Source organism: Rhineura floridana, chromosome 9 (genome assembly GCF_030035675.1).
Source record: "Rhineura floridana isolate rRhiFlo1 chromosome 9, rRhiFlo1.hap2, whole genome shotgun sequence".
NCBI classification, from domain to species: Eukaryota; Metazoa; Chordata; class Lepidosauria; order Squamata; family Rhineuridae; genus Rhineura; species Rhineura floridana.
Window position 1 is genome coordinate 64,204,879 of NC_084488.1, and position 72,089 is coordinate 64,276,967.

A 72,089-nucleotide genomic window follows, 5' to 3' on the forward strand; every position below is an offset into this window, starting at 1 on the left:
TGTTTCAAACTGTCAGAGGACTTCTACGCTCTGGCCCTAAGGACGTGATGGAATCTTCTAAAGCTCGATGTGATAAATTTGCGAAGCACTTCCAGAATAAAATCTCTTGCATTCGCCAGGACTTAGACTCCAAACTTATAGCAGTGAAATCAACTGAGGTCTCCGGAGCACAGTCTGATCATATTTTGTTGGATGAGTTTCAATTGGTACAGCTTGAGGATGTTGACAAGGTCCTTGGACAGGTGCGTGCAACCACTTCTGTGCTAGATCCTTGCCCCTCTTGGCTAATAAAAGCTAGCAGGGTTGGCACTGCCGGCTGGGCCAGGGAAGTGATTAATGCCTCACTAGGTGAGGGAGTGGTCCCACAATGCCTTAAGGCGGCGGTAGTGAGACCGCTTCTGAAAAAATCTTCCCTGGACCCAGATAACTTAAATAACTACAGACCGGTAGCAAATGTGCCATTCCTGGGCAAGGTTCTGGAGAGGGTGGTTGCATCCCAGCTCCAGGCTCTCTTGGATGAGACCGATTATCTGGATCCATTTCAATCGGGGTTCAGGACCGGTTTTGGTACGGAGACAGCCTTGGTCGCCCTGTATGATGACCTGTGTCGAGAGAAAGACAGAGGGAGTGTAACTCTGTTGATTCTCCTTGATCTCTCAGTGGCTTTCGATACCATCGACCATGGTATCCTTCTGGAGAGGCTGGCGGATTTGGGAGTTGGAGGCACTGTTTGGCAGTGGTTCCGCTCCTATCTGACAGATCGTCTTCAGAAAGTTGTGCTTGGGGAGCACTACTCGACACCCTGGGAGCTCCAATATGGAGTTCCACAGGGATCAGTTCTGTCCCCCATGCTCTTTAATATCTATATGAAGCCGCTGGGGACGGTCATCAGGAGCTTTGGAGTGCGTTCTCATCAGTATGCTGAAGATACACAGCTCTACTTCTCCTTTTCATCTTCTTCAGGTGAGGCTGTCAAGGTCCTAAACCGGTGCTTGGCCGCGATAATGGACTGGATGAGAGCGAACAAATTGAAGCTCAATCCAGATAAGACTGAGATGCTGTTAGTAAATGGATCCCCTGACCAGTTGGATGTTCGACCTGTTCTGGATGAGGTTACACGCCCCCTGAAGGAGCAGGTGCGTAGCTTGGGAGTCGTTTTGGACCCGTCCTTGTCACTTGAGGCGCAGGTGGCCTCGGTGGCACGGAGTGCTTTTTACCAACTTAGGCTGGTGGCCCAGCTGCGCCCATATCTGGACAGGGAACATCTTGCTTCAGTTGTCCATGCTCTGGTAACCTCAAGGTTGGACTACTGCAGTGCACTATACGTGGGGCTGCCCTTGAAGACGGTTTGGAAACTGCAGCTTGTGCAGAATGCGGCAGCCAGATTAATAACTGGGACCAAGCGGTCGCAATATGTGACACCAATCCTGGCCGGCTTGCACTGGCTGCCTATTTGTTTCCAGGCCCAATTCAAGGTGCTGGTTTTAACCTATAAAGCCTTACATGGCACGGGCCCACAATACCTGGTGGAACGTCTCTCCCGATATGAACCTACCCGGGCACTACGGTCAACATCGAAGGCCCTCCTCCGGGTGCCTACTCAAAAAGACGCCCGGAAGGTGATTACAAGAAAGAGGGCCTTCTCGGTAGCGGCCCCCGAACTATGGAACACCCTTCCTGACGAGGTACGCCTGGCGGCTACTTTATTATCTTTTCGGCGCCAGGTGAAAACCTTCCTCTTTGCCCAGGCATTTTAAAATCATTTTAAATCTTAATATTTGTATCTTGTATTTTGTATTTGTATTTGATATTATTTAAGTTGGTTGTGTTTTGTCTGCTCGTCTAATTGTGTTTTTAAGGATTGTTTTAAAACTGAAATGTAATTATATATCTTATTGTTTGTACACCGCCCAGAGAGCTTGCTACGGGCGGTATAAAAATCGAATAAAATAAATAAATAAAATAAATAAATACACTTCAGTGGGTCTATTCTGAGTAGAATGTAGTTTATCACCACTACCACTACCACACACCAAGGAGCTCAAGGTAGCATATATTGTTCTCTTCTCCCCATTTTATCCCCACAGCAGCCCTGTGAGGTAGGTTAGGCTGAGAGAAAGTGACTGGTGGAAGGTCACCAAGTGAGTTTTATGGACTAGTGGGGTTTAAACCCTGATTTCCCATGTCCTAGTAGGATACTCAGACCATATACTTTGTTTGGTTTTTCTTTTTAGCTTATTCTTAGTTATTTGTATTGTTTCTGTTGGTTTTGTAGGAATAAATAAATATTTCACAAGATTTATATACTGCTTAATATACCTCTATGCAGTTTGCATAAAACAGTATAAAATATTGTTTTAAACAACTGATAAAATCAAACATTTAAAACAAATTGACATAAAATCCATCAAAATATAAATAAAATGAGCTGTTGAAAAGAAATATACATAATAAAGTTATACCTTATCCTTGCATGTTTGGATAGGCTTGCCTATACAAAATAGTTTTTAGCAGGCACTGCAATTAATACAGTGAAGGTGTGTGCCTAATATGAATGGTAGGGAGTTTGAGAGAGTAGGTGCTGCCACACTGAAGGACAAATTCCTTGCAAGTGCAGAACAAACATTATGTGGCACTTCTTTCCCAGACTGAAGTGGTTGAGTGGGCATATATGGAGAAAGCTGATCCTTCAATTAAACTGGTCCTAAGGCTTACCCTGTATGTGCCCACTTGACCACTTTGATCTGCAGCTTTCCATCTGTGACCATGAAGGCTTTAAAAGAGACAAGTGGATAAAAAAATAAAATACAAATCTCTTAATTCTTTATATACATAAATATTGTACATTTTTAGAATCAGCCTGATTTGAGAGATAATTTTATTGTAGTTTTATTTGTTATGAAATCGTTAGCAGTGAAATGGCCACTCTACTACCATTTCCACAGGAGTGAGTCCTCTCCTCTCCCCACCCCCAGCATGGAGAAAGACTCATATAGGCTTTTTCCAGGGGGGACGGGACAGGCAAGGGAATTATGCCCCTTCTGTGGCCAATGTTGCAGGGTGGCTGCTCCCTTTATAAGGGAAGCGCCACCCTCTGTCCTACCTTCGCAGCTTTTGGCAGTGACCTGTCCACCCACCAAGTGAACAGTGCAGGATCAGCCAGACTCCTTTGAGGACTGAGTAGGGGTTTTTTTGGGGGGGGGCGAGTATCTCTGATTGGCTTTGAGATGCCCCTTTTTTGCCTATTCTACACTGTTCTGTGGATGATTTGGCTCTGATTGGCTTTACCTTACTGTCACAACTTGGCATTTACGGTTTGTTTGTTGTTATGTGCCTCCAAGGCAACTACGACTTATGGCGACCTTATGAATCAGCGACCTCCAAGAGCATCTGTCATGAACCACCCTGTTCAGATCTTGTAAGTTTAGGTCTGTGGCTTTCCTTTATGTTTGGCCTTCCTCTTTTTCCACTCCCTTCTGTTTTTCCCAGCATTATTATCTTTTCTAATGAATTATGTATGTGTCCAAAGTATGATAACCTCAGATTCATCACTTTAATTTCTAGTGATAGTTCTGGTTTAATTTGTTCTAACACCCAATTATTTGTCATTTTTGCAGTCCATGGTATGTGCAAAGCCCTCCAACACCACATTTCCAATGAGTTGATTTTTCTCTTATCCACTTTTTTCACTGTCCAACTTTCACATCCGTACCATGGTCTGAATGATCCTGACTTTAGTGTTCAGTGATACATCTTTGCATTTGAGGACATTTCTAGTTCTCTCATAGCTGCCCTCCCCAGTCCTAGCCTTCTTCAGATTTCTTGACTATTGTCTCCACTTTGGGTGGCCTGGAATTAATTTGAATATAAGGTAAGCACCCTGAAGCATCTTTGTCTGAAGGGCATCTGACAAATGGCCTTGGATTGCTCTCCAGTTTGAGGGGATACTTTGTTGGATATCCTTGGAATCTGAAGGAACCATCCTACTGAGTGCTGGACAGTGGGGGGAGGCGGAGGGACTCCCTAAGCTCATCTTCATGGTGAGTTAGCAATGAGAAGCTCATCTAAGTTTAAAACAGATGGGTTTTGAGCCAGGTGTTGTTGCCCAGTATCAGACATATTTGCATGCCCTCAATGCACACTCCAAGCCCTCAGTAATTCATTTTGCCTTACTGCACATTTAAGGCACATGACTTCTCCCAATGAATCCCGGGAGCTATAATTCCCAGCATCCTTAACAAACTACAGTTCTCATAATTCTTTGGGGTAAGTCATGGGCTTTAAATATATGGTATGTACGCAGCCTTTAAGTTGTGATCTTTACACCCAGAGCCGGCTCCAGGCATGCAGGGGCCCTTGGGCATCAGCTTGCCCTGGCCCCCTGGTGGGTGTGCGAGGGTGTGTGTATGCGCACCCCCCACGGCCCCCCTACCTGTCTAGTCTTTACCATTGTCCTTAATGAAGATGGCGGCCTCGGTTTCCCTAAGGGGAATGAAGCCTCCGCCGCCATCTTTGTTGATGGCACACGTGCGTGCTACGCGCGCACATCTCTGCCATCAACTAAGATGGCGGCAGTGGCTTCAGTACCTTAGGGAAGCTGCGGCCGCCATCTTCATTAAGGGCAATGCTAAAAAGCTGGCTGACAGGTAAGTGGGTGGCATGGGGGCGTGGATTGCAGAAGGGGAGCGGAGGGCCCTTCAGGGCCCCCTCAGGGGCTCCTGTAGCTCTGGGGCCCTCGGGCCAGTGCTCAACCTGGCCTCCCTTTAGAACCGGCCCTGTTTACACCAACTACAACACCAATATTCAGTTTGGTGGTGTAGAGGCAGTGTTAGCTGTATTATTAGATTTTTAGAAAAGGTAGGATTCTGCCAACCATAGTTCCTGCAGGATATGAAGAAGTGGTTAAGATATCATGGTTGGCCATGGCAAGGTGAGGCATGAGGTCAATGCAAGAGTTTGGCAAAGACCACAAAGAGCAAGCCTGACTTAGAAGCTCAGTTGCAGCCCCTAGTGAGTTGCAAGCGACTTGATAAGGGTGCTGGGAATCCCTGTGTGCTGGGATGGCCATCCCCTTATATTGGTGGGATGGGATGATGGTGGACGGGTACATGATGTTTTTCCTTGTCCTCATGCAAAAAGGCTGGCTTGGGCTCATAATTAATTTATGCATACTTAGATGTTTATGTTTTTCAATTATAAATCAGTGTACATTCTGACAATGCCTTTATTGCTTTCTGTGTAACCTGCCTCATAACTTTCTTGGCTGAAGTCATTTTAAAAAGTAGTTCACAATCTCAACTGAACACATCCTCAATTCAATTGAATATCCCTTGTTGATTTCATTACTTTCTCAATTTATTAAAGGGAGGACTTTATCTTAATTTCCACCCTTCTGATATATTTGTTATAGCCCATCTCCTTAATAACTTTAGCTGAACAATTCACTCTGCCTTTGGCTGCCCTTCTCTTTTTCCCTGCAGCATTAATTCACACTCAACTGCATATATATATTTTATTGCTTGCTTCTCCTCAATTTCCTTTATAGCTCAAAAAATCCTCCTCAAATCCTTGGCCTGTCCATTATTGTTACTTTATTTTTCATTGCACTATTGAAGTATGATGTTTGATACACTTCTGGAATGCCAGTCAAGAAAATTAATCTTGAATTTTTAAATATTATATTTAAAGTTATATGGGAAATATTCTCACCAATGAGGTCTTCAGCAGGTGGCTGAGAAATTACTCATGTTAGCTAATTGTGCCATCATTGGACCAGTCAAATTAAATAATGTCAAGGTAGTAAAACCAGCCAGTTGAAAATAGCTGTGTATGTAACTTTACCTACCTGTGAATTGTATTACATTATTGAGAACCAGCAGATTGGAGCCCAGCTGCCAAAGGTTCAAATGTCATGTAAGCCACAAATGCTTAAACACTTTGAGATTTTGAGATGAGCAGCTTATGACTGAAAAGGAATTTGATAAATAAACTGGATACATAAATAAATTCTCTTGCTGTTGCATGTTCCAATCTATAAAATTGGAATCAGGGTTGACACATTCCTTCCAAGGTGTTTGAAACGATTCATAAAATAAATATATGTATCTCAAACACACAAACTGCAGTGTCCAATTTACTGAAGTCAACAAAGCATTCATCAGATTTTGAATTCTAGATGCTAAGTGAATAACTATTTTTATGAAGAAATATGAAAATTTTCATATTATTTCTGAGAACTCAAAGAAGACAGGTGTCTTCAAATATAGTGCGTCATGATGAAGATTTAGGATGGCGTTCAGTGCTAGTCATATTCAGAGTAGACCCACTGAAGTTAATAGACATGACTAACTTAGGTTTATTAATTTCACACAGTCTGCTCTGAGTAGGACATAGCTGAATACAACCCACAGGCTGCATTCCTAACACTACTTAGGAGTAAGCCCCATTGAATTTAATAGGATTTACTTCTGAATCTGAATAGACATGGTTATGATTATGCTGTATCTGATGAAGTCATACTCAGAGTAGACCCACTGAAATCAATGGAGTTAAGTTAGTCATGGCTGTCAGTGCAATCCTAACCATGCCTACTCAGCAGGAAGTCCAGTTGAATTCAGTGGGGCTTACTCCCAGGTAAATGGGATTAGGATTGTAGCCTTAGCCAGATTTAGTCCTATGGGTTGTATCCAATGGTGTCCACTGTTGTCTCTGCTATAGCAGTACCTCTGCTCATGCATGGTAGGACACCTAGTTTTTGCTGATCTCCCCTCCCTCCATACACACACACTATAGCTTTTTGTACCATATCCCATTCTGTTCTGGAGGGTTCCTGAGCCCTCCGAAGCAGCTTTTCAGGGTGGGCAAGGGTCTTAAGTTGGTAGAGGATTTGTCAAAATTTGGTGCCCTGAATGATGTGAACCAAAATGCTTCCTGTTATGGCAAAGACAACCCATGGATCATAATTCAGGGGAATGTACAGTGATCTGAGAACATGCAACGAATTTGAGAATGTAGGTCAGGCTTCTGACTTTTTCCTAAAACAGCTCCTCATGATACATTAGAAACCATATTTAAGGTTCCCTTGAGTTTCTAAAGCATCTAGCCAATTGCTGTGGGGTCTAGTGTTGGCAGAAAAGAGAATTATAAATCCCCACGTACATTGCTTCACTGTGCTGTTGTTTTTTGAGCCCCAGAGAATATGCAGCAATTAGAGTTCATTTTAGTATCTGGCAGATTGTAAGAAAACATACACTAAAGCAAGGGATTGAAGAACCTATTTTCCATCTAACTTTAGTTTGTAATGCCTGAGCCAGAGGGATCCATATGAGTTCCCCAGGGCAAATTAGCAGTTCACCAGATTAAATAATTAAATTGGTAGATATCACTCTTGGAGGGACACAGACAAAGATACATACTATCTAACCAGCTACAAAGACTTAAATAGACAACAAAGGTTCTGACTTTGGATCAATTGTATAAGCTTCAAGTCTTGCAAAGTTCAAAGCCTGAGATAGAAATCTATGGATACTTAACTTGGCAAGCAAAATAAAAATAGAACTATGAGACAGACTTGGAGGAAAAAGAGACCACAGAAATGAAGAGCAGAGGCAGCACGGTGTTAATGCTTTACACTTGCTCTGCTGGTTTATTTCTATAAATCTGAGAAAGACCTCTTTGTGTGATTGTCATAACATGGACCAATTTGTTAGTATGTAGAGCCAATAGTTATTAGAACATTATAAAGCCAGAGGATCACAAGCAAGGTTAGATAAAAATAAGGTTATTTACATGGACTGTCAAAAAGGTATCCTCTTAGTGAACAGAAGATTTTGTCAATATCAAGCCAAATCCTATTTCACATATTATTTCTGAACTGAAAAACAATGATGAGAATCAGTATGAGGTTTTGCAGCAGTAGAACTCCCATCATCCCTTGCCACTAGCTGTGCTGGCTGGGGCTGATGGGAGTTCGAGTACAATAGCATCTGGGGGACCACAGGTTTCCTACCTCTGTGTTAATGGATGATAGATTAAGGCTGCAATCCTGTCCACAATTTACTTCGGAGAAATTCAGTTGAAGTTAATATGTCTTATTTACAAGCAGGCAGATTTGACAGATCAACAAGTCTAAACACACTTACTAGGGAGTAAGTTGCACCAAAACAGTTCTGAGTAAATACGCACAGGGTTGCACTGTAAGGCTGCACTCCTTGGGAGTAAAACTCCTTGAAGTCCTTGAGATTTCCTTCTCAGTAATGATACATAGGATTAGGCTGTATAAATAGTAATCTCCTTAGAGTATAAAATAATATTTTATAATCATAATCATCAGGGTCAAAACTACTGTCAAAGTACTTTGTTATGGCAGGGCTCCTGGAAGAATTTGCCAAGTGTTTATCCCATAATAAGTAAGGCTTCCTGAGATCATGTGCCTTTGGGATTGCAAGCCACACAACATTTATTCATTTATTACACAGCATTTTTAGTCCACCCATTATCTACATTGGGTACATTGTGACAGAATTTTAAGACAATATGAACACATCCACATTAAATAAATAAGAGCAGGTAAAAATACAGAGAAAAAACCACCAACATAAAACCTTGCAGCATACTAAAATCCCCTCCACCCATCCCCTTCTAATAGGCATCTTCCAGCTTATTACTGGCAGTGCTGATGAGAAGTGATATTTACAAACATGCATTGCAAAAAGCAACTCAAAAGAACAACAGACAGTATTCCAGCCAATAGTCAACTGAAAAAGAGAGCTTAATAAGATGATGTGTTTGTGAGATGAGGAGCAATGCCCAGAAAATTTGTTTCTGGTACCTTACTTGTTTGGATCCAGCATCTTAGGGAACAAACCCCAAAACAAGCAGATAAGGCTGCACTATCTAAAAATGAAGAAACAAGAGCTGCATGGCAGCAAAAGATATAATGTATTGGCTAAAGGTCTGAAGTATTTTGTTTATTAAGAATTTCACAAGATTTCATAACAGTTTACAAAAAATAAATAAAATCAACAAGATGAAAGCATTCAAATAACAGCCATATAAAATTCACACCAAGGCAGCAAAACACAAGATATAACCAAATCTTTAAACTGTATGAATCAGAAATTACTGGCTTTGAATGAACCTTTTGACCAAGGTAAGAGTGCTGACAACAGATTCCCTTGTTTAAAGGCAGATATCTCCCAGTCAGGTTTAAAGTGTGCACGGGCTTTGTTTTAAAACAGCAAAATGGATACACTGGTGAGGTTGTTGAACTGTGCTCCCAACCGGCTGCTTGTTTCCCTCCAAGTGCTTTTGCCCAGCTGGGCAGTACTTCTGGTTTCAGAATCAATGGAGAGAGGCTATAGCTCAGTGGTGAAACAACTGCTTAGCATGCAGAAGGCCCCAGATTCAATCCCTGACATATCCAGGTATGGCTGGGAGTGTCCCTTGCTTGAAACCTTGGACAGCTAATGTCAGTCAGTGTAGGTAACACTGAGCCAGATGGACCAAAGGCCCTACTCAGTATAAGGCTGCTTCTTATGTTCCTAGTTCAGCAGAAGGAAAGAAGAGCAGTGGGCAGTGGACTGCCCTCTTATTCTAAATGTTACAGCAGTTTCATGTTTAAATATAAAGATCTGCCACTATCATGACTAGTTCAGCCCGTAGTTATGAACTCACCAGGTGACCTTAGGTAAGCTACCTAAGCCTCAACACCACTATCTGCAATATGAGGACAATAATGTTGACTTGCCATTAGGGATGGGGGAGAAATTTGATTCAGTTCACATTTAAAGCTGAATCTTATCAAATCCGCACTTTCTGAAACAATATGAGAACCAAAACACAGCCATTCTTTGAAATTTGCACTGATCTGAATTTTATAATGCAGATCTCCAACCAACCAATGCTTATATATATTAGGGGAAAGTGTGCATAAAAATTAATATACAAAAATGCATTATATCAGGAGAAATAAGCTTCTCATCAGTAAGGATGAGTCAATCTCTCAACTTTGGTTTCTTTCCATTTTCCATTTTCCAATCTTAAATTCAGTTCTCCTCATTTCCATATCAGGTTGTGACTTTTAAAAAAGTCATTATGAAAATTAATCATCTTAGTGTGAATTTCTCTTAACGTATGCATGTTTTGTATATAATTTTTCTTAATAAACACATTTTTGCAATGCAATCTCCCCTTGCATAACACATTTTTACATGATATTTTTGCTAATATAGTCATTTTTGTACACATTACTTGGCTGGAAAACTGCAATGCAAAATTGAGTTCACGTATTGTATCTGAAAGTGTGAATTAGGTAGGTTTCAATGTGAACTGAATTGAATTTCTTCTTCCTCCCTACACTTCAGTCTCTTTGACTGACTTAAGATTCTGATATCTTTCAGAACAGATCATAGCTGCAATAGTAACAGGGCCGCCCTTGGATATTAAGCTGCTGTGTGCGTGTTTGCCACTTGCTGTTCTGGTGCTAGCTGGTTCTTGTGTCCAGGCACTGATCCCGTGCACATCTGCTTATCTCTAAAAGCTGCACTGAATGTTCTCAGCCCACCTAATATGAGACATTGTTCCTCTGCCTTTCCTGGCAGACCTGACATCAAACTTGTAGTTTTGCTTGTATACCAATAAATGGTGTTAAGTATATATTTGTGTATATGATTTTATATGTACTTTATTAATTGTTCTTTTTTGTTTTATATTGTATCCTGATTTTTGTAAGTTTCCTTGAGTTTTTTTAAACATAGTATAGAACATTTGGCATTAAATAAAATTAGTTACAACCTGCAAGCTTCCTCTTTCTTGCCTCCTGTCAGCTGAAGGTCACCTGGATTAAAATGGGCCAGACTGAGTGTTGTCTTACTCTGGAAAACATTGTTATTTTTAACCAGGTAATTAAATTAGCTAGTCAGCAATAAAAGACTACCTTTGTCTGTAACTGTTTCATGTTTGTTTTGTCCAGTGCTGCAATTTTACTTCAAAACAGAACTCTGCAACATCTTTAGTCTTTTTTGTTTCAAAAAGAAAATATTATGCTTGATTGCAATGCTTAGAGATACATAATCTGTATTAACAACCAATATAAAATCAATTATTTCCTTCTTGCACATGCAGCTACATGTAAGGGTACAGTGCTATGTGTACCATAAGGGATTCTCACAAGGATTCTCCTGAGCCCATCTTCCTACTGGCTCGCAGGTAGGCATGAAGCCACTTTGTTTTGGATGTACAGCAAGGACCCAAACTCTTAGCTTTCTTTCTTTTTTTTAAAGTAAGTTTCTAAGTGCTCTGGATCAAAAGATACACCAAAATGTGACACTCCCCCCCCCCCAAAAAAAACAGTGAAATGAGCTAGCTGGCTGCTCCAATCCCTTCCCTTTCAGATTTTTGGCTAATGAGTGAAGTCAGAGCTATGATCAACAAGAGCTGCCTTTTCCTGCTTTTCTCTGCATATTGGTTAATAGTGTGTATGTGTGCACATCACAGGAGTTGAGTAAGCAATAGCTTTCAGCAGCAGCACATGTGCCTGCCTGCCCTCTTTTCTCTCTCTGTGCACATTCAGCACGCGGTCCAGAACAGAAGATCAAACAAGCACACACAGTAGAGCAGGATTTTGGTAGGTATACACAGCAAACAATTTCAGTGGTGATGATGATAAATGTGTGCATGCAAGGGTTTTTAATTATTTGCATAAAATAGTATATTTTATTTATTTTATTTTATTTAGTTTAATTTATATACCGCCCTAAGCCCGAAGGCTCTCTGGGCGGTGTACAAAAAGATAAAAACAAGCACAATATATAAATACAATAAATACAATAAATAATAATAAAAAAACAAACAAACAATAACGAACCAAACAACATCCAAAATACGGAAATGCTGTTTAAAATACACTTTAAAATGCCTGGGAGTATAAAAAGGTTTTCACCTGGTGCCGAAAAGACAGTAGCGTCGGCGCCAGGCGCACCTCATCAGGGAGACTGTTCCACAGTTCGGGGGCCGCTACTGAAAAGGCCCTGGTTCTAGCCATCACCCTCCGAGCCTCTCGATGGGATGGTACTCGGAGGAGGGCCTTAGATGTTGAGCGTAGTGTACGGGTAGGTTCATATTGGGAGAGGCGTTCCACCAGGTATTGCGGTCCCATGCCGTGTAGGGCTTTATAGGTCAAAAACAGCACTTTGAATCTAGCCCAGAAACAAATAGGAAGCCAGTGCAGACGGGCCAGAACAGGTGTTATATGAGCGGACCTTCTGGTCCGCGTCAACAATCTGGCCGCTGCATTCTGGACTAGCTGTAGTTTCCGAACAGTCTTCAAGGGCAGCCCCACGTAGAGCGCGTTGCAGTAGTCCAATCTAGAAGTTACCAGAGCATGAACAACTGAAGCGAGGTCATCACTGTCCAGATAGGGACGTAGCTGGGCTACCAATCGAAGATGGTAAAAAGCATTCCGTGCCACCGAGGCCACCTGGGCCTCAAGAGACAGGGAAGGATCGAAAAGAACTCCCAAGCTACGAACCTGTTCCTTCAAGGGGAGTGTAACCCCATCAAGAACAGGATGAACATCCACCATCTGAGCAGAGAAGGCACTCACCAACAGCGTCTCAGTCTCGTCTGGATTGAGCTTCAGTCTGTTAGCTCCCATCCAGTCCATTATCGCGGTCAGGCAACGGTTTAGCACGTTAACAGCCTCACCTGAGGAGGATGAAAAGGAGAAATAGAGCTGCGTGTCATCAGCATACTGATGACAATGCAGCCCAAAACTCCTGATGACCGCACCCAGCGGCTTCATGTAGAAGTTGAAAAGCATGGGGGACAGTACCGATCCCTGCGGGACTCCACAATGGAGAGTCCAGGGTATCGAGCAATGTTCCCCAAGCACTACCTTCTGGTGGCGACCCACCAAGTAGGAGCGGAGCCACTGCCAAGCAGTACCCCCAACTCCCAACTCCGTGAGTCTTCCCAGAAGGATACCATGGTCGATGGTATCAAAAGCAGCTGAGAGATCAAGGAGAATCAACAGAGTCACACTCCCCCTGTCCCTCTCCCGACAAAGGTCATCGTACAGGGCGACCAAGGCTGTTTCGGTGCCAAATATTTTTGAACAGAAAAACGGTGTACATGCAGTTTATGATGCTATTACAATGTGTTATAGTTTTCTAAAAAGGTAAAGGTGTCCCCGCACTTATAGTGCGAGTCGTTTCCGACTCTTAGGGTGACATTTTGCGATGTTTACTAGGCAGACCGTATATATGGGGTGGGATTGCCAGTTCCGTCCCCGGTCTTTCTTTACCCCCCAGCATATGCCGGGTACTCATTTTACCGACCGCAGATGGATGGAAGGCTGACTGGACCTTGACCCCTTTTACCGGAGATTCGACTCCTTTCCAACATGAGACTTTAATCCTATGCTCATTTTTCTGAGAGTAAACTGCAGTGCTAATCCCACATATCTGAGAGTAAACCCTACAGAATTCAACAGGACTTACGTTTGAATAGACGTGGTTAAAACTGTGTTATAAGTCAATGGAACTTTTCAGTAGATGTTGTATAGGATTGTATTGTTAATGTCTCTCCAATCCTATTTTTAAGCAATTAGGCAGGGCTTACTTATGAGTCATTGCTGTTTTTTGGCAGAAGAGTAATACTTTTTTTTAAAAAATGTTCTACAATGACCATCTGATTTTGGCAATAAACTATTATATGGGGATGTGTGTATTTTTACATCTCCAGTGTGTGTATATAGAGTATTTCTAACAACCCTGTGAGGTAGGTTAGGCTGAGAGTTGGTTCAGTCAAGCTGCCCATGCTTAGGAATTTGTGCGTGTGTGTGTTGGTAAGGTTATTGTTTTGTTTTGTTTTGGTAATCTGCTGTAAAATATCAGCACCGTAGAATGTTGAAGCAATTGAGGGATCTGCCGTTGTGCATGTTTTCCCCACTCACTGCAAGGTTTGCAAAAATGACATATTTGCACCTCACTTTTCTTCCTGGGTCCTCTTTTCCCCTTTTATCTTTGCTACAAACCTGTGAGGTAGGTTAGGCTAAGAGTTGGTTCAGTCATCAATGTTGTGAAGCTACACATACTTTTGAGTATTTTTGATCTGTTATTATTGTTATCAGGGATTCAAAATAACTGTTCATATTGGTAAAATATATACCTAAACAGCAATTCTTGCCAATAGCTTGTCAGGAGATGGGGTGGGTGGAAGTGTAGGAAGTCCAATCAACTTACAGGGTATTGGGCCCAGGAAGTCCTGTTGGCACCCTTGCAAGCCATAGGAACATAGGAAGTTGCCTTATACCAAGTGAGACCATTGGTCTATCTGGCTCAGTATTACCCACACTAGGGGTGGGGAGCTTCCAACCCACAGGGCAAACTAGGTCCACCAGAGTGGCCAGTCAGGCCCGTGTGGCTGTTTCCCTACCCACTTGTCATTCATCTGATGTCAGTGATGTCAGGTACGGGACTGATAAGCCCTGTCCAGGATAGCCATAGCTGCCAAAGAACAAACGGGAGTGCACAAGTGCAATCTTGATTGTGCTTTGGCAGTTAGGGTTGTATTTGGTATAGGGGTGTAGTTATCCAGGGTCTCAGGGGGTCTTAGACCACTTACTTTTTGGGGAGCAGGGTCCTTGCAGGGTCCCTATGTCTCCATCATCCTATGAGCCAATCAGCATGAAAGGGGAGTGTGTTAGCCACTCAGAAGAGTGTTTTAACATGCTTCCTTGTTCTTTCCTGCTGACTGGAGCCAATCAGTGAAAGGAGATGAATTAGCCACTGAGAAGACTCTTTTTCAGTAGCTAATCCTCTTCCTTTTCATGCTTATTGGCTCCTAGGGTTTTCTGTTGTTGTGGGAGAAGGCATTAACTAGGATCTCATTCTCAATCCAGCAGCACAAAAGTGGGGAAGGGGTGTGGCTATGGCTATATTGAAGGAACCCTGCACTTCTGATTTGGTGCTATTTAAATTCAGAGCTACATAGAAGTCCTGATGCAGTTGGCCCCAATGGAGCCAAACCCTGCTGAATGAAGTCCTGCCGTTAGCAGGAATCTTTTCAGTCCTAGTCCTGGTTTGATTTCAAGCCAGAGTTGCAAAGGAAGAATCTTTGCAGCCATGGCTTCTTTTGCAGTCATAGCTTAAATTAGAGCCAGGGCTTCAAAAGAGGAAAAGAAGAAGGTATTTTCTTTGAAGCTGAATCATGTCATATGTCATCAGGCAGCTGAGAGGTGGGCAGCTCTGCCTATCTGTGAAAAGTGATGCATGGAGGGTGGGCTAGTTCTGGTCCACTGACTAGTTCTAGTTCCCCATCCCTAGTCTACATTGACTGGCATCAGCTCACTATGGTTTTGGGCAGGGGACATTCCCAGCCCTCCCTGGTGATGCTCTGGGACCTTCTGTATGCAAACTAGATGCTCTACCACTGAGCTACGGCCTTCATGGGTAGGTGAGGAAGGATTGATGGGTAGTCAGTCTTCTCTGCTGATTTAAGCCAAAATGGGATACAATGCAGAAATCTGTGTAGATGCGGGGAGGGGGGTGTCAGCAAAAACGTGTTCTAACTGTGTGAGCTGAAGCATTTTCTGCTACATCAGACCCATCCCTGTATACATCTTAATGAAATCTTTCCAAGGCTGTGGCATACAGATTCCTTCCACAAACAGCACAAGTAGCCTACAGAGTTGCAATATGGATAGAAGCAGTGTCTTAATTTCTTAGGATATGGCTGAGCCATTTCTATAAAAATTGAGTTGCAGATGTTGGTAGAAATAGATTAAAAATTTCCTCTGTCTATGGTAAATCTTATTTTAGGATTCTGTTGTCAGAAATAAATAATTACATATGGGAGAAAGACCTGGGTAATGTGATTCCTGAAAACAGGACTGAAAATATCATTTTGAATTATACTGCTAGAAAACCATTTTAAAATTATCATACAATGGTATATTTGACATGGACTTTTAAAACCAATATATCATTGCATATGTTGGATGTGCGGTGATCAAAGAAGGTGCTATTAAGATATCCCTAGCCATAGACCCGAGTATTGTCCTCTTAGGAGATTTAAAACAATATGATAGAAACTGCATCTGGAGTTAATCTCAATTCTCCTGGGTTGGACAAAGATGCTGTTTCATGATAGAAGGAAGAATCAGTCTAAATAAATAAAACAAAAAAAATCAATATTAGTTCACTGTTACATGTCGTGTTATGCTATATTTCATATATAATAGCTGCTAAAGATGATTCATTATGTCTTGAAATCTCCGCTTCTTTCTTAATTTGTATATTTGTCCATATTAGATGTTTAGCATTGATGTCTGAAAATAATAAAGGTATAGCAAACAATGTATGGCCTTATTCTAAGAAGATTTACTTAATCTAAGATGATTTGCTGGAAGACACACAAGGACGTAGGAATTTACATTCTGACCTGTTCAGCCTTTCCCAACCAGTGTGCCTCCAGATGTTGTTGGACCACAACTCCCATCTTCCTGACCATTGGCAATGCTGGCTGAGGCTGATGGGAGTTGTGGTCCAACAACATCTGGAGGTACACTGGTTGGGAAAGGCTGTGTTAGATCCTTTTTACTTCATTCTGATATTAATGTGATCTACCTACTCATGTGCTTCCCTTCCCAGCATCCAGTGTGGTGTGAAGCTGAAACCCGTTCAACTGCAAGTCATGGAAAGAGAAAGAGGGGGAAAGGTCAACTGCATTAACAGTAATGTAGAGGAAAGGGCAAAGTAGTGTGATGTACTCTGTGAGTGTTACCAGACAGTGTTACTCTGTGAGTGTTACCAAAACAGATTAAAGGATCCCAGCTAAGTGGTAGAGTATCTGCTTTTCACACAGAAGGTCTCAGGTTCAATCCCTGATGGGCATGGAAGGATCTGTCATTTTCAATTCTCTGCTTCTTTTTCCAATCTTAAATTTAGTTTTCTGGGTTGCTGCAACAATTTGCATTTTAAAAATAAATCCTAATGAAAATTCTCCAGCATTTTAGGACAAATTTCTCCTAATAAACACATTTTTGTCTGCGGTTATGACTAATGTATACATTTTTCCAAGCAATTTCTCGTAATATACTGCATTTTTCTATGTTAGTTTCACTAATATAGTCATTTTTATACAAATTTCTCTGAATAGATGTATTTTTGTAAATATTGGTTGGTTGGAGAACTGCATCCCAACTTTTGGATAAGCATGTATTTTCAAGAATGGCTGTGTTTGGTTCTCACATTATTTTGGAAAGTGTGAATTTGATACGAAATTAAAATGAAATGGACTGCCTTCCAGTCGATTCCGACTTATGGCGACCCCATGAATAGGGTTTTCATCGTAATCAGTATTCAGAGGAGGTCTACGATTGCCTTCCTCTGAGGCTGAGAGGCAGTGACTGGCCCAAGGTCACCCAGTGAGCTTCATGGCTGTGTGGGGATTTGAACCCTGGTCTCCCAGGTCATAGTGCAACACCTTAACCACTACATTTGGATTTAAATGTGAACTGAATCAAATTTCTCCCCCATCCCCAATCCCTGGCATCTTTAGATAGGGATGGGATAAATTCCTGCCTGAAATCCTGGAGAAACCAAGACACCAATGCTAACAAGCACACAACTGAAGAATTACATTATACACAAATATGTAGTTTATGAAATATGGGGAACATAGAACAAATGCTGAATTAGTACATTATATAGAAAAAGCTTATGGAATACACACATGTACAAAAATTAAAACATTATGTATACAATTGTGCTGAACACCACATTATTGGTAAACATGCTGTATACAGAGATGTAAATGTGGATCTAGATGTGAATGTGGGTCTTTACAGAATCCTGGCATAATCCTGTTTCACAACACACACTTCTTCAGAAATGGAACATCTTTATAATGCAATTTCAATAACTCTAAGGAGATAATATATGCCCCATATGAGGGTACACATTTCCAATACAAACATGTTTTATAACATTAATGTAAATTATAGGAATAACTATTTATTTATTTATTTATTTATGAGATTTGTTAGACGCCCATCTGGCAGAGGTTAATCTGCCACTCTGGGCGACTTACAACCAAACACAAGTAGACATATAGACATAATCAAAATCCTAAAAATTTGAGATTAAAAATTAAAAGCTTAAACATTTAAACCCCCCAAGTTTAAAAATTTTGTAAATATTTGTAAACTCACTGCTTCAGAGCGACACATGCCATGGGAACAAAGATAAGAACTGAAAGCGTTCTTCAATTATACTTTGATGTCCCTCATGACCAAAACATGTTTATCATTTCAAGGACATAGCTGCAAAACAAATGAAAAACTTTCAATAATACAGTTACAATACTACACCAGGCAAATTTGGAAAGTAAATCCAAACCTCAAATCACTGGCAACAGTTCAAGTCACTCTAATGGTGGTGAGTTGTTCAGGCAGGTGTATTAACTTCATTCATAAGAGTTATTTATCTCTCTATCTATCTTAAAAATACCAGTAAAATCAAATATTAAAAATAAATTGACATAAAATTTATCAATATATATATAATGTGTAAGGTGTATATTAAAATTACATATTGAGGTAGAGTTGCCTAAATGAAAAAGATTTTGAAAATGGAAATGGACTGCCTTCAAGTCGATCCCGACTTATGGCGACCCTATGAATAGGGTTTTCATGGTAAGCGGTATTCAGAGGGGGTTTACCATTGTCTCCCTCTGAGGCTAGCCCTCCCCAGCTGGCTAGGGCCTGCTCAGCTTGCCATAGCTGCACAAGCCAGCCCTTCCTTGTCCACAACTGCCAGCTGGGGGTCAACTGGGCTCCTTGGGACTGTGCAGCTTGCCCACGGCTGCACAGGTGGCAGGGCACATAACCCCTGAGCCACTCACTGTGGGGTGATCTTTAGCTGGCCCTTGACACCCAGGAGACATGAGCAGGGATTTGAACCCACAGACTCTGGACTCCCAGCCAGGCTCTTCTCCCCACTGTGCTATAGATTTTAGCAGGCACTAAAAACAGTACAGTGAAGATGTATGCCTAATATTAATGGGCAGGGAATTCCAGAGAGTAGATGATGTCACACTGAAGGGTCGATTATGTGGCACTTGTAAAAGTGCCAGTTCCACAGATCAAAACGGTTGAGTGAGCATATATGGGGTAAGGTAAAGCAGTCCCAAACTGTTGAAAACTTTATATACTAATATTATATACTAATATTTATCTCACACTTTAATGGTAATTCTAATGCTTCCCTATTGTTTCTACAGAAGCCTGGGATTTTGCATCTGTCTGCCATTGCCTGTAGCAACAATGGAGCTCCTTCCTTGGAAGAAGTCAACTGTATGAAATGTGAATGAAACATTAATTATTTAGAAAAATATCTTCCAAGATAGGTACAGATGTTACTCAGCCTCTATTCTTCAGCTATGTCCTTGGGCTGCATGTTCTGTTGTCAAATATGCATTCAGTAAATATATCCATTTATTGGACAATTGTGTATCTCTGGAGTTTCACATACATCAACTTGAAACACATACATTTTAAAAAGGAGATAAGCTTACAGCCGAGGGTTGAAATAATACATGGATACGGCAAGCTGGGTTGAACAAAGGGCTACTTTATTAAACTTCAAACAGACCTAAACTAAACCTGCAGTGGGGAAACCTAGGTTGGGAGCTGTCTATAAGCAAGCAGCTGAAATACACCTATAGGGCGACCAGCCCCTACAGGGGCATGGGCAAGCCATTCTGCTTACCCCTTACCCCTGCCACACTCTGTAGGCAAGCAGGGGGGCCTTCCCACATCACCCCACAGGGCTTTACAACTCTGGGTGGATGAGATAAGTTGGCCACCAAAATAGCCCATATCCTGCCCCTGGACCCTACAGCCCTGGCTTGCAGGCCTCCACAGCAACCAATCACTTCCAAAGATGCCTAAGGAGGCTGTGATGTTCCTGTATTAATGTAAATATGGTAAGTGCTGTTTGTATAGAAGATATATGGTAAGTGGAGTGAAAAAGGAGGGGGGAGTAGATGAGCAGTAGAATGCTGGATGTTTGGCTGAGCATTTGAATGACTGGGAGTATAAATGGAAGAATGACAGTTGAATCTGGGTGGATGTTAGTAGGTGGGTGTTAGTTGGTGGATGTGAGAGGAAGAAGGTGTTTGGTGGTGGATGTTAGGAGAGTGTGGAGAAAGAGGGAATTGGAGTTCTAGTTAATAATAAGACAAGTATCACAGGAATAGATGAAACCATATGCTTATGTACCATTATAAAAGTAATCTTGTTATTTCTGATATTTAATAAATACTATTTTGGTTTACCGAAGGCCTGATCCTTGGCTGGGGTTTTCACAGACCAGAAGGGAGGGCAAGGTAATTACCATGGCTGAAGGGAAACAGTAACGAATGGTGGCAGCGGTGAAGAGGAGAATAATAACATTACAAGTATCCAGCGCAACCCAGAGTTATATGAGTTATCTATATAGATACAAAGGGGTTGGGAACAGCATAAGCACAGAGTCACAAAAGTAACCAGATAGAGAGAGGCTCAGGCAAAGTCTCTGGGAACATTGGTTACAGGACGTGACTGGTGGTGCTGCCTAGCAGAGGGATCTAGTGAGAGCTGTGCTAGAGCGGAGAGAGAAACCATAAAAAAGGACAGTCCGGACTGGTGGAGTCCCTGGTGGTGCCTAGTGAAAGGTAGTAGCCACAAGCAGGTAGGAACCTGACAGGGAGAGCCAGGGAAGGGCGTCACAGAAGCCACCTAGCTGTCCTTACCTACTTCCCTTCCCATACCTTGCCACCACCAAAGGGAGACAAATCTCTAATTAGTCCCCCTTTACCCCACTGCTGAGAACTACGTCTTGCAGACACCTCTGCAGGTCAGATAGAAAAATGCTGTTCCCAGCATCAGTCAGGTGAACTCCATGTGCCCTATAAAGTTCAACTCTGGAGTGCCATATATTGGGGTTATGTAAAACCAATCTCCCATGTGCTAGAAGAGCCAACTGAAGCTGCCGATTGACCTTGCTGGCCCTATCGATACCCCTTGGGTCACCCAAACCACACCAACCAATGGAGAATTTTTATATATCCACGCATATAAAACATAGATATTAAGAAGGTATATGTTATAGAATCACAAGGAACTAAGCAATAGGCCACAGGCCTTTTTGAGACCACAAAATCCAGTCTCATAGAGAGGCAAGTGAAGTTCAGCCTGAACCTCTTAACCCTGGTTCCCTGACTTCATTTTACTTACGTATATACAAGTCCTATAGGTTATATAGGTTAAGAAATATATTTGGGAAACCCTAAAAATCTTAGCATTAAATTCAGGCCTGTGAGCAAAACTTGGATAACAGGCAATTCACCTTACTGTGAACCCCTGCATTTGCCAGAAACAGGCCAGTGTGTGATTAACAATTATTAATGAGTGTATAGTTAAAGTGTTAAAGATAATTATTGAGTGTATTGTTAATAATCTGTGATTGATATATTATAAGACTAGTTGGCAATTATATTCTTTGTTTTAGTATTCTATAGAGCCAGAGCTCTGACTACTGGAGAAAGTTTATAACGTTGGCAAAGCAGGAATGAGATAAACTTTAAGCTTTAATATTGATTTCTACAATAACCCAGTGAGTTAAATTGTAATTTTAATAAGTAAAATATAACTTTGTAAATGGGTATTAATGGTAAGAAGGGTATTGTGGAGTGGTTTGCCTTAGGTTTGCCTTTTCCATTCCTCTGAGGCTGAGAGACAGTGGCTGGTACATATTTACCCAGTGCCTTGTTTGAAATGTATGGTCTCCAGGCACAGTACAGCACCTTAATCATAACCCTTCCTCTATAGTTAAGTATTTTTACAGTTAGGAATAGGATTTCTAAGAAAATATAAGAACCCTTATTAAAACTGTGGTGTTCATGAAATTTCAGCCACCCTAAGTTGAGGCAAACCCAAGCAGGTGTACCTGGGTCAGCCTGGCCGATCAGAAACAATGGAACAATGGATGTACTGGGTTTGCTTGAAGGCACATTCACAATAGTAACTGGTTTCAACTGGCCCCAAAAAGCATCAATAAGGTTAGACAGCAGAACAATTGTGATATTAATAAGATGGACAGAATATTGGGATAAGAAGTAGAATAACCTAATGCTTTCTGATTGGTTTGGAAGGATTGCCAGGGGAGGAGGAACTGTGATGTCATGTGGGCAGGAACTTGTGGGATTGGTGAACTAATGTCACATGCTGTAACTGTACTGTATAACAGAGCTTGCACACAATGCCTCAGTGCAGTCTCTCCTGGATGTCTCAGCTGGACTGACCCTGCATGCGCTTGTAAAGAATAAAGGCCTACCTTTTTGCTTCAAGCCTGTGTCTTCAAATTTCTTCAAGGACCCCCAGTAAAAGATCCCATAGAAGAAAATTCTCCGTCACAACTCTGCGAGGCAGTATGTCTGACCATATCAAACAATCCTGAGGGCAACTCTGTCTCATAACCTGCAGATCCTGTCATGCCTGCAAACCGAGGCCCTTGCCCCCAAGTAGCCCAAGGTCATTCCTCCCCAGGTGAATGACCACAACTTGTGGAACTGTCCGCACCAAACCTTGCTGGAATAACATGGGTAGGAGCCCATCCAGCACATACTCCGACAACCCAGCCACAGAACCATGGCCCAATGCCTGAGGCCCAGCTGCAAACCAATGTGACTTTGCAGCCCTCCAGCCCACCCAGAATATCATGCCATGGCTGCAGAGTAGGATGCACATCCGCTCCGTCACCATCCAGCAACCTGTCAAAAACAACTGGGAACAGTTAGGCTCCTGGACCTCCAAGCTCGCCCAAAGGGTGAATGTAACTCCTGTATGCCCCACAATTCCACCTTCTGATGGCCTGTACCCACATTTGCAGAAAACCAAGATACACTGCCGTGTAGGCAGCTCCATGCCCCAAATCTCATGGGGTCTACTCCCAGGGTAAGTGGGTGTTCTCTAGCTCACCCGGCCAGCACATGATGGACCCTAAAGTCCTCCGAATGGTCTGGAAAGGCCCCTGCCTTGGCCTTAAAGGAAAGCCCCACCAGCTTACCTCATAGTGTCCTGACAGATAGGCTCTTCCTCCTACCTTCTCCGAGGAATTCCAGCACGTGATTAACCGGAATAGGCCATATCTGTGCATAGCTCCTGCTGGCCTGAAACTCCTGGAGCCCCCTACCTGCTTCCTGATAGCTGGTGAGCATGCTGGGGGCAATGGATAGGCTTATGGCCCTCTCCAACTTTGCTCCCGCTCCCCAATCTCCCAACATGTGGGTGGCCGAGCACTGTCAAAACCTCTCCATCTGATTCCATGACAGCTCATCAGCAACACTACTGTCAATACCCTATACGTGCCGTGTTCAAAGAGAACATTAAAACGTAGGTACTGGAGAACAAGGAATGGACAAGGTCCATAACCATAGTGTTCCTAGATGTAAGGGAGGTGATAACCTGGCCCGTGGCCTCGCTAACACACCAAAAATGGGCAGTAGAATTCCGTGGCCTCTCTGACCATAGGTAGACTGCCATCATGCTGGGAAAGAATTAATGAAAGGTTAAATCCCTAGTTCACCCTTTAACTCATCTACAGGACTTACAAACTAAGGTCCTACCTGTCATGTTGTTGTTATTATGTGCCTTCAAGTCGATTACAACTTATGGTGACCCTATGAATCAATGCCCTCCAATAGCATCTCTCATGAACCACCCTGTTCAAATCTTGTAAGTTCAGGTCTGTGGCTTTATGGAATCAATCCATCTCTGGTTTGGCCTTCCTCTTTTTATACTCCCTGTCGCAACACAGTTCTTGGCTAAAATAAGTATACAAATACTTTTAGAAATGTTTATTATGAGAGAAAATACATTTAGATGTGAATTTTTGGGTGGATCTAAATCATACCTGTGCAGTATAATGTGGATATGAGATTGAACGTATTTATGGATGAACATACACATAATTTATTTATTTTATTAGTTAGACTTCTATACCACCTGTCCAGCTGGGCTCTCTAGGTGGTTCTCAGCATGTTAAAAACAAAAATAATAATAATCAAAACTCCATCAATACAAAACATTTATTACAGTAGTAGCAAAACATAGCTGCAGAAAATAACTACGTAATAATCCGATCTGCAATGATGGAGAATAAGTGAATTAATGGACTATTTGGCACGAAATCCGAATCGGGCAGAATTTTTCTTGTTGTTGTTATGTGCCTTCAAATCGATTACAATTTATGGCAACTCTATGAATCAGTGACCTCCAATAGCATCTGTCATGAACCACCCTGTTCAAATCTTGTAAGTTCAGGTCTGTGGCTTTATGGAATCAATCCATCTCTTGTTTGGCCTTCCTCTTTTTCTACTTCCTTCTTTTTTCCTCAGCATTATTGTCTTTTCTAGGGCATCATGTCTTCTCATGCTGTATTCAAAGTACGATAACCTCAGTTTCATCATTTTAGCTTCTAGTGATAGTTTTGGTTTAATTTGTTCTTACACTCAATTATTTGTCTTTTGGTATGTGCAAAGCTCTCCTCTAACACCACATTTCAAATGAGTTGATTTTTCTCTTATCCACTTTTTTCACTGTCCAACTTTCATATCCATACGTAGAGATTGGGAATACCATGCTCTGAATGATCCTGACTTTAGTGTTCAGTGATACATCTTTGCATTTGAGGACCTTTTCTAGTTCTCTCACAACTGCCCTCCTCAGTCCTAGCCTTCTTCTGATTTCTTGAGTATTGTCTCCATTTTGGTTAATAACTGTGCCAAGGTATTGATAATTCTTGACAAGGTCAGTGTCCTCGTTGTCAACTTTGAAGTTACATAAATCTTCTGTTGTCATTACTTTAGTCTTCTTGATGTTCAGCTGTAGTCCTGCTTTTGTGCTTTCCTCTTTAACTTTCATCACTATTCGTTTCAAATCATGACTGGTTTCTGCTAGTAGTATGGTATCGTCTGCATATCTTAAATTATTGATATTTCTTCCTCCAGTTTTCACACCTCCTTCATCTTGGTAATTCTGCTTTCCGTATGATATGTTCTGTGTATAGATGAAACAAGTAGGGTGATAAAATACACCCCTTTCTCACACCCTTTCCGATGGGGAACCAATTGGTTTCTCCATATTCTGTCCTTACAGTAGCCTCTTGTGCAGAGTATAGATTGTGCATCAGGACAATCAGATGCTGTGGCACCCCCATTTCTTTTAAAGTATTCCATAGTTTTTCATGATCCACACAATAAAAGGCTTTGCTGTAATCTATCAAGCACAAAGTGAGTTCCTTCTGAAATTCCTTGGTCCATTCCATTATCCAACATATGTTTGCAATATGATCTCTGATGCCTCTTCCCTTTCTACATCCAGCTTGGACATCTGGCATTTCTCGCTCCATATATGGTAAGAGTCTTTATTGTGGAATCTTGAGCATTACTTTACTTGCACGGGATATTAAGGCAATAGTTTGATAATTACTGTATTTCCTGGGATCTCCTTTTTTTGGAATTGGGATTTATTTATTTATTTATTTTGTAACCCTCCCTTCCTCCCAGCAGGAGCCCAGGGTGGCCTAGGGGGATGTATATTGAACACTTCCCGTCTGTGGGCCATTTTTTAGTTTTCCATATTTCTTGACAAATTTTTGTCAACATTTGGACAGATTCAGTCTCAGTAGTTTGTAGCAACTCTATTGGTATGCCATCTGTTCCTGGTGATTTGTTTCTTCCAAGTCTCTTAAGAGCAGCTTTCACCTCACATTCTAAACTTTCTGGTTCTTCATCATACAGTTCCTTTGTGAATGAATCTGTCATCCTTGCATCTTTATAGAGTTCTTCAGTGTATTGCTTCCATCTTCCTTTTATTTCATCTCAGTCAGTCATTTTGTTCTCTTGTTGATTATTCAACCTCCCTACTCTTGGTTTAAATTTCCCTTTCATTTCTCTAATCTTTTCGAATAGGGCTCTTGTTCTACCCTTTTTGCTATCCTCTTCTATTTCTTTACAGTAACTATTATAATAGTTCTCTTTGTCCCTACATACTAGTCGCTGTATTGTTGCATTTAGGATTCGAACCGTGTTTCCATCTCCTCTTGCTTTTGCTTTCCTTCTCTCCTCAACCATTTTAAGAGTTTCTTCAGTTATCCATTGAAGTCTTTCTCTCTTTTTAACAAGAGGTATTGTCTTTTTGCATTCTTCCCTGATAATGTATCTGACTTCAATCTGGTTCTATGCCAACTAAGTTTAAAGCCTCACTTCCAGGATAAAATCTTTAGCATCCGCCAGGACTTAGACTCCAGTGTTATAGCAGGTGAATCAAGCGAGGTATCCAGAGCACAGCCTTGTCCCGATTTCTTGGATGAGTTTCAGTTGGTGCAGCTTGAGGATGTTGACAAGGTGCTTGGACAGGGTTGTGCAACCACTTCTGTGCTGGATCCTTGCCCTTCTTGGCTAATAAAAGCTAGCAGGGATAGAACAGCTGGCTGGGCCAGGGAAGTGATTAATGTCTCTCTGCGAGAGGGGGTGGTCCCTGGCTGCCTGAAAGAAGCAGTAGTGAGACCACTCCTGAAGAGGCCCTCCCTGGACCCAGAAAATCTTAATAACTATAGGCTGGTAGCAAATGTTCCATTCCTGGGCAAGGTCCTTGAACGAGTGGTTGCAGGCCAGCTCCACACACTCTTGGATGAAACCGATTATCTGGATCCATTTCAGTCAGGTTTCAGGCCTGGTTTTGGCACCGAAACAGCCTTGGTTGCCCTGTATGATGACCTTTGTTGGGAGAGAGACAGGGGGAGTGTGACTCTGTTGATTCTCCTTGATCTCTCAGTGGCTTTTGATACCATCGACCATGGTATCCTTCTGGGGAGAGTGGCTAAGTTGGGAGTGGGAGGTACTGCATTGCGGTGGTTCCACTCCTACTTGGCAGGTCGCCTCCAGAAGGTGGTGCTTGGGGAACATTACTTGGCACCCTGGACTCTCCAGTATGGGGTTCCACAGGGGTCAGTTCTGTCCCCCATTGCTGTTCAACATCTACATGAAACTGTTGGGTGCGGCTGTGACGATCCCACCAGCTGGGTCTACCTGTGATACTCCCACCAGGGCCACCAACTGTCAGGATCTCGGTTTTTATTTGTTCTCTCACACGCTCTAGCACAGATCTCACAAGTTCCCACTGCTAGGCAGCACCACCAGTCACTCCCTGTAAACAATACTGCTAGAGACTTCACCTTAGTCTCCCTATGGCTTGTTACTTTGTGTCTGGGTGCCCTTGCTGTCCACAACCCCCTTGTATCTTTGTCTATAAAGCATACAATCCTGGGTTGCTCTGGATACTTGACGATGTTACAATATCTCCTTTCACCACTGCCACCATTTATTTGATACTGTTTCCCTCCAGCCTTGGTAATTACCCTGCCCTCCCTTCTGGTCTGTGTATCCCCAGCCAAGGATCAGGCTTTTGGTAAACCAATAAAAGTATTTATTTGAAAACACCAGGAAATAAAAAGATTACTTTAGGAATGTTCAACAAGCATATGGTTTCATTTAGTGTCACTCTTTATGTTTCCAGTCTTATATATTCTGCCTAAATACCAGCCAAATATAATCCAACCCTCCCTCAGAACCCTGCCAACCAACTCATCCAAATAACTCTCCAACAACTCTTACAACTCCCCCCTGACTCAACTGTTATCCTCTCATTTATACCTTTAGCCATTTAAACACTCAGCCAATAATTATCCAACATTCTCCAGCATTCTAGCCCATGTACTTCCCCCTCTCACTCAGTCACTTACCATATATCGCTTAATAAACCAGCACTTACCATATTTACAGTTATCAAACTATAGGGACATCACAGCGGTCATCCGGAGCTTTGGAGTGCGTTGCCATCAGTATGCTGATGACACGCAGCTCTATTTCTCCTTTTCATCTTCTTCAGGTGAGGCTGTCAATGTGCTGAACTGGTGCCTGGCTGCGACAATGGACTGGATGAGGGCTAATAAACTGAGGCTCAATCCAGACAAGACTGAGATGCTGCTAGTGGGTGGTTCTTCTGACCAGATGGTGGATGTCCAACCTGTCCTGGATGTGGTTGTACTCCCCCTGAAGGAGCAGGTTCATAGCTTGGGGGTTCTCCTAGAACCATCTCTGTCACTTGAGGCTCAGGTAGCCTCGATGGCACGGAGTGCCTTCTACCAACTTCGGTTGGTGGCCCAACTATGTCCCTATCTGGACAGGGATAACCTGGCTTCAGTTGTCCATGGGCTGGTAACCTCCAAATTAGATTATTGCAATGCACTCTATGTGGGGCTGCCTTTGAAGACGGTTCGGAAACTGCAGCTTGTGCAAAATGCAGCGGCCAGATTGGTAACAGAGACCAGACAGTCCGAACGTATAAAACCGATTGTGGCCCGCTTGCATTGGCTGCGTGAATGTTTTCGAGCTCAATTCAAGGTGCTGGTTTTGACCTATAAAGCCTTACACGTCTTGGGACCACAATACCTGATGGAACACCTCTCCTGATAGAAACCCACCTGTACACTACGTTCAAGATCAAAGGCCCTCCTCCAGGTGCCTACTCCAAGGGAAGCTTGGAGTCTGGCAACAAGGGAGAGGGCCTTCTCAGTGGTGGCCCCCAAATTATGGAATGATCTGTGTGATGAGGTGCGCCTGGCACCAACACTGTTATCTTTTCGGCGCCAGGTCAAGACTTTCCTCTTCTCCCAGGCATTTTAGCATGTGTTTTAAATTGTTTTTATATTGTTTTAAATTTTAAAATTGTGTTCTAAATTGTTTTTAAAATATGTGTTTTAAATTTTAAAATTGTGTTCTAAATTGTTTTTAAAATATGTGTTTTAAATTGTATATTTGTTTTAATGTTTTTGATTGTTGTAAACTGCCCAGAGAGCTTCGGCTATGGGGCGGTATACAAGTGCAATAAATAAATAAATTAATCTGTTCCTTATTTGATCTTTATATTCTTCTGGGATGTTATTTAAATTGTATTTTGGCATTATGATTGCTTTGTTGTTCTTCTTTAGCTTTACTCTGTTTTTTGATATTGCCAGTTCATGATCTGTACCTCAGTCTGCTCCTGGTCTTGTTTTTATTTATTTATTATTTGATTTATATCCCACCCTTCCTCCCAGCAGGAGCCGAGGACGGCAAAGAAAAATGCTAAAAACACGTCAAAATATCATAAAAACAGACCTTAAAATACACCAAAACAAAACAACTTAAAAACATGTTTTAAAAAGGGTTAAAATACATATTGTTTTTAAAACAATTAAAAAGCAATTCCAGCATAGATGCAGACTGGGATAGGTCTCAACTTAAAAGGCTAGTTGAAAGTCGAAAGTCTTCAAAAGGTGCCGAAAAGATAATAGAGACGGTGCCTGCCTAATATTTAAGGGTTCTGTTTTTGCAGAAGATATGGCACTTCTCCGTCTTCTGTTGCCTATTATATAATCAATTTGATTCCTATATTGACCATTTGGTGATGGTCACGTGTACAGTCATCTTTTTGGTGTCTCAAAAATGTGTTTGCAAGAAACAAATTATGGGCTTTCCAGAATTCAGTAAGTCTTTCTCCTGCTTTGTTTCTGTCTCCTAAGCCCCATTTCCCCACAATTCTTAGTTCTTCTCTGTTCCCTACTTTTGCATCCCAGTCCCCCATGATTATCAGCACATCTTGTTTTGGTGTATGATCAATTTCTTCCTGAACTTTTGCGTAAAATCTCTCCAATTCCTTTTCTCCTGCATTTGCCATTGGAGCATAGACTTGGATAATGGTTATGTTAATAGGTTTCCCATTTAATGTCATTGATATCACTCGCTCAGACCTTGCATTATAGCTCCTAATTACTTTTGCTACATCACTTCTCACTATTAAAGCAGCCCTGTTTCTTCTTAATTTCTCATTTCCTGCATAAAATATTTTGTAGTTGCTTGATTGAAAATGTTCCATTCCCATCCATTTTAATTCACTCACGTCAAGTATTGTAATGTTGATACGTTCCATTTCTTGCTTGACAATTTCTAACTTTCCCTGGTTCATGCTTCTCACATTCCATGTTCCTATTCTGTGTGTCATACAACTGCAGACTCTCCTTTTGCATCTGTGTGCATCAGCCTCTGGGCTTCCTTTCGCCTTTAACCCAGCTGCATCATTAGTCACAGTGCTACTTGTACTTGTACTTTGTTCTTCCCCAGTAGCTCAGTTAGTGCCTTCTGACCTGGGGGTCTCATTTTCCAGCACTATCTCATGTTGCATTTTGGATACTCTGTTCATAGGGTTTTTGTGGTAAGAGGTATTCAGAGGTGGTTTACCATTGTCTTTGTCTGAGTTTGGATGCATCTTGGTCTGATGTTTCAGCTTTGACCATTCCACCTTGGGTGCTCCTGCTAGGAGTCTAGCCTCTTCATCTAGACTCATGATGGCATTGCTCTCAGCTTCTTTGACACTCTCAAACCCCCTCACCACATTAAGGTGTGCATCCTAGAGGGATTCAGTTCATCCCAAGACTCAATCCCCACCCAGGGAAATTGATCCTGGCAATGCACAAACCAGCACTTCCCTTACAAGGGCTGACTAAACCAACAAAAACCCTGCAAGGTAGGTAGACTCCTACCACCCCTTAAACTGGTCCACCACGCTGAGTCAAGGGGAAACCCAGAACACGAGAAATAAGCTTGCCAAGGATTCCAAAAGTCAAGAGCCAAAAGAGCACTCCTTATTCTGGAGCCTTAGGCAAATATCTCAATACACGGTAGTCTGTGGATAAGTAGCCAAGGTACCAGATTCAGTGCAAAACTCCTCCTGCAATGAACACACACCGGTAAATAAGAAGTAGCTTTATTATATATAAGTGCACAATTAATAGCAGCAAAATGGTTCCTTAAAACCCACACCCAAAGGGCAAGGTAAAATACAGAGAGTTCAATCACAAAACAAAATAAGAAAACTAGCCCATTCTATACTTACAGAAGAGGTATTGGTTGTATAGTCCCATATTTCCTAAGAGATTCATGGTTTGGATAGCAGATGGAAACGGAACCCACCCAGGTAACCACCTATAGGCAAGATGGAACCCAGGGGAATAAAGATTAAAGTTCCCAATTCTATTCTTATGTAAAAACCCTTAGTAACAGTCCAGAATTAATTAGCTAATCAAGAGGCTTTCTCATGATGCAATGCTCTTCAAATTTTCATACCCAACTGTCACGTACTCCCCAAACCTTCCCAGGCCGATTGGCCTTGAGTACCAGGCTCTTAGCTGATAAGCAGGGGTTCTTGCTCAGCCCTCACTAATTAGCTTCAGCCATGAAACAAAACTGCAAAGTCATTGCCCATCACACAGAGGCCCCACTTTAGACAAGATGAAATCCCACAGTTCTTTGCCACAGAGCCATGTTAAATTCAAGCTTTCTTGACATTACCCACCTAGGCAGCTGGGGCAATATCCTTATCTGCCTTTCACAACTACCATTTCTCTCATCTCTGAGGCATCTATTCATCTCATGCTCCTTCTTTGTTCCCTTTTGACAGGATTCTCACAGCCCCTTTCATATATTCTCCTAAAAACAACTGGCTAGAACAGCCTTCACCAGCCTGGTGCCATCATCTGTTTTGGACTACAATTTCCTCAGTCCCAACCAGCATGGCTGATGGGAAGTTGGAAGGCAAATGCTGGGCTAGAGCAACTTTTGTGTCTAGGCCTTAGGTAGCACTGAATTACTGCAAACATGAACCTAGATTCCCTGGGGGGAAAGTGGTTTTGTGGAATGGTGGATTTCAAGCAGGAAAATAGGAGGTGGGGAAAGGGTGAATTGCCCCTCCTGTGGTGCTTTCTCCTTTCAAGACATAGCCTTCTAAGGTTTATTTTAATTTTTAAAAAGTTGAGTTATGTATGTAACCTGTAGTTTGTCTCTTGAACCAGATGAACAGTATACAGCCCTCCAGTGTTTCATACTTAGTACCAAGCTTCTTTAGGCTAATTTTCTTAATAAAAGGTAAAGGTGAAGGTGTCCCTTCTGACTCTTAGGGTGACGTCTTGCGACGTTTACTAGGCAGACCGTATATATGGGGTGGGATTGCCAGTTCCTTCCCTGGCCTTTCTTTACCCCCCAGCATATGCCGGGTACTCATTTTACTGACCACGGATGGATGGAAGGCTGAGTGGACCTCAACCCCTTTTACTGGAGATTTGACTTCCTCCTTCCGTTGGAATCGAACTCTGGCCGTGAGCAGAGCTTTGGCTGCGTTATTGCCGCTTACCACTCTGCGCCACTTAATAGGACCTTGGTATTTCTGCAGCCAGGTATTTGCCACAATGTTGCATTAAAGGCATACATGGCTTAAATATATTATAAATGTATATCTGATGACAAAAATTATATGTAAGGGAACTGGTGGGTGGAGCAGCTGGTATGAGAAGTGAGCATACAAACAAAAACCCTTCGAGTAGGTTGCAATACAAGAATTTTCCTAGGAAATTGCAAATTTCACAATCTGTTAATAAGAGCTAATGGTATAAGAAAGTGTGCCAGGCAACAAGTATAAGAGACACTAGACTTTGCTGGAAATGCTCAATTTGAGACCTTCAAAGATCTTGTTAGTTTTGGCTCCAGCCTATTGGCATCTTGAATGCAATCCCACTCATTCAGGAAGGTGATTCATGGTTGAAGTGCATGATGAGATCTGAAATGTCACTGCAACTTTCACTGTTAACTGATTTGCTGAAGTGTGTTAACCTGGCTTGGTATGCTCTGTGGCACAGATGGCCCTTTAGAAAGTTTTGAAGGTGTTCAAGCCACTTTGTTAATAGTTTAGCACAGTGTTTAGTTTAGTGTTTGGCCTTGTTCCATAGACAGCTTGGGCTGGTTTTATGTCAGAAATACATCTTAGGTTTTATTTATTTATTTATTTATTAAATTTCTATACCGCCCCATAGCCGAAGCTATAATTTTGTTATACAGTCATATATAAAATACGTACTGGATATCCATTTCTCCTTCTTGGAGAGCTGGTGAAACTGAGCTATAGTCTAATGTGTTCAAAGATCACTGGAGCATCTTAGGGTCAAAGTGCACATCACGATGGAGATGTGTGAATGCATTTCCTGATGTTTTTTCTTTTTCTAAAAGCAAACATGAACCCCTTCTCCTACTTTGGATGGGGCTATGGTGCTAGAGGTGGAAATGCTAACTCTTTCACCTGTGCCATGGCCCTGATACATATCTATCTTCCTGAAGCTGCTGCTATTTTCATGATGTTTCCTCTGCATGGCTAATAACTTTAGGGGGAGACATTTTGGATTGGAAATGTAGTGCAGGAAGAAACACAGCCTAAGCCAAATTGCCCCTTGCCCCTTCCTGTTGTTGCTTTTAGGAAAGGAAAAAGACATGCTTCTCCTGCATCACATTTAGTTTGGCCCTGATCTCTCAAACATTGCCTTCCATCTGCGATGTGTGCTAAGCAGCTTTCCTTAAAGGATTAATGGCTTAGTGTATGCAAAGACTCAAAAAGTGCTATATAAATCCACAATCATCATCACTTGGGTAGATTAGAAGACAAGGCAGAGATCAATGTTGCCTGGGATCCTTTGGGAGGAATGGCAGGATAAAAATTAATCTTCTGCGCAAAAGGATGACCTGGCTTTTAGTATGGTAATTCTTACCCTATTTTTCTCCATCCACAAAGATATGTTCAAAGCAGCTTACAGACATAAATTAGCAATAAAGCTAATCCAGCCTTTGCCAACGTGGCACCTGCCAGATGTTTTGGCTGTTGCAAGAATGGTTTAACCATCAACCCCTCTTCACAGGGAACTCGCAATTGTAGCTTTGTGAGAACAGGGTGTCTTACCAGCTCTCAGCACTTTTAACAAACAACAGTTTCCAGGATTCTTTGGAGGGAGCCATAACTGTTTAAAGATTCTGGCCCACTTGCATTGGCTGCCTGTATGTTTCCGAGCTCGATTCAAGGTGCTGGTTTTGACCTATAAAGCCTTACACGTCTTGGGACCACAATACCTGATGGAACACCTCTCCTGATAGAAACCCACCTGTACACTACATTCAAGATCAAAGGACCTCCTCCGGGTGCCTACTCCAAGGGAAGCTTGGAGGATGGCAACAAGGGAGAGGGCCTTCTCAGTGGTGGCCCCCAAATTATGGAATGATCTGTGTGACGAGGTGCGCCTGGCGCCAACACTGTTATCTTTTCGGCGTCAGGTCAAGACTTTCCTCTTCTCCCAGGCATTTTAGCATGTGTTTTAAATTGTTTTTATATTGTTTTAAATTTTAAAATTGTGTTTTAAATTGTTTTTAAAATATGTGTTTTAAATTGTATATTTGTTTTAATGTTTTTGATTGCTGTAAACTGCCCAGAGAGCTTCGGCTATGGAGCAGTATACAAGTGCAATAAATAAATAAATAAATAATAAAGTGGTATAATACTGCTTTTAATGTATAGAGCAGATGGGGCCATAATGAATACCTTAAACAGCAATGAAGTCAAAATAGAGATGAAGAATAACGTCATGTTTTGGGGAAGGGAGCTCCACATATGCCTGGAGGGAGAATATAGAGAGGTATGTGAGTGTATGTAGAAACTAGCATACTGTACAAATGTAAAATGTACATTAGTTGCTCTGCCCACTTTTGCCTCTGGCTCCGCCCACCACTGCCATGTGGTCTTGAGAAGGTTGCCTAGAAGGGAATGTAGCCCTTGGGTGGAAAATGATCTCCACCTCTGGTCTAGATAGGGATGTGCTTAAATTGTACAAAATTAGAATTTAACACCAGATTACCTATATATTCCCACTTTTTTGTCCTCGCTGATCTGTTTTTTTCTAGCAATTTTCCATGGCTGAAGCGGATCTTTTTTTTAAAAAAAAAATGCCTAAAAATATCAATATTGTTACTGATATTTTCCTCAAAATATTGATATTAATATTGATATTTTCCTCAAATATCAATGTTTTTATATTTTGTAAAATGTTATTAATATCAATATTTTTGCAGAAAAAATAAATAAGAATTTATAGCAAATAGCAAACTGATCCCTGATGGAGCGAAAATGGAATTGGCACCAAAATGCGGATCCCATCCCTAGTTCTAGAGGATGATTTTTTTATTTTTTTTGCCCAGAAGGAAGCTTCAAAATGTTCAGAACTGCAGAAATGATGCTTCATTCTGGAACTGAAAAATTGTTCAGCACTATATTTAATAGTAGCTTTGTGAATCTCTGTAAATTCTCCCATCCCCCTTCAAAACTATTGGAGCTGGCAAACTCTCAAAAGTTTAATAGGACATTGATTAGCTGTATCCCTTTTCCGTTAGTCCCTGAAGAGCTTCCTCAGGTTCCATTTCTGTTGACTAATTTGGCCTTTCAATTATGTATTAACCATTTGGGCTTTTTATTAATATACTAATACAAAGTTGCATCTCCTTGTGAAAGGAGAAATAAAATAATATATCAAAAATTAAAATAGAGAACATTCTTTGCAGAAGTAAGGGCAGTTACAATATCTGGTGTAATAAGAGACACTGCAGTCCATTGGACTTTGGTCTGGAAAATATGGGTTCAGGTCCCACATGTATCTCGGACTATCTCATTTGTAAATTCTAACCTTTTCTTTCAATGTCTGTGATCCTGGGAAGTCTCAGAACTTCTGCTGTGGATACCACCTTCAGAACCATGGAAAAAATACCTGAGCAGCTGTTCCATACCTGACACGTGGACCCTATAGTCCATTTTCTATCCTCTACAATCATCATAGCTAGACCAGTTATCAAGCTCCTGAATTATATTTTGTTTGTGCAGATGAGTGCACAATTACCATTGCTGTTAGTGCAAATCATATGTATTGAATTGTGATATTTTGATAGATAAGAGGATATGGTTCGTAAGACATGAGGAACATCCTTTTTTTCCTTTATGAGAGCACTTATTAAAATGATCCACAATAGATACATTCACCTAGAACTTGCTGCTTGTTGAATATACTATTCTCCCCTTTCTCACACTTTGAGTAGCAAGTGGGAAGCTCAACCCGGCTATCTCTTTGATGATCACTCATTTCATCATTCCCCTTAAGAATTCCGAAACACTTCTTCCTTCAGAGCTTATCAAACATCTCTCCCTTTAGACCTCCTCAAATACCTGTACCTCATCTTTTCAAGTTACTCAAGTGCTTCCTATTTTCCCTTGCTATAACAGCAGAAGCTATTAAGAGCTTCCCTGTCAATCACCCAGAAAACTTCCCAGAAGATCGGATTAATATTTGAAGTCCACGCTGAGAACCAGATTGAGCGTGGTTCTAGCAACACACACAAGGAAGGAGAGGGGGAGGGAATGTGTTCGAGAGAAATTCTTATTTCATGATAAGTGAAATGGAAGTTTTAGGAGGAAGTGAAAAAAAATCCTGTATAAGTTTTAAGATTTTTTATATGATTTTAAAGATATTTCCCAAATAATATTTTATCCAACATATTACAAAAGCTCTTCTCAGTGGCTGAATATTTAACTTTTGTGATTTGAAGAATACGCAAAGATATTTATATTGGCATTTGAAGTGTTCAGGTGTAGGGTCTCTGAAGTGCTGGTGGGTGGGTGGATTTTTTTAAAAAAAAATTCTCCCAGAGATATTAGACTGGGATGGGTAATGTATGTGTGAGTGCGGGAAGGGAAGTCATTCCATATAATTATGAATATATATTCAAAAATATGTCATTTTGAAAATGTTAGCATCTTGATGTAAGACAAAGGCTATGAAATAGCAGCTGTATTGAAATTAAAGTAAATGTAAAATAAAGAAGTGGGGATGGAATGATCTGTCAGTTTTGGTTCTCTCTATCATTTTTCTAATCTTAAATTCAATTCTCCACATTTCTGCAGCAATTTGATTTTAAAAAAAACTCCCCATGAAAGTTCTTCAACATTTAGTGTGAATTTCTCCTAATAATACATTTTATATGCAGTTTTGACTAATGTACGCATTTTTGCAAGCAATGTCTCATCATGCATTTTTGTAAGTTATTTTTCACTAAGATATTCATTTCTATGTACACTTTATCCTAATATATGAACTTGTGTTCATTGGAGAACTGCATAGCAAAATTTGGATCAGTGCAAATTTCAAAGGATGGGTGTGTTTCAGTTCTCGTATTGTTTTGGAAAGAGTGAATCTGATAGATTTGGCTTTAAATGAGAACTGAATCTAATTTCTCCCCACCCCTAAAAAGTAGTCACCATTAGGAATTATTGAATAAATGCTGGTGAGGCCAATTAGTGATGGGTGGAGCCTGAAGGATTAGTAGGGGTTCAAAATAGAAGCATTGCCACCACTTTTTGCAGAGTCCCTGCTAGCTGCAACACTAACGCTGCCTTGACTTCAAGATATTTTTTGCAACAGTCTCTTTCTTTAGTATGACCCTCTTAAGCTACATGCACATCCTTGGAAAGTATATTTGTTCTAACTTAGTATGCAACTTTTCAGCTGCTTTGGTTTTTAATTTCTATTTTTGAAATAAAATGTTCACTTGGGAAGTGGATGCCCTTTAACCAATAACTGGGATAAAAAAACTGCTATAACTTGTCAAGATTTGCAGTATTTCTGTAGAAATGCCACCGTGTGCATGTATATCCTCTCATTTCTCCCTTTTTAAAAGTTCTTCCACTATTGCTCAGTGCTTGCTGGAGCTGATTATGGTCATTGTAGTCCAAAACATTTGGAGGGCACCAGGTTTGGGAAGGCTGCCCTAATTGCATTTTGCAAGTGTGGGGGTTTAAAGAGCCATTTTAGGTTTCTGTGTGGAAATTTCTGAGAGAGATAATTAAAGAAAAATGCAGGTGTCACTGTAACACTGTGGACTATAGTCAACATCTTTTTGAACGTGCTGCAGCTGAATTTACTCCCACAATAAGGAATACTCTGGATTTAGAATGAAATGCAAACATCTCCAGTTTTGTTGTCCTTAGTAAAGCCCTTTCACACAGATGGCACACAATAGGCTCACCCACATATTTCCACTGCCATAGAGAAAACTGAGCATCACTTTGACAACTTAGGAAGAGAGGGAGTATTTCCCATAGAATCATATGTTTTGTTGTTATTTCTCAATTATTTAACTGTATACCCTGGTTTTGGTGGCTAACAATATAATATATAAAGACAACATAAAAGCAAATACAAAACAGCAAATGACAGCAAAGACAGATAAAGACACCAGAGCAAAATATTCAGTTCAATTTCAATTTAGTTGGTGCACAGATCATCAACAATAGCAGAGAAAAAAGATTGCACACACACACACACATTGTGCTTTTTAAAATGAGAGTATAACATAATTCATCAATAATTAAAAATAGTAAAAAAAAAAACCTGAAAATCTTTTCTTTAATAACTGTGGCCTAGTTTTGATGGCTACAGCAAGGAACTTGGCTATATTCTCTGTGATCTTAGGGTTGGAGCCTGCCATTTAACAAAATAAACAAATAAAAGCAGTGAAGAAAAAAAATACCTAGCAGAAAAACAATCCCCCAGCAGTCTGTCTAAACAAGGATGTCTTCACTGGCTGAGAGCAAATTATTTATTGCAGTTATTATACAGTCCTTATGCCGAGGCACCCAAGGTGGTTTACAGTTTTAAAATGGCAAAACAAATAAATTGTATAATATGCCTTGTGGGGGTGTGGGGTGTGGAGCAACAGCAATTGATGGGGCATTCACCTGACCTCCTGTTGCCCACGTCACTGCTTACTGGGAGGGAGAGGGAGAGGGGTGAGGTTGGTATGATGCAAACTCAATAGCGGAGCCTATCTGATGCTCCCACCAGTGCATTTGCCCTGTCTTGACCTAGCTGCTGCCTTGCAGTTCCCTAGCTACTTTTCAGTAAGTAGTAGCAACACAGGCAATAGGAGGTCAAGGTGAGTGCCATCGCCCTGCTGACTGCTGCTGGTATGGAGAGGACAACCAAACTGGAGCAGATCTTGATGTTGTCTTTGCCTCCTTTGCTCTCCTTCCTTCTCACAGGGCAGAATAGAGAGATAAACAGAGAGGAGCTAAAATGGTCCTCCCTAGGAAGAGAATTTCAAGGCCTAGGTGCAATCATCTTCCTTGTGTCTCCACCAAATGTGCCTCACATCAGATGTTGATGGGACATAGAGAAGGGCCTCTCTTGAAGATCTCAGTACTAAGACAGGTTCATCCAGCACAAGGCAGTCCTTCAAGTAACTTGATCCCAAGCTGTTTAGTGTTTTAAAGGTCATAACCAGTGCTTTGAATTGTGTCTGGAACTGCACCACCAGCTAGTGAAACAGCTGTAATAGGGGAGTTTCATGCTACCAATAATTGGCTGCAGTCACCAATTTGGCTACAGCATTCTGGAAAGATAGCCAGATTTGACAGTGTCACTGCCATGATAAAACATGGATTAATCAATGTCTTTAACAGCATTTCCATTTAACATGAACATTTAATATATGTATATATTTTACATTGGTGAATTTCTGCTCTTCAAGCCTCTCATCAAATGAAATTGAATTTGTGTGAAAATCATAGAAATGGATGGCGATGAATATGTACAGGCTGCATTTCTAGAATGGTAAATTTTATTTTTATTATTATTATTATTATTATTATTATTATTATTATTATTATTATTATTATTATTATTATTATATGCATAAGGATATGGCCCTATAGGCCCCTTCCAACTCTACTGTTCTATGATTCTACAGACAGACTGATGTAATTGTATTTTTATTACTGAGAAAGATAAACTTTGTATCTTCCAGGAGGTGGCAGCATTGCTAAAGAAAACAAGCACAATATTATAGCTATAGTTAAAAGCAGCAAGTTTATCCAGATGCTGTAAACTGGTGAAGAAGCCTTGCAAAAGTTATATTCTGCCTTTTCTTTTTGATGACTGAATGATTATTTATTTGTCATTGGTCAACATAAATGTCTCATATGTGGTCAAAATCTATTGACTTGGGCTTGAGGAATTTGACCTTTGCAGATTCCTGATATGAATTAACTTCATCTGTGCCTCCCAAACTAATGTATGGATTGGAACTTAGCTTTCACACTTCCCAAATGTCGCAACACAGTTCTTGGCTAAAATAAGTATACAAATACTTTTAGAAATGTTTATTATGAGAGAAAATACATTTAGGTGTGAATTTTTGGGTGGATCTAAATCATACCTGTGCAGAATAATGTGGATATGAGATTGAACGTATTTATGGATGAACATACACATAATTTATTTATTTTATTAGTTAGACTTCTATACCACCTGTCCAGCTGGGCTCTCTAGGTGGTTCTCAGCATGTTAAAAACAAAAATAATAATAATCAAAACTCCATCAATACAAAACATTTATTACAGTAGTAGCAAAACATAGCTGCAGAAAATAACTACGTAATAATCCGATCTGCAATGATGGAGAATAAGTGAATTAATGGACTATTTGGCACGAAATCCGAATTGGGCAGAATTCTTCTTCTTGTTGTTGTTATGTGCCTTCAAATCGATTACAACTTATGGCGACTCTATGAATCAGTGACCTCCAAGAGCATCTGTCATGAAACACCTTGTTCGGATCTTGTAAGTTCAGGTCTGTGACTTCCTTTATGAAATCAATTCATCTCTTGTTTGGCCTTCCTCTTTTTCTACTTCCTTCTGTTTTTCTCAGCATTATTGTCTTTTCTAGTGAATCATATCTTCTCATGATGTGTCCAAAGTAGGATAACCTCAGTTTCATCATTTTAGCTTCTAGTGACAATTCTGATTTAATTTGTTCTAACACCCAATTATTTGTCTTTTTCATAGTCCATAGTATGCACAAAGCTCTCCTCCAACATCACCTTTCAAATAAGTTGATTTTTCTCTTATCTGCTTTTTTCGCTGTCCAACTTTTATATCCATACATAGAGATCAGGAATACCATGGTCTGAATGATCCTGACTTTAGTGTTCAGTGATACATCTTTGCATTTGAGGACCTTTCCTAGTTCTCTCACAGCTGCCCTCCCCAGTCCTAGCCTTCTTCTGATTTCTTGACTATTGTCTCCATTTTGGTTAATGAGTGTGCCGAGGTATTGATAATCCTTGACAAGTTCAATGTCCTCATCGTCAACTTTAAAGTTACAGAAATCTATTGTTGTCATTACTTTAGTCTTTTTCTACTGGCTTCTGCTAGTAGTATGGTATCGTCTGCATATCTTAAATTACTAATATTTCTCCTTCCAGTTTTCACATCTCCTTCATCTTGGTCCAATCCTACTTTATGTATAATATGTTCTTCTTATAGATTAATCAAATAGGGTGATAAAATACATCCCTGTCTCACACCCTTTCCGATTGGGAACCAATTGGTTTCTCTATATTGTCCTTACAGTAGCCTCTTGTCCAGAGTATAGGTTGCGCATCAGGACAATCAGATGCTGTGGAACCCCCATTTCTTTTAAAGCATTCCATGATTCCATTCTTTTAAAGCTTTTCATGATCCACACAATCATTTTAATCTATAAAGCACAGAATGATTTTCTTCTGAAATTCCTTGGTCTGGTCCATTATCCAATGTATGTTTGCGATATGATCTCTGGTGCCTCTTCCCTTTCTACATCCAGCTTGAATGTCTGGAATTTCTCGTTCCATATATGGTAAGAGTCTTTGTTGTACAATCTTGAGCATTACTTTACTTGCATGGGATATTAAGGCAATAGTTTGATAATTACTGCATTTCCTGGGATCCCCTTTCTTTGGAATTGGGATATATATATATTGAACGCTTCTAGTCTGTGGGCCATTGTTTAGTTTTCCATATTTCTTGACAAATTTTTGTCAAAATTTTGACAGATTCACTCAGTAGCTTGTAGAAGCTCTATTGGTATGCCATCTGTTCCTGGTGATGGGCAGAATTCTAGCTCATCCCCAATTGGTATAGAATGAATATGAATTTAATTTGCATCTGAACTGTGATATCTGTATGATATTTAGCAAAGAAGTGGTGGAACAGAATTGAAGTTCATATCAAAATAAAATGTGGAGTATATGAATTTTAAAATTAACCCCCGAATTCAACCTAATATATTTGCATGTGGGCAGAGAACATACTCTCCCATTCCTTATTTGTAGCCTTAACTCATTCAGTTATCATGTGGTTGTGTTTTCCACCATTTCATGGTTGTGTAGTCTTTCAATTCTTAAGTTATAAGAACCAAGTTAAAACAATTCTTAAGTTATAAGTTTAAACTTTTGGATTTCTTTTATCTAGGAGCATGTCACACAAGCAATACATATTCCTCAAAACAGGATACATAATCCTCAAAACGGTCCACTTTACCTGGTATTTGCATACACACACACACACACACACACACACACACACAGGGAATGCATGCAACAACACACAACAGCTGGAAAGAGGGCACACACAATTCTCTCCATGGATTAAAAGAACATGCAGGGAGGGCACAGTGCCCCTCCAACTGCCACCACCACACCCCCTGATGAACATCCATTTGACGTTAGCTGGAAATAGAGGAATATGTGGAGACCTCCTATATGTGATGAAAGACCCTGAATGGCCAGCATCCCCCCTTGTGTATTGGAGTTCCTCACATCACAAGACACACAAGGTGTGTAGAGTATGCAGGAGCTCTCCATGACAAACTGACATAAAACATTTTCATCAGGGAAGTATGGCAGCGGTGTCCAGAGACAGAGGTGTGATCCCATGCAGTCCTGCAATTCTCTCTGTGCATTCATTCAATGTTGGAAGGAACAAATGTAGTATGATCAATACAAAACAAAATAGCTGCCTCACCAACCTGTTAGAGTTTTTTGAGTGTGTCAACAAGCATATAGATCAGTGTTTCTCAACCGGTGTGCCTCCAGATGTTGTTGGACCACAATTCCCATCTTTCCTGACCATTGGCAATGCTGGCTGAGGCTGATGGGAGTTGTGGTCCAACAACATCTGGAGGCACACCGGTTGAGAAACACTGATTTAGTTAGTGTGTTCAGGTTGGGACTCAAGAATCAAATCACTTGGTGAAAGCAAATCAGTTTTTATTAAAGTAATTTCCAGACATAGACTCCTTAGTCGCATGAACAACTTCTGCAAACAAGAACCTGCAACATGGAAGAAAGGTGACAGAACAGGGGCGCTCTGCTCTCCCCACTCTTTATAAAGGGGTTTTTCTGGCGCGAATTCTCTCACTTCGTCTCAAAGCGCCCTGTTCTAAACCCCTCCTTTCTCTTTCCCTTGTTACTTTGAGACGCCTCCTGGAACGAGGCGAGGGTGGGGGCATGGCCTTCTCTTCTTCTAAAGTATCTGCTTCTAGGATGGGGGGAAGAGGGAGGGGAAGGTTTAAACTGTCAGGCAGCTTTTTCTCCGCTTGAGGGGGAATTGGAACCCCTCCTTTTTCCGTCTCTAACTGCTCTGGTCTGGAGAGAGGGGAGGGTGTGAGAAACTTCTGGGAGCCGTCTGTTTCCCTGGTTACCAGGCTCTCAAGGTCTCTGTCGGCAGATATCTCTATCTCTGTCCTCTCTCTCTCCTGCAACTCTGGGAAACTAACATCTCCCCCCTCCTCCTCATCCTCTGAACTCCCAGGGTCCCAATCCTGCATCCAGACAGATAGTGGTGTGTACTTAGATGTTCAAAAAGCTTTCAGCAAGGTATCTCGCCAAAGACTCCTGAGTAAACTTAGCAGGCATGGAATAAAATGAGAGGTCCTCTTGTGGATCATCAACTGGTTAAAAAAACAGGAACCAGAGAGCAGTAATAAATGGACAGTTTTCCAATAGAGGGATGTAGAAAGTGGAATCCCTCAAGGATTAATATTGGGTCCTGTGCAGTTATCTAGAGTTAGCAGCAGAGCTTTGAAAAGTTACTTTTTTAAACTACAACTCCCATCAGCCCTAGCCAGCATGGCCACTGGATTGGGCTGATGGGAGTTGTAGTTCAAAAAAGTAACTTTTCAAAGCTCTGGTTAGGGGTGAGCAGTTAGTTGGCATATTGTTCAGGGTGGTTAAAACAAAAAGCAGTTGTGAAGAGCTCCAAAAGGATCCCTACAAACTGGGTGAAAGGGCAGTAAAATGGCAAATACAATTCAATGTAAACAAGTGTAAAGTGATGCATATTGAGGCAAAGAATCTAAATGTCAATATATGCTCATGAGGTCTGAACTGGTGGTGACTGACCAGGAATGAGACCTTGGGGTTGTAGAAGATAGCTTGATGAAAAAATTGATCCAGTGTGCGGCAGCTATGAAAAATTCCATGGTAGGGATCATTAGGAAAAGAACTGAAAATAAAACTGCCAATATCATAATGCCATTATATAATTCTATGGTGCAATTGCACTTGGAATACTGTGTACAGTTCTGGTTGCCTCATGTCCAAAACGTTATTGCAAAGCTGAAAGAAATGATCAAGGGGATGGAACAACTCCCCTATGAGGAAATATTACAACATTTGAGGTTTTCCATTTAGAGAAAAAGTGACTAAGAAGAGACACGAAAGAGGTGTATAAAATTATGTATGATGTGGAGAAAATGGTTAGGGAAAGGTTTTTCTCCTCTCTCATATCACTAGAATTCATTGAAGATGAATGTGGGAAGATTCAGGACAAACAAAAGAAAGTACTTCTTCATGCAGTACACAACCAGACTAACTTATCAAGATGTTTTCCATGGTATATAAAAAATGATTCTATGTAACTTGAAAACTGACATGCTGTTTAATCAAAGAAGGGCAATACAGGACCTGTATATTCTTGTTAAACATTTAAAACTAATGTTTGCAATTAAATCCTAATGTTCATAGACTTCATATGAGATGAAAATCTTAACGTGAGATTAGTTTGAAAATGTAGTGGGAACAACATTCCCACCTTTGGTGGGGGCGGATTTGCTTCCACCTCCCCCCTTGGGTTTGGAAGACCAGAGGTGGTTTGGTCAGGGGGAAGGGAGCGTGGCATGTAGCCATTGTTGGCCAATCAGGGTTGGGCATGAGCCGAGCTTAAAAATGTAAATGTAAAATGTAAATGTAAATTTAATTTTTAGGTCGCCTATCTGGCCGAAGCCACTCTAGGCGACGTACATATTAAATTCCAATAAAATACAATAGATACAGTAAATACAATAAAATATGATATACTCAGCAATAACAAAATAACAACATATGCAGTAGATAACAGCAGGCATTCAGTATGTAAATTAGCCCACCCCGGCGGTCCCAAAGGCCTGTCCAAACAGCCAAGTTTTTAAGGCTCGGCGGAAAGTATCCAGGGAAGGGGCATGCCGAAGATCGAACGGGAGGGAATTCCAGAGAGTGGGGGCCGCCACTGAAAAAGCCCTCTCTCTAGTCCCCACCAACCTAGCTACTGTTGTTGGTGGGATTGAGAGAAGGCCCTGTGTGGCTGATCTTGTCGGGTGGCATAATTGGTAGTGCTGGAGGTGCTCCTTCAGATAAACTGGGCCGAAACCATATAGGGATTTAAAGGTTAACACCAACACCTTGAATTGGGCCCGGAAAACTTCGCGCCCAAATCCTCCTTGTTTTGCGCATTGTGGCTGACGAGAAAAGGGGTTTTGGCTGCGTGATCCTGCTGCTGGGCCCATGTGGCAGCATTCGCATCATAGAGTGGGAGAGCGAATGGGTCCAGAGCCCGAGCTGAGCCGGCAGCATTCTCCTGCGACCGCTACAGCGGCTTGCAAGAAAGGAGCATTTTTTGCTCCTGCGCCTTGTGCACTTGGTGTCAGCCATGCAGCAGCACCTTTTTGGCCTAATAGGCCAGCGGTTGGGCCTGGGTGGCGGCAGGGCATTTGTTGGAAGGGATTCTCCCCCTCCCCCATGCACAAGAACGTGGCTGTTTAAATTGCTGGGTTGAGCAGGGTGCTCTACCCTGGCATAGTGGCTGCTTTTGGGGGGGTGGCCTGGCTCCCTCGTGTGCAGGCCTTGCTGTTGCCCCTCCCCCCTACTTTCTGGTATTGCAGGGGGAGTCCAGTGGTAGCTACGTGGTAGAGCTGCTGCTATACACATACACACATATAAACACACACACATATATAAATATATATATATTATCTAGGCTCGCTTAACAAGGAAGGGGGGTAATTCCTCTTCATCCTTGGTTCGGGAGCCACAGCCTATGGCTGTTAACATGCCCAGGGATGGAGGGGGGGTGTTTCCCCAGAGTTTGAGTTAGGTTCACCTACCCGGACATTTGGATTTGGGCATGATTTGGTTATTTTGGTGGAATTGGAATGCAGGTTCTCCAAAAACATGCTATATTTTAATAAAATGTGACATCAACCTATTTCTGTGTCTCAAGTATTCCTTGGGTGTGGGAGTAAAGCACTAAGTGCTCTAAATAGAATGAGTAAATAGTCATGGGTTTTTTTTTCAGTTTTGTTGAAAGCTTCCCCACACCCCCACGCAAGGACTGAATCTTTCACATTTGTTAGTAACAATTTTGACGCAAGACTATTGTAAAGCAAGTGTAACGTTCTTGCCAAGTTTTGTTTAGTTCCCATCATTATGTTCATTAAAATTGTATGGAAAATAACTGCATAACACAAAGATACAAATTAATTGCACCCTCCAGTTTAAAAAATATTTTCAATTTGACCCTTAAGGAAGCATGTTGGTGCAATACAGTTTTCCAGCACTGAAACAGCACTAGTGTGTTGCTTTGAAAATGCTGTTCTTCTTCCAACTAAACGTATCCGTTACCACTGTGAATCCAGTGTGATTGTGTTGGTATTAGGAGCATCCACTGGATAGTGCCTTTGACATTACTAATGAAGAGTGATACAGCATACTCTCCCCTGATTTTGTGACCAAAAGTCTTCACATGTTGTGAGCATGTGTGCTACTGTTGTTGGACTGTGGCTAGCAAGTATAGCACTCCAGATATTTCGTTTAAACTCATTTTGAAAAGTTATTTTGGAAACAGAGGCTTAATTCTGCTTGTAAATGCTTTCCCAGTGGTTCTCCCTAATTGATCATATGGTAATGAACTTCCCTGATTTGCTCCTCACCATCTCTGATTCCGACAGTTTCTTCCTTGCCATATGCCATTTCCTCTGCCCTTATCAATACACAGAAATACACCAGTTGCACTTCTAAACTCTGGCTTGTTACAGTCTTGCTTCTGCCTGGCTATTTTCCCTCCTATTCTGCTTATTCTTCCCTTCAGCCTCTTTGAATTTTGATCTTGGCTTTCATACTAGAGCGCAAGTGTGGATTTGAATTCTAGATTAAGAAGATTGCTCTCTCTCTCTCTCTCTCTCTCTCTCTCTCTCTCTCTCTCTCTCTCTCTCTCTCTGTGTGTGTGTGTATGTGTATGTGTATGTGTATATGTATATTTTCTTTGGGACCAGCTGGACTAAAATAGTCTGTGCCAGAGAAAGTATTAGCTCAACTGTGGTGTGGTGGGTGCGTTTTGGTTGCAATCCTTGAAACATGTAGACTGTTTAAATCCCACTGATGTAAATGAGATTTAAGCAGCCTTGCTACATGGGATTGTTGTATAGGATTCCAGCCTCTTTTCAAAGATGGTCCACAAAATACACTTGATCACCACTTTTTTTTACCTAGCCCTCTTCTCTCAACTCTGCCTGCTGTCCTCTGTGGAATAGTGAGAGAATGTTCTTGATGCTGTTGGACTATTTGATGCCAAAAGATTGTCTTTGTGCCTCAACAAATCATTTTCCTCCTTATATTTTTTTCCTGTAATCTCCTCTCTTAATTTTAGACTGGTATCAAATTGCTTCTTTAATCAGTCTGATTGGTTTCGTTTCTGTTGCTAAATCCAATTCTCTCTTGCTCACCTGGTTATCAAAATTCTTCATGGAGTTGCTCCACCTTTTCTCCTTTTTATATCCAAATGATTGGTTCCTTTTCTTGTTCATTCACTGCTCACATCTCAGTCATCTCTGGGGACTGCCCTGCTGTACTTTACTTTCTTATCTCTTGCAGAAATATACTTCCAGTACATTTTTGTGCCTAGTATTCAAAATGATGAAGGAACTGAACTCCAAACTTTTTTTTTTCACGTTTAAATAGAAGTTTAGGCTGTGATCTTGTCATCAGTTTTATTGCAGTCTTCAAAAGGATCAGAGCTGATTTTTTTTAGTGTTTTATAATTAACAGAGCAGTTATTCCCAACATCTCCAGAGCAGATGGTATGTTTTCTCTTCATTATTTATTTAGAAAATTTATAATCCACTTTCCAATCAAGAGATTCTTAAAGCAGAGAACAGTAAAAGAGAGCAATAAAATAAAAAATAAAACAACATAATCAGAAAGAAAAATGGGGTGGGGCAGGAATTTAGCAGGATAAATTAAAATGACACTAAAAACTATTCTGGGCACCTCCAACAGCACCTGAGAACATCTGTATCAGCTATACAGGAGACTGTTAGCTAGTGGGGTAGGAAGTACCCTAAATCTCTATCTGGGCGTTCAGTTTCACACAACTGACATAATTTGATCCAAGTCAGTGGGGCTGTGCTTGTTCACACTGCACCCACAGTCAGGTACCTTGCTAGCCTTCCCCAATGCTATTGTGCATTTGGGAGGATGTCTGCAATGGGACAACTTAGGTTATCCTCATAACTGGAACCTTGAGCACTTTTGGTTCCAGCTCATGGTGACAGCCTACAAGCGTGCAGGTTGCCTTGCTACACAAACAGTCTTAGGGAAGAGCCAGTACAAGATATAATGTGGAGCAGAGGCAAATGTGCAGCCTGACTTTACTGGCTGGCACAATGTTAATCATATATAAGTGAATGTCTGAACAGGGCCTAAAATTATATATATCCCCCAATCAGTCCCTAGAGCTCAGCACCTGGTACAGAAACTTACATTTGGCTCTCAGTTTGATGAGTCTCCTGGTGAGGAAGATTGAATCCTTATAGACTGTAGTAACTTCCACTCCCCAGACCTCAAGCCTATGTTGGTGCTGCTCTGAGAACATAGGTGAGAGGGACCAACTTTCTCCAGATCATCCACCCATGTCTCAGCAGTGCATGCCAACATGGCTCTCTTGTTCAGAATTAATTTATAGATCACTGATGTTTTAATTGTGGACCGACCTGGCATTTAGCAACAGCACCCATGGGTTCACAACAACTTGGTAGCATTGCCTAGGTCATTAAGGCTGAAGAAAAGACCAGAAGACAGATCTTGCTTTGTTTTAAGCCCTGTTGCCCTTACCTGGCTTGCCTAGTTCTGAATGCCACACTGCTGCCTGCCCATTACTACTGGAATAAAGATGTCCCACCTTTCATTGTGAGGAATTGTGAGGAACAGGAATTTGTAAGGCAGGTACAGGACACATCTTTCTACCAGCAATGGGAATAAAACAGCCAACAATGGTTTTGGGGTGAAAACAGACCACAACTTTATTGATTATAGCAAGTAAGTGGGGTTGGCATGGCAGTAAGGCAAGGGGATCTTCTTTCATTCCAACACCCATTGCTGGGGGAATGTTGTGCCAGCCAACTAACAGTTGGGAATCACCCTTGGGAGTTGGCAAGCATTAGATCCCAAGTGATGCACAAGCCAATCCATTTGTGTTCCTGCTGGCCAACAAGTGGGGGTAGTTGTGAGCTGGATGAGGCCCAGCCCCCCCCAAGGTAGGGGTGTGGCCTGCAAGTATCCCATTAAACCCCTTATAGGGGTCCCCCTTATGTCTGATCCTTTCCAATGCCATTTATGATGATGATGATGTTTTATTTCTAGGCTGCCTTTTGGCCAAAAAGGCCCCCAAGGCGTCTTACACACAAACAAAAACACACAAATACAAAATACAAATAAAAACAATACAATTTACAAAAAATCAAACTAACAAAATTATAGCATTTCTAAAAAGCATCAACAGCTATCCAAAAGCATTCATCTTCCTGGTAAAGGACAGTCCCCAGAAAAATGTCATTGAGAGCAGGGGTGAGAGAGCAAAGCAGGTGGAAAAGTGTGCCCCTTGATGGTGCCAGGACAGTCTCACCCCAGCAGCAGTACCTCTCAGTCTGTAGCTCCTCCTGATATGGTCCAGGCAGAGAGGTCGGGCAAGGCAGGTGGAAAAGCTTGTCCCTTGATGGTTCCAGCAGTCTCATTCCTGCAGCAGTACCGCTCAGTCTGCAGCTCCTCCTGATATGGTCCACCATATCCACTGCTAAATAGCCACACAATCACAATAAATTAATAATGGTGGTGATGATGATGATAGTAGCGCCTCTTCCAAATTAAGAGCTGGTGCATAGCAATAATAATGGCAATAATAGAGGTAGCTGCCCAGGGAGACTTTTCCCCTGTGCTGGGCACACAAAGGAAGGGCCAGCAAAGAGAAAGAAGCCTTCCCATCAGGCCACTGACCCACTAGACAGAGTCAAGCCAGCATGTGAAAATGGCCCCTGTTAGCAGCAGGGCTGAGGTCTTTAAAGGCCTAGGCCTGCCCCACCCCTTTTCATGAGCTCTCGTGGGATCTCCTAGGATTCCAGGTGCTGGTCCTGCGAGAGCTGGAGTGCAGGCAGGAGGATGAATCCCTCCTGCCCATTGCTGTCTGGGGTTGTGTGCCACCCCACAAAAGTGCCCTGCACTCAGGGTGTAAGGCAGTGATTTAGAATGCATTAGATGAGTGCCTTCTTGCACTCCTTGCTATGCATTTGTACCGTTAGGATGATGTAGAACCCCAGATCAATCCTAGGTAAAATTCCATTTTGTTCCCCTCTCCTTTTCTCTCCTCCGTTCTTCCAGTCGTGACACTAAACCGGTCCTTCATTACCGGCCTAGTAGAGAGCAGCGATGGTGGCCCATAACTCAGTTTGGTCCATAACCGTCAAGTTGTAGCATTTCATATTGAAGGTTTCTCAGTATTGTATTCTCCTAAGGCATATGGTGTGTGTGTGTATGTGTGTGTGTGTGTGTGTGGAATAAATGTCCCATATATCCAGAGCCGTCTAAACCTCAATTTTAGTAGTTTAGAAGAGAAAACGTATATTTTTGTTTCTCCATGTAAAATGAGCACCAGTGTATAATTATGCCCATCATGCTAGATATTTGTGGCATCTTGGATTTTATGATGGCAGGAGTGACAAATCAACTCTCTTACTGTATCTTCTTTGGCAAATTATTCCATTTTGATGGAATCTTATAAGGCTTTCTGTATATCCAGCTTTGTGCAGAAGTTCATTATGGACAGCTTTCAACCAATAAGCTCTTAAACATCCTATTTCCACTAACTTGAGCTTAGCTTGTGCTGCTACATCATTTTCTGTACTGAATCCAAGAGAGAGCTGAAATGCTTTTAATTGCACAGCATTGTTGCATTAAGAATCAGTAACAGAATTTCAAAATAAAATTTCTATAGGAAATTGGGTTCACTGGTAACATTAGGAGTATGGAAGAGTAAGTTATTTTCCAACAATTTTAAATACTTGGCTTTTCATTTTGAATCCCTGTTGTGTCTGCCTGATTCAATTTCTATAGATTTCCTTCTGATATTGAGTTTATAATCACATCAAAGTATTACATTGTATCATTCAAATTGTTATTGCAGACTCTGCATTATGAAAAAGGGTTTCTTGTAAAGGTTTGCTTATCTAGAGAGAATACATCTCTCTAGATACACTCTGTAAATAGTTATATTTTATATCACTAAATTAGTATTTTAAAATGCCAGTTACAGAGTAGTCATTTTTGAAGGATTGTTGGGGAGACCTATGGATTGAAAAACTACTTTTGGAGGACTAAATTAACTTTTTTTACAATTTCATTTGTTTTGTGAAGTTACTGTATTGACAGTGCAATGCTATAACATGTTTACTTAGAAGTAAACCTTATTGAGCTCAGTGGAATTTTCTCTCAGATAAGTGTTTCTAGGATTGCAGACCATCATTGTTGAGACTTGTAATTTTGGTTTTTTTTATGTAACATTAGCAGTCTCGGCAGTGACAGGGACATGTGTTTCCCTTTTCCAGACAGTTACAGACACACTTGGAGGAAACGGATTATTTAGATTCATTCCAATCGGGTTTCAGGACTGGACATGGAACTGAAACAGCCTTGGTCGCTCTGGTGGATGATATGAGGAGGGCGTTGGATAGGGGAGAATATACCTTCCTCGTCCTCCTAGATCTCTCAGCGGCTTTCGATACCGTTGACCACGGTATCCTGTTGAATCGCCTAGAGGGATTAGGAATAGGGGGCACTGTTTTACAGTGGTTCCATTCCTATCTCTCAGATAGGCACCAACGGGTAGCTTTGGGAGATGAGGTATCAGACCCTTGGCCTCTTAATTGTGGGGTGCCACAGGGCTCTATCCTCTCTCCCATGCTGTTTAACATCTATGTGAAACCGCTGGGGGCCATCATCAGGAGTTTGGGGCTGAAGTGTCACCAATATGCGGATGACACTCAGCTCTATCTCTCATTTAAGTCCTCACCAGAGTTGGCTGTGGATACCATGTCCAAGTGCCTGGAATCCGTAAGTGGATGGATGGGAGAGAACAGGCTGAAGCTGAATCCCGACAAGACCGAGGTGTTGCTTGTGGGAGACAGAGGAAGGCTGGGTATTACGGACCTGATGCTTAATGGGGTGAGATTACCCCTGAAGGACCAGGTCCGCAGCCTCGGGGTCATTCTTGACTCTAGGCTGTCCATGGAGGCTCAGGTCTCGGCGGTGAGTCGGGCAGCTTGGTATCAGTTACATCTGATACGGAGGCTGCGACCCTACCTTCCTGTTCATCTGCTCCCACGGGTGATACATGCCCTGGTCTCCTCTTGCTTAGACTACTGTAATGCGCTCTACGTGGGGTTACCCTTGAACACGGTCCGGAAGTTACAGCTGGTACAGAATGCGGCGGCACGCTTGATTAAGCACAGCCGTCGCCGTGACCATATCACGCCAGTGTTAATAGATCTTCACTGGTTACCAGTTGTTTACTGGGCCCAATTCAAGGTGTTGGTGCTGACCTTTAAAACCCTATACGGTTTCGGCCCAGTCTATCTGAAGGAGCACCTACAGAATCACCAATTATGCCGCCTGACAAGATCAGCCTCACAAGACCTTCTCTCGGTCCCACCGGTTAAAACAGCTAGGCTGGTGTGGACCAGAGAGAGGGCATTTTCGATTGTGGCCCCCGCCCTCTGGAATTCCCTTCCTTTTGATCTCCGACATGCTCCCTCCCTGATGGGTTTTTGCCAAGCCTTAAAAACCTGGCTATTCAGGCGGGCCTATGGGATTGGGGAGGATTAATTTTATAAGGTTTTAAATAGAAATTGGTTTTAAATTGATTATGATTGTGTTTGCTTGTGTTTTATTTTGTATTATGTACTGCTCTCTATTATTGTAAGTCACCAAGAGTGTCCACTAACCTGGACAGATAGGCGACCAACAAATAAAATTTATTATTATTATTATTATTATTTTTCAACCTAAGTGTTGATTCCCTAGTGGTGAGTAGGAGTGACAGAGATATTAGAGAAAAATCGATTAATTTTCGACCCCTTGTTTAAGTATTCATATTGTGGTATCTTGTGCTTTCCCGATAATACTCCTGCTGTAAACATCCGGTTTATTAATCTATTTTATTGTTGTTTCCTATCGCTTGTAAATAACATATATTAAAGGAGGCGTCCAAATATGACATAGATTTGATCTCATCTGAAGCTTGATTTGGTCTCACTTTGTTTTTTTGCTAAGAGTTTCAGAATCTTAAAACGAGGTTACAGCTTTTGTCTACATATTCCTATGGCACATTACTAAACTTAGGAAAATAACATATGGTACAGAGATAAGGACTTCAGATGAAAACTAACTGATTAACTTGTAAAGTATTGTTGGTGTTTACTGCTTAAGTGAATGAAGATGTAAGATTCTAGCAGATGGCTTTATTAGCAGATGTTTCTTTATTTGACATGCTGTGACCTTTTATTGGGTAGTATTCAGAGAACACCCATTTAAGTTAATAGACATGACTAACAGGTTTATTCATTTGAGTGGATCTACTCTGAGTAGGACTTAGCTGAATACAACCTAGTGTATTTGCCTTTGGCCTGTACGCTCGTATCGTTAACCTAAGGCAGGGTCCAGGATGAGGAGCCTCTTTCAGCCTGAAGGTCAGATTTATGTGGCCAACCTTCAGAGGGCCACATTCAAAGAGTGGGTGGAGCCAAAGGCAGACATGGGCAGAACAAAAGCAGATGGGACCAAAGAAAAACATAAACAAACAAATAAACATACAGTAAGACACATAAAGAGAGGCAGACAGAGATCCCTTTGTCTGATTTTTAAGTTTTAAAAAAAGCTTTTCTATCCACCCCATCACTAGGGTGGGCATGGATGGAAATGCTGACTTTTACTATTAAAGATCAGACAGCATTTCTCTTATCTCCAATCTTGGCACTGTGGAACTGATTGCTTTTCTGTAGCAGCAAAGTGACAGTGGCATTCCTAGAGTGTTGGATAGTGATTACTGCTGCCAGCCACTCCACAGTAGATGCCATGGTGTATGGTTATGATCCTAATCAGAGCTTGGAAAAGTTACTTTTTTGAACTACAGCTCCCATCAGCCCCAGCCAGCATGGCCACTGGATTGGGCTGATGGGAGTTGTAGTTCAAAAAAAGTAACTTTTCCAAGCTCTGAACCTAATGGCAGCTGATAGCAGCATAAAATGGGAGTGGGTGGCCCTAATAGCAGCAGTTGGCCTGGCAGGCAGGCAAAGCAGCAGGGCAGGGATACATATCTGCCATGCCATGCCTCCCAATTCATTGTCTGAGACAAAGGCTCACTTTGGATCATGGGAGGGCCAGCTCTAAAAATGATGTTGCATCAGTATATACTAATGCAGATTATAATAATTCACTAATAGGCAAAAAACCTTGCAGTTTAAGAACATACCTATAGCCAACAGATATTTCCATCAAAGTTTAAAAAGCAGGGAAATTGGGCAGCTATAGTGAATGCACCAGGGGAGAAGGAAACCTGACCTCTCTGAGATATTGTACTGCTCTACAAATTTGTCAAAATGCAAACACAATTTGGGTTGGTCTTTCACAGTCCAATCCACTTCCTGTGCAGCTTGGAAGAATTTGGTAACATGTGCCTCTGATTTACACTTTGAACTCTTTATTCTCTCTGACTGTTTTGTGTATTGCCATGAAAATTGAGAGGGTTTTTAAGCAAGCATTTCTGAGATCAGGAGTATAAGTGTTTTTTTTTTTGTAATAATTTTTATTATTCAAATCTTTATAAAACAGACACAACAAAATCAAACAACAAAAACAATACAGCAAAAATAAAAAGAAAAAACTTGACTTCCGATTTGTTACAGATCAGCTATAGGTACATAATATATATCAAACTTGACCCCTAAAACATACAAAGTTCACTTTTTTCCATAGTCTATCTTGATTAATCATCAAATCCCATTATCATCATTTCATTTTTTTCTTTCAACAAAAAGTCCAAAAGAGGCTTCCATTCCTTAAGAAATGTATCTGTCGTTTTTTCTCTGAGAAGGCATGTCAATTTGTCCATCTCGACTAAGTCCATTAGTTTCAATAGCCATTCTTCCATTGTTGGTATTGATTCCATTTTCCACTTTTGTGCATATAATAATCTTGCTGCCGTGATCATATATAATATTATTCTTCCATATTTCTTTTCTTTTTGTTTACCCATAAAGCCCAATAGAAAAAATTCTGGCTTTGACTGAATATTTATCTTCAAGATTTTTTGCATCATCCTACCTATCTGTGCCCAGAATGATTTTGTCTGTTTACACGACCACCACATATGGTAGAAAGATCCTTCTTGTTGTTTACATTTCCAACATACATTAGAAACATTACTATACATTTTTGACAACTTTTCTGGAGTCATATACCAACGATACATCATTTTATAAAAATTTTCTTTAAGATTATAACATAATGTAAATTTCAAACCTTTTTTCCACATATTTTCCCATTGATCCATTTGTATATTATAGCCAAAATTTTTTGCCCACTTGACCATACACTCTTTTACTTGTTCTTCTTCCATATCCATTTTCAATAAAAATTTATACATTCTTGCAATTATACATTCATCATTTGTACACAAATCTACTTCAAAATCAGATTTATTTATTTCAAACCCATACCTTTTTTTATCCATTTTGTATCTTTCTAACAATTGTAAGTAGGCAAACCATTGAGAACTATATCCTTCCTTTATTAGTTGTTCTCTCTCTTTCATTATATATTCTCCATGCACATTTTCTAATAATTCTTGGTAAGTTAACCATTTCTCTTTTCCAGCCATTTCTCTTCTATAAAATGCTTCTTGACTTGAAACGCATAGTGGTATTTTCGAAAAGAACCTTGTTTTGTATTTATTCCATATTTTCAACAAAGGACGTCTTATAAAATGATTGTTAAAATCCACATTAACTTTTACTTTATCATTCCATAGATATCCATGCCATCCCCACTTCAGGTTATGACCCTCCAAATCTAATAATCTTTTGTTCCTCAATACAATCCATTCTTTTATCCAGACTAAGCAACAAGCAGCAAAGTAGAGTCTCAAATTTGGTAAACCCAATCCTCCTCTTTCTTTGGCGTCTTGTAGTAATTTAAATTTAATTCTTGGTTTTTTCCCCTGCCAAACAAATTTAGAAATATCTTTTTGCCATTGTTTAAAAGGTAAATCAGATGATATGACAGGTATTGTTTGAAATAGAAACATCATTCTCGGCAATACATTCATTTTTATTACAGATATTCTGCCCATTAATGACAACTGTAATTTATCCCATCTTAACAAATCTTTCTTAATCTCTGACCATAATTTTTCATAATTGTTATGAAACAACTTTGAATTTTTATTTGTCATAATGATACCTAAATATTTCACCGTTTCTTCTATTTTAAAATCTATCTTCTCCATTAACTCTTTTTGATCTCTTAAAGATAATTTTTTCACCAGCATCTTCGTTTTTTGATTATTGATCTTAAATTCTGCTAATGGTCCAAATTCTTCTAATTTGTCCATCAATATTTTGATTCCTTCCAAGGGATTTTCTAATACAATTATCAAGTCGTCAGCAAATGCTCTCAATTTATATTCCTCTTTTTTTTATCTTTATTCCTGAAATCCTTTTGTCTTGCCTTATGTCTCTAAGCAGCACTTCTAGAACCAAAATAAATAAGAGAGGGGACAGTGGACATCCCTGTCTTGTGCCCTTTTGTATTTCACATGAGTCCGTTAAATCCCCATTGACAATTATCTGTGCCTTCTGTGATGTATAAATCGATGTGATCCATTTTATAAAATTATCTCCAAAGTCCATTTGCTCTAGAACCTTAAACATAAATTTCCAATTCAAATTATCGAATGCTTTCTCAGCGTCCAGAAAAATCAAGGCTGCTTGTATGTCATTTCGTTGTTCAAGATATTCCAACACATTCAAAACATTCCTGACGTTATCACGTAATTGTCTTTTAGGTAAAAACCCCACTTGATCTTCCTGAATAAATTGTTGCAATATTATTTTCATTCTTTCGGCCAAAATCGTTGTAAAAATTTTATAATCATTATTCAATAAAGATATTGGTCGATATTTTTTTGTTTTAGTTAGATCCTGCTCTTCTTTAGGTATTAATGTTATATTGGCATTTTTCCAACTATCCGGTATCTTCCCTTCTTGCAAAATAGAATTCATTGTGTACTGTAGAGGTAATAGAAGTTCCTGATCAGGAGTATAAGTTTTGTAAGGTTTTGTTTTGAAATGAGCTTATGGGAAGCATCAGAATGGCATGGGGATATTTTCAATTTAACATTGCGGAATGTGAAAAATCCATGCTGACTACAGTATACAGCCACTCTGTGGCTGTATAATAAGACATCTAACTACTGGTACATTCAGTTGTTCATAGATGATCTACTGGGAACACTAGTAAAATATCAGTGAAAAATATGTGCTGGTCTGGGGTCCAGTACTGTAAAGAAAGGGATGAGACAGGCAAAGCATTAAAGGCTTTCATGTGAGTCAGTTTTTAAGGGGTGCTGACTCTTATTAACATCCCATCTGCTCATAGCAGGTGCAGATAGGATGCAAAAACAAAAACATTATCTAATTTTTGTGATTTTTCCCCTTTGCTAGGAATTTGGCAGATCACATAATCTATCTGTGTGCCTCAGTGCCAATCTGTAAAATGGAGAAAATGTTTTCTTCCTTGCTTGACAAACATATTAGTAGGTTATATCCATTATGATTATCGTGAAAGAGCACAGAACATGTTTTAATACTGCAGTCCTAAGAACAATTGTTTTGATTCAAAATCCCATAGAGCACAGATGTGGATATGGAGTTTTTATGCAAACCTGGCCCATTCATTTCAGTGCCAGAAAGAGTGCTGGAATTTGGGTCTCTGTTTCATCCCGCTTCAATAAGAGAGAGGGTTTACTGGTATGATGCAGGGCATCTAATCCAGTGTTTATACCACATCTATAGTAATCAGAATACACTTGAGCCCCAATCCTGCTAGGGAGAAGTACACTTCTATGACCATATCCCTCACTGGACAAAAAGTAATGTGAAGAAATGGATCCTGACTATGGGGTTCTCTTCCCTAATCCAACAGATGGAACTGTGCAAGCAGAGCCCTTAAAAAAAAGAAAGAAAGAAAGAAGCTATAATTTTGGTGAATGTTGAGTAGGGGCTGGATCATACTCCTCTCCTCACCCTTCCTTTCCGAACAGCTGACTGGTTCAATTTTAGCTTTTGAAAAAGGGTAAAGTGTGACTAAATCTAGGTGTGCCATGTTTCTGTTTTGTATTGGAGCCCTAGGAAGTGTAGTTATAGCAACAAACCTATCAAGTTCCTGTTTGGATTCTCTGGCTTGGAATAACAGCATAGTATAGCTTTCATAGACTGATTGTGTCCTGGCCTGAAGCCTATGATGAAGTTCCTTTGGGTTTTTATTTATATGTTGCATTTATATTTATTATACCACTCTGAAATCTTAGGATAAAAAAATAGCAACCTTTAAAAAAAAATAATCAACAGCAAAACAATTACAAATGACAACGCAGCAAAACCAAGAAAAGCAGTGTTAAAAATCAATGGTTCTCATAAGTCTGGGAATTTTTTTTAAAAAACTTCATTTGGTTCAAAAAGGTAACAGATTCAATGCCAAGAAAACCTCATTGGGAACAGAATATTCATACACATACATAGCATCTTCCAAAATCTCTTATGTAATCACGTCAGCATCCTCCAGCCTGGTGCTGTCAGACTTTTGGATTACAACTTCCATCATGTCTGGGCATTGGCCATGCTGGCAGAGGCTGATGGGAGTTGTAGTCCAAAAATCCAAAGGGCATCAGGTTGGAGAAAGCTGTAATAAGAAATAATACACAATTAACTCAAAGCTAAATTGCTCTTTCTTTCACCTTCAAGGAACTTGAAGAGCCCAGTTTGCTCTTGAACCACTTTTTTTTGTTTACATTTCTAGCAAATAAAACTTTTTTTTCCAGCTTGAAATGTTTGTAGACTTACTAAGGTAGCAACACTTCTGGAAATGCATTCCAACCTGCGGCTATTTTAAGGCACATGAAGTAATCTTACTGGATCAATCCTCAAATGTTTCTCTGTAGAAATCAACTACTCTAGTGCATACAGTTGTGTGATTGTGGTAAAAAGGGATTAGTTTGCATACTTTCTAAAATTCCTCATGGAATAGCACAGTGATGACATAAATATATTTTTTTAAAATCTACAAGTATATAAACCTTTTTTTTCAGATAACACCTGATGATGTGCTCAGAGCAAAATTGTACAGCAAGCTGTTACTGAATTATAGTCAAGGTCAGGGAAAGCACATTTATTTTTCTTGTAGCTGTATCATTATCAGTGGCCTCTGATGATAGATCCACTTGAAGTAAAAACACAGCTTACCTTGGTGAATTTGATTTATTAACATTGTGACTGACAAGGTTGCCCGTTTGTTAGTGCTTATTTTATATTTGAATAGCTTTCCACACATAAATTTGAGATATTGCTGCAAGTTACTTAGCACATTTCATATATCATATGGAAAGGCAGATCTATACAATAATTCTCTTGATGTTTCTATTTAGGATACTGTCCTCTTAAAAAAAAACTAAATTACCACAATTCTGGGAGGACATCTAAACTCATAATTCAGGGTGACTCTTGGCAAGAATTTATTCCATTTAGACTACACTGTGAAAATAGGGCTTTACCTATTGGTCTCTCTTTTTGAGTTTGGGGTTGAAAGTACCATGGGGAACATTATGTTCAAAACTTTTATTGTGAAAACAGTCAGTTTTTTTATTCCTGTTTGCTGCCATTTTTTTGTTTCCCTTATCTTCTGCTGATTTGGTTCCATTTTTTTTCCTGGTTAGGACTTACTTTGCTTTCTTCAATCTAAGTCAATCAGGAATCACGTAATGAACTACAGATGTCCTAATGCTACAGAGGCAATCAGAATAGGCTATGTGTTGACCTCACTGAGAACAAAGACCGTTTAGAGGGAGGGCACTGCTTCTTGAATAGGCAAACATTTTGCCACCTCTTCCTCATTTTAAAATTTCTAAAAATCATAAAAAGAGGGAACCCTTTTTGATGCAGATAATTAGTGAATACTGCCCCACTTTTCGGGGGGGGGCTTGGCTGTATGTGAAACCTATAATGTGTACAGTAAAAATGAGATCTCCTGCAGTACAACAGAAAGCTGCATTCTTGTTTTTAGTTCTGTAGAAAATTTGCTCATGGAACTCTTGTTCCTCCTAGCAATGAAAAAGCTAGCTAATAGGATCACAGCTTCTTGTTCCATTCAAATTGTCTTTCGAATAATAATAACAATCAGCAAATATTCTTTTTGAACACAAAGCGTCAAGTTAATTTGCTTATTATGGACTTTAACTAGGAGCTAGATCCAAAGGTTGCATGCGTAGAAGGCTCTTCACACAACCTCTCTTCCTTCCTTCCTCCCCCTCGCTCTGCTTGCACAAATTTCCTCTGTCTCCCTACAGTCCCTCCACAACACAGCACACATTGTTCAAAAGGGTTCCCAACCCACTAGAAAGTCTTTTGGGGAGCACAAGGGGCTTCACTGGGGAACAGGGGAAGGAAAAGACCAGCTTTCCATTCATTCAATCCATAGATCTTATAGACTGACTGGTCATATCTGGGATGATATTTATTGTATTTATTTTCTTAAATTTATATCTCACCTTTCTTACATCATGGAACCCAAAGTGGTGTACATGTGGTTCCCAGGAGTCCTCCCACCCCAGAGAATAAAACATGATTAAATGTCAACAGTGATTGGAAGATGCCACTAATATATTTTGTACCTAAGTCAAACCATACCTGCTGTATACTTTTTCATGTTAAATTCTCCATTTATAGACCTTCATATTAGCTTTATTGTTTGATGACAAGACAGTCACTGTATCTTAATACAGAAGATGCCCAGTGTACTTTATATTTAATTCAAATTCTGTAGAATTACAGTGCATTATAAATAGTTTTTCAATATCATAAGTAGGTTAAGATATACAACAAAGTTGTTTTAAACATTACCATTATTCTCTGGTGAAATTAAAATTATCTCAAGTAAGTTTAATGTTGTATTTTAGTCTGTGTTAATTTTATTGAAGAATAAATATGGGTTTTCTCTTATGTAATTAGTGGGACCAAACTACTCTGAAGAACATCAACATCTTGAATCATACATAGAAATTAGCTAGGGGTATTTCATTACTAAACTAATTCAGTTTTTTCTATAGACTTATGGAAAATGATATTCAACTCTTGGGGATAACTTTTGGCAGGAGAAGACAGTTTTTCTTGGCATCTACTGTATATCACTCCAGCCTTTGGTTAGTCAGTCCTTTCCTTCTTGATAGATGTTGTGCACGCACATGTTAAAAAAAATATTCAGCAGTTTATATTGTTAGAGCTTCACTTATCAGACATTTCAAAGGGTGTCCAAAACATTAGTGTAATGAATGTATTTAGATGAAAAGGATAGCTGTGGGTTGAAAGAAGCTGAGTAGGACACCGTTAATATCAATAGCCAATGGTTCAGATAATTATAGTTCTCTGATATTTCCAGAGCTGGGCAGAATATATGCCAAAAACCTATATCCTTCATCAAATAAACTAAAGCCCAATGTTAAGAACAAATTATGCAAAACCCAGTTGTTTGAGCATGCTGGGGAAAGCATGCATGTCTAAAGGCTGAGCTAATTGTCTGTATGATTTCATTCTGTGGAGGGATGAAATGTGTATTGGGGCACATGTGAGTTGGGTGGGTGAGACTAGAGCCCTATTCGCCCGTGTGTGGGACATGCATGTGCAGAGTCACGCCTGATATTTTCCCCCAACAACTGTGTGTTGCCTGCAGTTGTGTGAAAAGAAAGCCCAAGGCACAAGCCCCTGCTCATGAATTGAGATTGTACATGATTGGGAGACCTACACAGCCAGGTGTCCTGATTCTACACAGCCCCTATTAAAAAAGAGGAGCTCATACTTTGGGCTTTCTGTTCATGCAAGCACACACAACATGTGGTTGTTGAAACAAAAATATATGATGTTGAGGGTGGGCCTAAAAGCGCAACTGTGCTCCTTTCACTGCACACTTATGCACTATGTGAAAGTAACATACAAGTAGGGCTTAGGTTGCACTGATGAGACTAGATTGGCAGCAGAAACAAAAACGACCCCAGGGGAAATTAAAGTGTGAGAGACTAAAAGTTTAAAGGACGAGGGGAGCAGAACCCCGTGCTTGTTTTGCTTGCCAACCCCCACCCCCAAACACACACACACACTAGGCAACCCCAAGTACACACAGACACATGCACAGAGACATACAGGGACTTTCTCTCTCTCACACACAACACACATACACAAGTGCACACAGGGAGACACACAGCCCAGGCACCCCCAAACACACACACACAGGGACTCTCTCTCTCTCACACACACACACACAAACACACAGAGGCACTCACAAACTGTTATGCTTCCTTGGCCACTCACAAACCTTACCGGCCTCCTACTGCTGATACCCATGTAGGCCACTTATTGGCCTCATGCTGAGGCTGCTGTTGCCACCACATAGGCTGCTGCCACTGCTCATTCACCACCCCTCCCCTCCCCCCAGGCACCAACACTCCCCATCCTAACTCACTTGCCTTGCCTGGGCTGCAGCTGTCGCTGCATAGCCTGCCTGCTCAGCCATCTTTGCAGCTGCCACCTACCACTGACATCTGTGATGGTGTAACACCTTACCTTTTATCATATAGTAAGATATACATTTTGCTGTGTAATCGTTCTACACGCTTTCCTTTTTTGATTCTGTCACCATCATCATGATCATTTATTTGTATGCTGACTTTCTGTAGTAAACCATGCTCAAGATGGCTCACAATATCAAAAGTTTTATGTAATTCACTAACAGTTACAAGATAGAATGGAATTTAAATAGTCATAAAGAATATGTTAATAAAATCTCTCTCTCTCTCTCTCTCTCTCTCTCTCTCTCTCTCTCTCTCTCACACACACACACACACACACACACACACACACATTAAACAATTCACTGATAATTCATAGTAAGTTTTAACAATAAAAATAGCATAATTCAGATAACAGCAAAAAAAAAACATCTCCAAAACTAAATCTTGACCCCAGAAACAACCCCTAAATCATACCCCACTGTGGTGCTGTCTAGACATCTTGAGCAGCAGAAATAGCCTTTGTGTCTGGTGTCAGTCAGGGCTCTCCCTCCCAGGCCAGGTGGACATAGGTCAGACAAAACAGGGAGCAGGTCTTACAGGACTTACAGCAAGATGATCCTGTCATCTCCTATGCTTGATTAAAATTGTTATTAACGCTGGGCATGACGTTGCATAGTATTGAGGTGGGGATAGGGGATCTAGCCATGTTTGGGGCATTCTCAGTCTATGAAGCTTATCTTTTTACATCATTCTTCAGATGTCCCTTTGAAGGTCTCTAGGCTCGGGTTAGGTACACAGAGTTTGCCCATGGAACAAGAGCCATGCTGGATCTGAGGATCTGCACCTTGGAGTATTAGCCCCAGCAATTCTGGTACCCAAGGAAAGCCAAGTGGAAGATAGCTTATGTGTGGAGTGTGGAGAATGGAACAGATTTGATTTGATTTGATCGGTCAAGACTGGGGTAGAGGAGGAAAGGGTTAAACCTCTTTCCCTATGTGCTATGGTCCTTGGGATGTTCCTATATTAATGTATATATGGTAAGTGTTGGTTGTTTAGAAGATACATGGTATGTGGTGTGAAAGAGGAGGGGGAGTGAATGGGCAGTAGAATGCTAGATGAATGGCTGAGTGTTTAAAATGGCTGAACGTATAAAAGGAAGAGTGAGAGTGGAATCAGGGGGGGAGAAGAGAACTGAGTGGGTTGCTTGGTGGGGTTTAGAGAGTTGTTTGCCAGGAGAGAGTGGAGAAGGAGGGGGGTGGAGTTCGGATTAGTATTGAGTAAAACCATATGCTTATGTGCCTTAAGAAGAAATCTTCTTAATCTTGTTAGCTTTGTTATCTTTAATAAATACTTAATTTGGTTTACCAAAGGCCTGATCCTTGGCTGGGGTTTCACAGACCAGAAGGGAGGGTAAGGTAATGACCAAGGCTGAAGGGGAACTGTAACAAATGGTGGCAGCGGTGAAGAGAATAACAATACCAGTATTCAGAGTCTCTGGGAATACTAGTATTGGGATGTTACTGGTGGTTGCCTAGCAGGGGGATCTGTTGAGATCTGTGCTAGAGCGGGGAGAGAAACCATAAGAGAGAGCGGTCCGGACTGGTGGAGTCCCTGGTGGTGCCTAGTGTCAGGCAGTAACCACGTGCAGGTAGGAACCTGACAGGGAGAGCCAGGGAAGGACGCCTCACAGTCCTCATGAAAATAACTGTCTGTATCTGCTATTTTTATTATTTAAGCTGACAAAATTAGAAGCCATGTTTAGTATCGCATGTAGTTTAGCCCTCAGTTGGTAAGAACTCTGTGTTATGTGATGGCAAAGGCACATCAAGCTGAGAGTGCTCCTTAGAATGTGCCAGTACTCTCCCATAGCTGTGCATTGGTAATTCCACTTTGAGTATTTTTTCCTGCAATTATCTATGTCCTTGTGGAAATGGCACATCCACGGCATTAAATACTCATATTTATTCTTAGTTGTATTTTTATTGCTTCTGTTATTTCTTATACAGTAGGGCTCCACTTTACAGCGATTCGCTAATACAGCGGTCTCAATTAGATGTAAGCCCCACTCATACGGTGCTTGTTCCGCTTTTACGGCGGTTTTCAGGCATTGCTCGCCATTCTATTCAATGAGTTCTGCTTTACAGCGGTTTTTGCTTTACAGCAGGGGTCCGGAACGTAACCTGCCGTATGAGTGGGGCCCTACTGTATTGTATTTTATTGTATTACAATCTGAATTCTATGGTATTCTATTTATAAAACAATAAAACACACTATATAAGAAATAAAAGAAGCAATCAAACTACAATTAAAAATCATACAGCACCTAGGACAGCACATTACAATTGCTATAACAGGCAGAGAAAATCATTAAGTGGTCCACCAAGACCCTCAGCAATTTCTAAATGGTCTGTGGGCAAAAACATTTGGGAACCACTGCTGCAGCCAATTTCAACTACAAGGGGTGGGGGGAAACCCCTAATAGACCTGTTTTCAAACTGAACAATAATTTTGAAATCTTATCTACATGCTATGTACTTCATCACTGACATCTTATCAACAATGGAAGTAGTTTTTTCAAGTGGCAATTGCGTTGCTCCAGTGTCAGATGTATTGTTTTAAGTCCTAATTTTTGAAATAATTCTTTGTTGTTAGGTGATTGTAATTTATTATGCCTGTAGCAACCTGAGGACACTCTGGAAATTGAGATGATTCATTTTAAGTGTTTTATCCTAGTGAGCAAAATTTTAATCAGTTGGTTTTCTAATTCCAGCTCTGTTACTGGCACAGTCTGTAAACTTGGCAAGGTCACTTCATCTGTTCCGATTGCAGCTATTCCAGCTACAAAATCATTAAGAAGGACTCTGTGGAAGATGTGTTTGCTTATGTGCTTTGTGGATATTATAAAGAAGTAAGAGACAGCTATAAATTGTTGAAACCAATTTTCTTTTTAGGATTCTGCATGAGTAACAAAATGAATTATTTACAAAGCTCTTGGCCACCTTTCTTGGGGTCATTTGAAACATCTGTATCATACTGTTTAGCTTTCCCTTGAAAATTCAAATTCCAGTGAGAAGCAATTGTATCTCTACATATGCTATGTACATGTTATATGGGATTGGTCCACTGACCTCTTACAACATTGCCTGTCCCACTGGTACCAGTTATTGTGATTATCAAACTGAATTTATCAGTTTAGCATGTCTAAGTGAATCTCCATCAAAAATGCATCAGATCCTGATGTAGTTCAATAAGCAGTGTGCACAGATATCTTCTGTTAAACAGACGACTGGTTCTGATACAACAGTTGTTGCTTGATTACTTGTTGCAATATTCTGCCTCTTCAGGTGACCAGTATCATTACAACTGACAGTGCTGGCCATCTTTTCAGTAGAGTGTATTTGCTGTAGGAACTCTATGTGTACACCTCTATATTTCCATGGTGCCATATCAAGGAGTACAATCCATGTTCAGTAGGGTAACAGACATAGCTCAGTAGTAGATCACCTATGCTGCAAGCAAATGATCTTAGGTTTAATCCCTAGTAGCTATGATCAAATAAATATCAGTGTTTCAGGTTAGGAAAGACCTCTCTGCTTGATATGTTGGAGAACTGCTGTTGGTCAAAGTGAACTGGGTTAGACTTGGTGGAAATGCAAATTCATAAGTATATAAGCATTCTGTTTCCTTATGTAGATCATCCTTTTAGAATTGCTGCCCTGGGCTCCTGCTGGGAGGAAGGGCGGGATATAAATCAAATAATAAATAAATAAATAAGCATTCTTTATATAAACATTTACATAATAAACATAATTAACATAACAGTACACAAACATTTCCTTATGTAAATCATCCTTTTAGAATTATTTGATGTGCTTGGCAAATAACACACTGAAAGGTTTCTACTTACTGATACTCTTTTTGAATACATTCTATATACCTTAAAATATATATTTTTTATTTAAATGGGATTAAATATGAAGATATACTTATAGTAGTAGAAGACACTGTTTTCTAGTAATTGTAATCTTGTTACAATCCCACCACACATATATATGACTTACATTGGGTATAAAACAATACTGATTTTGGTGTGTCTACCCAGAGTAAGATACCACTTGTATAAATTGTAGTGAGTGTTTTTTTTTGCTAGATTAGTTAAGATGCAGGAATGCAATTAATTCAAGAAGGTGAATGAATTTCACTTATCTTCTGATATCTCCTCATTGAAATTCAGTCATTGGAATGAACTAGTTCAGTAGAATGAAGTCCATTGAACTAGTTCAAAAATCCCTGAATTATACCTGAAAGTAATTCCCATAATTGCTAGGTGAACTGCAGGTGAAGTTTGTTTTGGGGTATAACTCTGAAGAATTTCTAGTTGTTTATTTCCTCCCCTGCTCCTACCACCAGCAGGAGGCCCAGCTTCTTAGCTATCAGGGTTTTTTTTTTTTAAATGTCAATCAAACATCTATAGAGAAGGTTAGAATGGAAAGTGTGAAAAGCTTATTAGGAGGTGGTGCTGTTACTAGACACATAGTCACTTAGGCTGCAATTCAATACATACTTTCCTGGGAGTAAGTTCCATTGAACCCAACAGAGCTTACTTCTGCGTAGACATGTACTGGATTGTAGCCTAAATCACTGTTGTGAGGCATTCCCTGTGTCTTCCTTGCTGAAGGGATTTGCTTACAGCTTACAGCGAGAAATACAGAAACAAAGTGAATGATGTCTTGTGCCTTTAACAGCTGTGTAGCTGACAAAAATTAAACAGGGAGAGCCTTTTCTAGTATGGAACTATAATTTTGCAACTGAGGGGTGAATTAAGACATACACAGCAGTTTGGGTTGAACAAAGGGCCACTTTATTAAACTATAACAAAACCCCTTTTAAAGTGACCTGCAGAGGGGAATCCTAAGTGCGGCAACTGTCTATAAGCAAGCAGCTTGCCATACAGCTCTCGGGCGGCCAGCCCCTGCTGGGGCAAGGGCAAGCCCGTTTTGCTTACCCCTTACCCCGGCCACACCTTGTAGGTGAGCAGGGGGCCCTTCCCACATCATCACCCCCCGGGGCTGTGAAACTCCGGGTGGATGAGGTAAGTTGGCCCCAGAAGCAGCCCATATCCTGTCCTCGAGCCGTAAAGCCCTGACAGACAGGCCTCTGGAGCCGCCAATCACCTCCAAAGTTGCCTAAGGGGGCCACCTAGCTGTCCTTACCTACTTCCCTTCCTGCACCTTCCTGCCACAAAAGGGGGACAAATCTCTATTTAGTCCCCCTTTACCCCACTGCCAAGAAGCACCTCTCACAGACACCTCTGCAGGTCTCCCAAGAAAATGTCATTCCCTGCATCCAATAGGTGAATGCCATCGGCCCTATAAAGCTCAACCCTCGAATGCTGTTTGTGGGGATGTGGAATAGTGAACCACACACCCCCCGTGCTGAAGAAGAGGCAGCCAAATCTGCCGGTTGACCTTTTGTGCCCGATCTATCCCCTTCAGGTCCTATACACAACGCCAAACCCTGCATGGGAGAATGTCTGACCACCGCAGACGTACCAAAGGCCAACTTTGCCTTATCAACTGCATGTCCTCACATGCCTGTCAACTGAGGGCCTTGCCCTTAAGCAACCGAGGTCATTCCCCCCCAGGGGAACATGGGAGCATGTCTGACCACAGCAGATGACCAGAGGCCATCCTCTCACAAACTGCATGTCCCACATGCCTGCCCACTGAGGGTTTTGCCTCAAGTAACCGAGGTCATTCCCATCCAGGGGAATGACCACCACATGCAGAACTGTCTGCACTGAACCCTGCTGGAACAACATGGGTAAGAGTCCATCCCAGCACATACTCTGTCAACCCAGCCACCGAACCGTGGCCCACCATCTGAGGCCCAAATGTGAACCAACATGAATGTGCTGCCCCAAGGTGAGCCCATAAGATTATGCTATGGCTGCAGAGTAGGCTGCACATCCATGCTGTCCGCATCCAGCAACCTGCCAAAAACAGAAACAATTGTGAACAGTTGTGTCCTGGACCTCCAGGCTTGCCCCAGGCATGTATGCATTCCATATGCCCCATAATTACACCTTCCGATGGTCTGCACCTGTGTTTACAACCCAAGATACACTGCGCCAGGTAGTCATCACCACTGCTGTGTAGGCAACTCAAATTCTGGAGGAGCATGTCCTGAACCCCCATGGGGTCCACTCCCAGGCCTTGCGTCACTAAACCAAAACTTTGTAAGGGGAGATCTTTCCTCTGCCTATCAGACAAACAGGTCTGGAGCCTCAGGTATCCAAAAACTCTATAACACTCTCACAGGGCAGGTGTCCGGACCTGGGGCAGGATAAAATGATGGTGTGACCCTTGCACCACAGGTCTGCCTGAAAACTAACCTCAAACCATAGGAAGGCTCCTAGGGAAGAGTCTGACCTGGACCCAGCAATCTCCGCCCCCATCCAAAAAGCTCCAAAATTAGTGTGGGGGCAAAGCATGCAACTGCTGAGCTTTGAAAGGTGATGACTACAGGGCACCCCCCTGACTAATAATCCCAGGTGGGTCAGTTGAAAGTGGGGTGATGATCAGGGGTATGTGAGTGGTTCCCAGACCAGCGGGCCAGCACATGACATAACCCAAGTTGTCCGAGTGGTCCTGAAACCCCCCTGCCTTGGCCCTAAAGGACAGCCCAGCCAGCTTACCTCGTAGCCCAGTGACAGACGGGCGTCCACTCCTACCATCCATGAGGAATTCCAGCATGCAATTCACAGGAATAGGCCACACCTTTGCATAGCCCTTGCTGGCCTTGAACTCCTGGGAATCCCTTCCTGCATTCTGAGCATGCTGGGGCAACAGAGGCTTATGGCCATCTCTGACTCTGCTCCTCAATCTCCCAATGTGTGGTCGCACAGCACTGCCAAAACCTCCCCAACTGATTCCATGACAGTGCATCAATAACCCTATTGTCAATACCCTGCACGTACCATCCCCCAGAATAGAACATTAAAACATGGGCACTGGAGAACAAAGGAACAGACAATGGCCATAACCCTAGTGTTCCTAAATATAAGGGAATTACAAGCCTGGCCCATGGCCATGTTATTGCACCAAAATGGACAGGAGAGTTCCGAAGCCTCTCTGCCCATAAGTCGACCTCCGACACACTGGAAGAGAGTTAATGAAAGGTGAAATCCCTAGTTAACCTCTCCTGAATCCAGGCCTGCAATCAGCAACCATTGCACCCAGAAGTCCCGAAACAACCCAAACCCAAATGCCCTGATGCATCCAATGGACTTCCAGTTCTACTTCCCAGAGTCGGTCCTTCTTCCAAAATGAAACACCATTGAAGCCCCGTAGGAAAGAGGGCCACACAGCCCGGTCGGTGCATAAGGCAGCCATAATCCTGAACCTGTGGTAAGGCTGTGAAAGCCCTGCCATGGCTTCATAAACCCACCATAAAAGTTCCCCAATAGCTGGAGGTCAGAAAGGAAACACTTTCCTGGCCTCTGAAAACTCCATGATTGTGATCTGCAGCAGTTCAAGCTGTTCCCCAGGCAGCCTGCAGCCCTGGGCCCCAGGCCCCAGAGTCAATCCTGATGCCCAGGAAGGTTAACACTGGGGCAGGATTCTCCATTTTCCCAGCTGCTAAGGAAATCCCCAGGTACATAGCCATTCTATAAACTGTGACATCAGGTGCTAACATGCACCCAAAAATCTACCCTACCCGTGAACAGCAAATCATACAGATCGTGCCCCACTGCTTCTGAGCCCTCTCATCCCCTGACTGCCCCTTCCAGGAAGAGCTGAAGCGCTCCATGCGAGAAATAGAGCAGCCCATAGGTAATGCTCTGCCACATAGAACTGACCGAAAAGGCAAAACCCAGCAGCCCAAAATCCCCGTGTTTACCAGCAGGAAAGGAAAGACAGATTGGATATCACACTTTCCTATAAGGTACCTCTGCCACAGGTGTGCACCCTGTTAAATGAAGTATAGCGCACAGTGCATTGACTATCTGGTATGAAGCCATTACTGACTGACCACATGGGTATGACAGGTGGTGAATTAGGTGACTTCACCAGCTGCCACTTTGGGCACTATCAGGGCCAGCCCCAAGCATGCCAGGGCCCTTGGGTACCAGCCTGCCTTGGGCCCCTCCGCTCCCCCTCCGCAATCCACGGAACTTAAGCATCTGCAGACCGCAAAACAGGAGCTTCCACACTGCCTGCCATCTCCCCGCTATCCCCACGCTTCACCTACCTTTCCATTGTTTTTTGCAGAGCATGCAGGTTTGTCATCAATCAAGATGGCAGCCGAGGTTTCCCTAAGGGGCTGAAGCCTCTGCCACCATCTTTGTTGATGGCAGCCACACGAGCGTGTAGCTGATTGCAGAAGGAGACTGGAGGGCCCCCTGTAGCTCCAGGGGCCCTCGGGCCAGTGCCCCACCTGGCCGCCCTTTAGAACTGGCCCTGGGCACTATACCGGCGGTGGCATCCTGAAAGCAGAGGTAGGGCATAATGGGAAGGGGCCAAGAACCCTGCCCAATTGTATGTTTTTATTAATCTTTCTCTGGACTATTGCATCCATGCCCAAGCCAAATTTAAGACTGTGGGCCATGAAGGCCAGCCAAGAGGCTACAATATGGGATCCAGAAACTAAAGAAAACCCCATAACAAAAAGGAGCCTCCCCAGAAACCGGGCAGTCTGCAAGCAAGGTCCATAGTATCTCAAGCTTATCAGGAGAGGGACACTTTTC